The following is a 60,948-nucleotide window of genomic DNA, read 5'->3' as shown; positions in this document are numbered from 1 at the left end:
AAACATGACAAAATTATCTTTTGGATGATGGTTTGATTCAGGCACCACAACCCATATTTGCAAAGATATAAGCCATTGTTTAAAACATATGAGTAAGTAAACTTAGTTTGATCAAATATATCAATGAAATAAACGATAAATGTGAAGTGTGTGCAAAATATAAAATGGCTAAGAAACATTTTCTTAATATTGAGAGAAATTGTCAACTTTTAGAATTAATTAATTTTGACATTTGTGAATTTAATGGTGTAAAAGATACTTCATAATTTTTATTGACCATTTCTTGGGATACACATATGTCTACCTTATGAAAACTAAGGACGTAGCCTTTAACATGTTTAAACAATATGAAACTGAAGTTGAAAATCAATTAAAAAAGAAAGTTAAGATTATCATAAGTGATATGGGTGTTAAGTATTTCAAAAATGAGTTTAATTCCTTTTGTGAAGAATTTGAAATAATACATTAGTGTTATTTTATTACATTCATTAACAAAATGACCTAACCAAAAAGAAAAATAGGACGCTCATAGAAATGATAAACTGTATGTTAATGAATACTAATGCACCTTTGAATATGTGGGGAGAAGCATTTCTAACTTCCTATCATTTAAATAACAAAATTGTTTTTAGAACTAATAATAAATGTCCATATGAATTATAGAAAGGGAGAAAACCGAACTTAATATACATAAAAGTGTAGGGGTGTTTAACATGCTATAGAATTTCAAACCTTAAAATAACTAAGTTGGAACTTAGAGCAAAGAAAAATATGTTTGTTAGATATGCAGAACATAGCAACACTTATAGGCTCTGGATCTAGAAGTCAATATAATCATTGAAATAAGAGCAGTTGAATTCTTTGAAAATACACTATGTTTTGAATCTACAAAGAATGATAGGAAACTTGAAAGAGAAACTCAAATTCTAGAACTTACTTGTAATAGTGAAACTAAAAGGGCAAATGGAGTTGCTGCAACACTTATAGTAAAACCCAAGAGAAGTCAAAGACAAAGGAAAGAGAAATACTTAGGTTCTAATTTTATTTTTACCCAATCAATTACAATGTTCAAAAAACTAGACCAAGCGTTGACCCAGAAAAAGGAGAGGTTCAATAGTCAGAGGTTCAGTTGGGGTCCAACCAGAGGTCGAACCGTGATGACGTAATATGTATGTGTATGTGTGTATAATTTATATATAAAATATTATAAATTATGTATTAGATTATAACATATTCAATATATTATATATAATGCATATATATAATATTATAATACAATTTAATATAATTTATACAATATATATCATATAATATGCACAATTATATGATATATAATTGTATACAATAATATTATTAATTATATCAATATATTCAAAATATATAATTATATTCTTCTATAACATATATTTTTATTTTAGTTTCATTTTTTATATTACAAATTAATATTTGAAGCAAAAGAGGTGTTTTAGCAAAAGATAGTGAGGCAAAGTGCCCCTTGCACCTTGGAAATGTAGATCTCGAAAAGTTGCCCAAAATAAAAAAAAAAATCACTTTAATCGGACATCCAAGCACAAAGTTATGTCTTTTAGAAGTTTGCATTTATGTATTAAAAAATATAAAAAAACCGGCTGATTTTCTAAAGTGGGACTAGGTTACTGGTTTTCCAGTTTGACCTTCAAGGTCATAGGTTTTAGTTGTTTTTTTTTATAATGCAGTTTTTGGGGTATGATTGAGTTAGTCGGGGGCCGATCACAGTTCAACCTGTCCAACTAGCCGATCTAGTTTGGTTTTCTAAACACATAGATTGGGTCCCTAGTTAAGGCTAATAAAGAAAAATGTGCTAAACAAAATATCTATTGTATTAAACACTGAAAGTGATTCTAAAACCTATAATGAGGACATAACCTCTAGTAATGATGCCTTCGGGAAGGAAGCTGTAAATGATGAAATTGATTTAATAATGTCTAATAACACATGGGTATTAATAAGCTTGCTTTCAGTATCATGACCAATTAAGTGTAGATAGGCTTTTAGAAGGAAACACAATGTTGATGGAGTCGTACAAACATTTACGACTAGATTGTTAGCCAAAGGGTTCAATCAAAGGAAAAGTATTTATTACTATGAGCTTCGGGAAGATCATGGTCGGTTCAAAGAAATTGAATCATCACCCATTTTTTTTAAAAAATGGGCCCTCATTTTTATATTTGAAAAACTCGATTTAAGTCTTTGATAGTGATTCCATTTTCCATGGAAAAAGGCACACAATCGAAAGATTTCGGGTCCCAAAGATTGGGAGAGGGAAGGTATTAGGCACCAATTTCTCCAAGCTGCTATAGTAGCCCAATACAGGAGTTGTTCAGGCTTAATTTCTTTTGGAGAAAAACAGAAATGGTTATAGAAATTTCCTAAGTTTGGCAGAACATGCTTTCAACTTCTCCTAAGACCAATGTTCAAAGTATCATTACGTATTGGCCCGATTGTTCTGGGACCCTTCCGATATGCCCCTATAGTGGGTGCATCGAGGGTCTGACCGGTTCAAGGGATGGAGGGGTCCTAGACTGGCTCCCCTGAACCAATTTTGAAAAAAAAAAATAAAATAAGTAAAAAAACAAGTATCAAAATGCCCGATATGCCCCTGCCGGCGTATCAATATTTTGAACCTTGCCTAAGACCGATTTTGAGGTGATGTTATCGAGTCTTAGGTATTGATTTCCTTAAGACCCTCGTCTCTCTGCCTCTATTCTCAGTCAAAAAGAAATTGAAAACGATGGTTCTCCAACATTTCAGAACCTCAAGCAACAAATAAAAAACTAAAAAAATGGACATACCTTTTCGTATGTCAAAAGTTATCGGGTCTTATGTATCTTGTCAAAAGTTTTTCAACAACTAGGATAAGATACAATGAAGTTCAAATGGGTTATTGAGCTAGGGAATGCTTATGGTTGCAACAACTTTTGCTTAAAAATGGAGGAAACAAGTTTAGAATTTGAGGTTTAAAGTACTTTCAAATTTCGGGTGAATAGGAGGTAGTATATGGCCTGGGAGAAAAGCTCTTCTCTCACCCTCTCTCTCTTTAGGGGACTCCCTCAGGTTTCCTCCCTTCTCCTTCTTCTCCCCCCCCTATTCTCCTAGTATCTCCCCTCTTTTGAGCTCGAATTAGATCAATATTTATAGAGAAAGGGAGGGGGTTAGGTCTAAAGTCGTTCAACTACAATGGATGGGATTCAATAAAGGTTTTTTCATACAAATAAACAAAGATTCTTTAAAGAAAATGATGTCTAGTCAAGCTTTCTTATTTGGTGAAACATTTTTCTTTGATTTGGGAGGGGGATGGTTTTCATGGATTTTGTGTGTCCAATGGGAGTGTGGGGCGTGCCTGTCATAGCAGTCTTGTATTTGGGGTTATTAGTGTCAGAAAATATAAATTTGATGAACTTTTAATTGTTGCTTTATCTTTTCCTAGCTTTAAGTAGGGGTTTGTTTGGTATTTTGAGCTTTTTAAGCCTATTAGGCTTAAATTCATTGGTTCATGTGTTCTAATGGGTAAAGAATGGGTCTAACATCAGCCATCACCTTTTTGAGGCTTCAGGTGGCAATTTAATTTGGTGCATCAAAATTATATCTTTCTAGTTTAATGGTTAAATGGGTGAATTAGGATGCAAATTTTGATGTGCTAAGGTTATTGGGTCTCTAAACATAGTGGTGATGTTTGATTGATCAAATAGGCTCGGGATGATTAAGATCTATAGCTGACAAGTTTGAACCAATGTGATTTACTGAAATAGAATCTTTATTTGATAAATGGTCAAATGGGGGAATTTTGGGATAAAATTTGGTGGATTGGCATTTTTGAATGCCCTTAATCTAATAGAAATGATGGATCTTTAATTAGATGTATAGATTGATTGATTTAGTTAAGATCATGGTCTTAACTTATGGTTTTCCAATTAACGAAAGAGACCGAAATGGAATCTTATTTTTTCAATGGTCAAACGGAGGTGTTTGGTCGTGAAATTTGACATGCTGGGGTTTTTTGTTCTCCAAACACTCAAAATTACCAAATTATCTATTTTAGGTGTAAAATAATAAAATTAGGGAATTTCAGATGTTGTTGAAGGTTTGATCCAACACAAACAACAACCTTCATTTATAACAACTAGTTTTTTTTTTCTTTGACAGACAATCAAAAGAAAAGCTAACATGTTCCATGGCATTTGGTTGAAGCATGTATTCTTAGTAAAATCGTAAGAAATCGATAATGGAGTAAACTTTAAAGCATTAAACCCTAAACCTTTAAACCCCAATCGTCAAGAACAAATGGAAAAACTGAAGAAGATTAAAGATTTACAAAAAAAAAAAAAAATACTACTAAACAAACCAAAATGAAAAATGGCAGATGAGAAAAAAAATAAAAGAGATGCATTGGAGAAGAAAGGCGAGAAAGAGAAGAACAAGATGAAGAACATGAGAAAGATAAGATGAAAAAAAAAGGAAGTAGAAGCTTTGATGGCTAATAAGATAAAAAAGCTTTCATTTAAAGCTTCTCAAATTTGAGCTTGTTTCATCTTTTTTGGGCATTGTCTTTTTGTCTAGCATACTAGTTGTTGCCAAATGAAAAAAAAAAAAGATGACAAAATGGTCTATTGTGCTTTCGGTAGCCCAATAGGCTATTTAAAAAGACTTGCCAAATGACCCCTTATTGTTGCTTTACATCTAAAGTCTACAAATAGAAGAAGATGAATAATAATATAGTCAAAACATATGGCTTCAAATATGTCATATTAGATTTGATTCAAATCCGAATTTGGTCTAACAATGGTCAGGTTCAAATACTTCCCTTGATCCTAACAAATTGAACTAGATTGGTAAAGTCGATCGATTTGGTTAATGAATCGAATTTGGATATACCTCAATCCTATCCGATTCATTAGTTATGAAATATTATATATTGTATATTATTTATATCACATCATAAAATTTTATTACAATTCTAATTGAATCTGATTCAAATCCGATATCCAATAAGATATTCAAATTCAAATTTGAATCATGAAAATTCAACAGATTTTTATCAGACTTGGATTGGTTCGATTTCTCATCCGATTGGATATACCCTTTCCCGAATCCGATTTGATCTCTTTGCACCCATATCAAAACATAGGTATTTTAGTAATTTTATCAAAAATTTGATCCCGTTAAATGCATTTGCCCATATTCATTTTCAGATAAAAAATATAATAACCATTATAGCCATAAAAGTTTCATGATCAAAAGGGGCATTTTTCGGATAAGTTAATTTGTTCACCTATTCCCTGAACTCCATATAAATCAGAAAAAAAGAATATGGGTTTTGGGTCGATCGAATTCCTAAGTTTCTCCCTTTGAAAATCCTCAAAACGAACCTCCCCTCAATGTAGTTAAATGTATATTGTAGAAGTTTAGGTACTAAATGGCACATTTGAAAGTTCACCCGTCAAGTGACACTACGCCCGAAGTACAGGTACCTCTATGCAACTTACCCGATCCACTTTATGTTCGTGTCTTCTTCGTCACTCCTGTTTCTAATTCCTGTTTACGTCATTGTCTTTGGTTAAAAGAGCGAAAACAAGAACAAAGTACGAGATATCCATGGTAGAGTAGTCCTTCTTCGAACAAGGAATTTGTCCATTTCCTCCTCCTCTTCCTGGTAATTCAACCTTTCTCTAATCTCTCTGTAGGGTTCTTGACTGGTTGTTTATTTCAAATCTCCTCAAAAACTGTATTTCTCTATTCATGCCTTTCTCATCTATTTATTTCAACCTTTCAATTTTTCTCATTTATTCATGCCTTTCTCTATTTAAGCTTTTTGCACAATCAATTAGGCTTTTCTTTTTTTTTTTTTGGATTCTCTGTAATCATCTCTGATTTGTTTTCACATTATGTACCTGGATCTGATTTGTATGAGTCTGATCGTGCTTTGTCCAAGATATCTTTATTGCTTATTTATGTTAGATCTCTGTCTCTCTCTCTACAGGTTTCAGTAAATTTATTTGGATTGTGGTTGTACTTGGAGACTTTGGGGTTTTAGTTTTGGAGATTTTTGTGGGTGACCATGTCGCACAACGATACTGTACCTCTTCACCCGTCTTCGCAGTCAGACATCGATGAGATCGAGAACCTCATTAACGCCAGCGTTCAGTCCGGGCCCACCACAGTGCTTCCGGCGAGACCTCCGAGCCCTCCCAGAGCTTCCATTCCTGTATCTTCATCTCCGTTTATAACATCCAATATCCAACCGACGTATCAAAAGCCACCTGCTACTCCTATTCCTGTTCCGCCAGCTTTGCCGACGTCCGATTCGAGTTCCCGCGCGAGTATTTCCAATGGGTTTGGGTCGCTCCCTAATACTCTTACGGAACCGGTGTGGGACACTGTGAAGAGGGATTTGTCTCGCATTGTCAGCAATCTGAAACTTGTGGTGTTTCCGAATCCGTACCGTGAGGACCCGGGGAAGGCTTTGAGGGATTGGGATCTATGGGGGCCTTTTTTCTTCATTGTCTTTCTTGGCCTTACGCTATCGTGGTCGGCATCTGTTAAGAAGGTGAGTGACTGATTGTTACATCTTAATCTTCTTACACTATTTCTGTAGGTAAGGTGGTGTTATTGAGCTTTTCAAATTTGTTTCGTTAGTATTTGTCAGAGAAAGTTGCTTCTTAGGTATGTTTTGTTTCTTCGTTAAATGGACGGAAAATTTTCCAGACTCGAACAATTCAGGTTTCAGTTCTGCCTCCTATATAGTGAGAACTTTGTTTTTACCCCTTTTAATTTGATTTGATGTAAATAACAAGGAAAACAAAGTCTTCAACGCAAAAGAGGTGAAGATGGGCTCAAATATTTCAGCATGAAAAGTTCTGTCCATTTTAACCTAAGTGATTGCCTAACTTTACTTAATTGAGGAGCATATTATTATTTATTTATTTATTTGATAGATAATTGAGGAGAATATTATTGCATCTGATTGAAACCTATTCCTGTAATTTATATTTTGCCCTTGATTTCTATAGGATACATTTACACGATTAGATTTGCTTCATCTTATTGCCAGATCAAGTGGTTAGACATTAAATGATTTTAATTTTTTTTTTTGATAGAAACCGAAAGGGGCTACACAAGATGGGGGGTAGCACGTCCCCACAAATCAGACATACAAATACAAGCTAAATTCCATGAAGATCACTGCGATTAAATAATTTTAATGTTTCACTGAGGAACCTTCTCTAAATTATCTTATCTTTTTTTTCTTTTTTCATCATAATGACACTGAATATATAAAGAATCTTATCGAAGGAAAAATGTAAATGAGCTTTATGATGTAGCATGAAAGTGGGGAATGAAAGTCAACTTTCATATTGTAGGGCTTTAGTGCATTTGCTCATTGTCATGGTCTTTCAAGAGTTCCATGTACACAACTGAACTCAATTCAGTCTTAATTCTAACTATTTGGGGTTGGCTTTTAGTTGTCAAAATCTTACGATTTATGCCATAATTGATAATTCATATCAGAACCCCAAGTATTTTGGTTCAAATCTTATGTCTGATATTTTTCTTAAAAAAATCTTACAATTACTGTTTAATTCATGAATTTTATGATTTATACATTTCAATCTATCAAATAAATTCAATTACAGTTAAGTTATCTACTTTTCATTCTTTGGTTTTTTTTAGTTCCTTTTTTTTTTTCATGGGACACTTGTTTTAAAACCCTTACTAGAATAAGGTTTACAAATTATTTAAGAACCATTTAGCAAACTTATTGAGTTATTTTCTATCATGTGTTGGTTAAAGAACCATTCTATGTGGCTTAACTTATTAATTGACTTTTAGGCTGTGTTTGGTTTGAAGGGAAAGGTAGGGAAAGGAAGGGGAGGGTAGGGAAACCTGTACAAACCTTGTGTAGCAATGCTGATCTTTCATATAGAATTTTCTTTTTGGTCTTGGTATATGCTGATCATACAACACATCGAATGCACTTCTTGACTTCAACCATCCTATTTTAATTCTGTGAGCAATATCCTCTTTAATTTCTCCGGCTCCCTTATTATGGATGATTGACTAGGGTATTGAAAGTGGTTGGCTTGGGGTATCTCAAGATCATCAATCTTAATTGCACCATCGCTGTTTTGAGTTTTTTTGCTAGAATTGTAATACATATATTCCTATTAAGTGGTTAGGGGAGAAAGATGGGGGCTTTTGCCGACCCATAAGATCTTGCTGAAGGTTCTAGCATGACATGATGCAAACATGTGGAAACAGTGGCAAGTTAGCAAGGGTTCAGATTGAAGCGAAACAAGTGGAAGAGTTAAATGATAACCTGAAGATCTTGAATGCTTGCCTTATTGTTAGGTCCATTGGGTGCGATGTGAAGAAGTGATTGAAGCTTGGGCAAAGTTGGAATGGGGGGGAAGAAAGATTTGTAGGTGTTAGAAATTTGGCTGGGGGTTTGTTCCTATTTATGTTTCAGAGCAAGGAAGATGCAAAGTGGTGATGGATTCAGAATATGAAAAACAAGAGAGATTGAGTTGAGGTTATGCTAGTGGTTCCTAGTGGCAGGGGCGGTTCGTGATGGTAGGAAGAGAAGGGTGGTATGAGTAGAAAAGTGCTGAAATAAAAAATCTGTAAAAGAAAAGAATATTTCTTGTAGAAGAAGAGAAGAAAGGAGAAAAGGAAGAGAAGAGATTTGGGAGAGAAAAGAGAGCAATAATGCTGGCACAACAATGTTAGGTATAGAAACATCACTATCAGGGGAAATAACAGGCTCAGGCTCAAGGGAAATACCTGAGCTGTATTAGTTGAACCTGGGATCTCAGATGGATTGACAGAGAGTGGTGCAGGTTCTTCTATCTGAGCATGTGTGGAGTCAACCCTCTTTTGGTGGCGTTGATAGACCTGTGAGACTAGCTGTAATGGTCAAGTAGTGGGATTGTAGTTGTTGATGGTGGAATAGGTGGTTTAGATGAAGGAATAAATGACACCGGAAGAGGGACAAGTTGTGAGTTCTCCTCCCCAAAACGTTCCCCTTGAGGAGAACCACCCAAGAAAAAAGAAAGTAGACTAAAAAAAGGTAACATCCATAGTGACAAACCTGCTCCCTGACACTGGATCATAACAACAATACCCATTTTGGTTTTGAGTATACCCAAGGACAAGGAAAACACATTTCTTGGCCTTAGGATCCAATTTCTTGTGATGAGGACCAAGAATGTGAACAAAGGAGACACACCCAAAGACTTTCAAAAGTATATGAAATATCTCCCCATCTAGAAAAAGCAAGCTGATAGGTGCCTTAAACCTCAAAGTGCATGAAGGAACACGATTAATCAAATACACGGCTGTGAGACCGGAAGAGGGACAAGTTGTGAGTTCTCCTCCCCAAAACGTTCCCCTTGAGGAGAACCACCCAAGAAAAAGAAAGTAGACTCAAAAAAGGTAACATCCATAGTGACAAACTTGCTCCCTGACACTGGATCATAACAACAATACCCATTTTGGTTTTGAGTATACCCAAGGACAAGGAAAACACATTTCTTGGCCTTAGGATCCAATTTCTTGTGATGAGGTCTAAGAATGTGAACAAAGGAGACACACCCAAAGACTTTCAAAGGTATATGAAATATCTCCCCATCTAGAAAAAGCAAGCTGATAGGTGCCTTAAACCTCAAAGTGCATGAAGGAACACAATTAATCAAATACACGGCTGTGAGAACTACATCCCCCCCAAAACGAATAGGAATTGAGGCACACACCATAAGGCACCTTGCCACCCCCACAATATGCCTATTCTTCCTCTCTGTTACCCCATTCTGTTGCGGTGTGTATGCACAATTACTCTGATGAATCACACCATGCTCCAAAAAGTATGATGACAAGTCCTTCTCAAAGTATTCTCTAGCATTATCTGATTTGAAGACTTTAGTTTTCACTCCAAATTGTGTGAGAACCATTTGGTAGAACTGTCGCACCAAAATGGGTACTTTATCACGTGATCTTATTAGATATATGCAGGAATACCGTGTATGATCATCCCACAAACAAGAGAAAACAATGATAACCACCCATGGAAGAAATGTGGTAAGGACCCCATACATCAGTATGAACAATATCAAAAGCAAAGGAACTTCTTTTATTACTTGGTTTAAAAGAATGTCTACAATGCTTTCCTAATTGACAACTTTCACATTCCAGACTAGACAACCGAATAGACTCAAACAACTTTGGAAACAAAAACCTCAATGAAATGAAAGAAAGATGACCCAAATGATTGTTTGAGCATAATCTGACTCACTAACTCTGATTCACTACTACTGCTACTAACATGATGACTTTGATGTCTTAGAATCTCATTCAGAAGGTAGACTCCATTCACCTCAAGACTACTCCCAATCATTCTCTTTGATTCCAGATCCTGTAAAACACAATTAATAGGAAGAAAGGTCACTGAACAGTTCAAATTTTTTATTAGAGAGTTTACTGAAAGAAGATTAGTGTAGAGTTTAGGGACATGTAAGTCAGAGGATAAAGTAATGTCATTAGTCACTCTAACTGTCCCTTTCTCAGCAATGGGAATATGTGAACCATTTACTGTAGAGACTATCTCTACCGGAGCACAACTAGTAAAAACTAAAGTGGGTAGATATATTGGTCATGTTCTCAGATGCTCCTGATTCTATAATCCAGGGAGGTCCCTCCTTACCTGATGTGGACATATGATTTGCAACTGCATATGAACTACCTGTATGACCAAAGGAAGTATTGTTGGCTCCTGCGCTGTTCTGTCCATTTGAAGAACTAGAACTAGCTAAATCCTTTTTATTCATAAGCTGTCCATACTTTTCAAATTCAGTCTTCACTATTGCTACTACAATGGACTCCAAATCAGCCTTGGAGAGGGGTCTTGAAGGGTCTCTTGTAATTGCCACATTTGCATTTCCCTTATTGTTCTTGATCTGAGCTGGTACAAGATGAGGGTAAACCTTTCAACAGGTGTCTCTGGTATGCCTAGTCTTCTTGCAATAGTCACACACCAAGTTCTTCTTGTCCTCTTTCCTAGCCTCACTACTCCCCTTGTCCTTAAGGGTCTCTTGTATTTGCCACATTTGCATTTCTCTTATTTTTCTTGATCTGAGCTGGTACGAGATGAGGGTAAACCTTCCAACAGGTGTCTCTGGTATGCTTAGTCTTGCAATAGTCACACACCAAGTCCTTCTTATCCTCTTTCCTAGCCTCACTACTCCCCTTGTCTCCTTTTGGCTTAGATTTAACTGTACTAACCATAGCTGACTGATCAATCCCAAGTTGTCTCAACATAACATTCCTCCTGCTCTCCTCCCCAGAGACAAAGGCATAAGCTTAAGAAAGAGTCACACTTTCTCTAGAAAGGAGATGTTGCCTGGCAATGCTGAATTCAGGGTTCATCCTAGCCAAGAACTCAAAAACCCTATTCTTTTCTACCAACCCTGATAGATTGCTGCATCCTTCATACTCTTCCAAACCATAGTTTCTAAGTGATTGATCTCCTGCCAAAGAGTTTTCAGCATAGAGAAATAGGTGGCAAGAAATAGAAGCCCCCAAAAAAACAAAAAAAGAAAATCAAAACTTAAATGTCTTTACATCTTTTTATTGTTTTATTTTTACTACACACGTGGAGTGACATGTGGGTAACTAGATGAGAGATAAGTAGAACAAAGATTAACATGAAAAGGAAAACATAAATGAAAAACAGGAAAAAGCCCCAATTTAGGTTGTGTTTGGTACATTTAGTTTCTGGGAATAAGTTTCAGTCACACCATCCCAAATTTCCCTTGCAGTATTAGCCCACAAAAAATTTTTACCAATGTGAGGTAACATAGAGTTACACAGCCATGCCATCACCATGTAATTCTCTTGTACCCACCACGAGGGGTTTGTATAAGGTTTCTTCTCCTCCCAGTGATGTACCTAGTTTCCCATGAGCACCAATGGCCTTCTTGGCTGATTGTGCCCATTCTAGATAATTTGTATCATCAAACTTCATTGTAGTAATAATTCCAGACCCAAAAATATCACTACTACCTCCAACACCTAGATCCATGTTATTGGTGGACTTCTTCTCGGTACTCCAACTCTCCATTTTACTTCAAACAATTCAAAAACAAAAAATAATTAGGTAGAGAGCCTCCAAGATCAAATCAATCTCACACACAATAGTAGAATTTTTTGTAATAAAAGCTAAAAGTCCTGAATATATCATTTAGAGAGCTGTGAGCAAACAAATTTTTTGGATATTTGTATATGAGGAATTCAAAAGTCTGAACTTGTCTTCTTTCTCTTTCTCCAATTCCTGGTGGAGAGTGTAACTGCTGTGGTTTTCAAGCTGCCCTTCTGGGCCTGAACCCAACTTGTATGTTTCTTTTTTTGAGTTGAATAAAATTATTTTACCTTTTCCAAAGAAAAAAGAAAATTAGGTAGAGAGCCTCCAAGATCAAATCAATCTCACACACAAAGGTAACAAACCTTTTTGAAAGAAGAAAATCCTATCCGAAGAGAAATTTGTCTCCTTCCACTGTCTCTCATTGGAGAGAAAAGTGAATCGACCACTCTAGAAGGCCCAAAAAATTCCAAAAACCTAACCGCCCTCTATAGAAGACCTAGAGAAGTTCAACTATATCTAAGCGCCCAAGATCATAACAAAATTGAAGAGTCCAACTTGACTAGGACTCTTCTCCGCACTCTAGTTCTTTCTGATTTTGATGCCAAAACATAGATCACCCCCTGATGACTAGATCACACCAAAAAATCCAAGAATTGGGCAATGTGAAGTAGATCGATCAGCCCTTTATCTCCTCATGCAATCGGCTGATCTAGGACTGCATGGAAAAAACTCCAAGAAACCCTAGCCGAGCTTTGATACCAAGTAGAAAAGTGCTGAAATAAAAAATTTGTAAATGAAAAGATTATTTCTTGTAGAAGAAGAGAAGAAAGGAGAAAAGGAAGAGAAGAGATTTGAGAGAGAAGAGAGCAATAGTGCTGGCTGCCTCTTCACTATTATTTATAGTCCAAAATAATAAAGAGTACAAAGACCAATATGCCCTTATAGGGCGGCTAACACATAAAACAATTAAAATAACTTCTCAAAAAGGACCCAACAAGAGTGCTATGGTCCCCAATTCCAATCTAAATGATAAATAATAAAAAACTACCACTATAGACTACACAATTTGTCTAAAACCTTAATAGTATGGATAGGTGTGGTGGGAACTCCGTTGCATGCCTGGGGTTAGATGGCTTTCAAAATCATCGGAGACATGTCTGGAAAATTCCTAAACATTGATGGAAGGAATGGAAATTGGGAGAAGATTGATTTTGCAAGACTATTAGTGGAAATCGAAGACTTGGAAAAATTTCCAAGTTCTATGGAGTTGTTATTTCCAAGGGAAACTTACAACTTGTGTATGTTCCTAGAAGGAGAAGAACTAACGTTCTAGAGGGTGAAGAAATTCTCTACCCCTCCTGAGTTTGGATCAAGATCCAGGAAGGTGGCAAAGACAACAGGATAACTGGAGACCTTCTCCTACGATGAGATCCCTGTTGGGAAGATGAAAGGTCGTCATGAGGTTGAAGATGATGGAACTCAAAGGGTGGGGGGTAAATAAGTAAATTTGAATTTAGGGAATGGAATTATTTTATTTAATGAAGGCTACATAGATGACCTAATGAAGGAGAGAGGGAGAGTTAAAGAGTTTGGGGGTTGCTCAATGGAGGAATACTTTAGTTCCTTTCTAGATATTGGAGGGATTAATATGCCATGTGGGGTCCACATTATTGAGAAAAAATGGGGTAGCTCCTTTTTCTAAATCGAGCAGATAAAGTTAGAGGCTTTGGTAAAAAACCTGGGACCTTTGTTCTCATCTGGTTTTAAGAAGTTTGGAAAAGCGAGAAGGAGAAGAGGTGTGAGTGCTGTTCGGAAAGGGTTAGGGTCAAACTTGATCTGGTGATCACCAGATTTGCAAGCTCTAATCAACCGAAAAATGGGTTTGAAAATTGCAGAGGCTAATGAGTATATTTTTGCTTAGCCTTCAAATACCAGGTTGCTGGTTGTGAGTTGGGATGGAGGTGTTGAGGTAGAGGGAGATGTTTCTCAAGTTATGGAGGTGGAGGGGGAGGTGGCTGGTCTTGAGGATGGGATGGAGAGAGATAGTTTTGGAGGGAAAAGAAGAGAAGGTGGTAGGGAGTGGTGGGGGTAGATTGTGGCCTGTGGTGGTGCTCTGGAGCCTGGGAGTGACAACATGGATTTGGATAAGTCCGAGTCACCTGAAAAATGGGATGAATCTTCAATTGCTGAAGTGTTTGTTGGAAAGATGGGTGTCGATCTGGGTTGTAGGAGGAAGGAGTTGGAGAGTCCTAGTTGCTGAAGTGTTGGCTACAATGAAGATAAGAATTTCAAACAAGACCCACATTGTGCATGTCATCAAGGTTTTTTCATGCCTTAAAGATGGTTTAATTGGGGCAGGTCCAACTAATCAACTTAAAAAGGTTTAAAAGAGACGAAGTCTTAATTCAAAAGCTCAGAGAGAGGTGTTCCTTGGTAAGGAAAGCTAGGTCGTTGAAAGTAAACTAAATCTCTCGGTGATCCCTTTGGAGTAGGAACCAATTAATAGTAAAGGGGCTGAGGAAATTAGAAAGGAAGGTGAGAAGGTGGAAGGGGAGGTGGTGTCAAAGGAAGAGGTGAAAAGAGGAGGAAGGGCTCTTGAGGAATTAGAAAGGAGGAGGAAGGATGAGAGTCTTTCAAAAGCATTTAGAGGAGATTGGAGAGAAATTTGGAATGAGGAAGTAGGGGAGGAAGAATCAATTCTCGTTGAGGAATAAATATTCTTGTTGGTGTTTAGGCAGCAATGCCGCTTCTGATGTTTTTAATTGTTCTCATTGAGATGTTTGTGTGGCTGTTTTCTTTGCGTTTTGTGCTGTTTGGTCATGTGGTTGAGTTGTAGTTGTTTTTGTGGTGCCATCATGGCATTGTTCCTTGTTCTCTTTTTAATTAAAATTTTCTTTTTACTTATCAAAAAAAAAATCTTAATCCTACTTATCTTTAAAACTTTTGATTCTGAAGCATCTTCCCATTGTTCTAGCATTGCATTCAATCCCTTATCAACCAAAAGTGTACACCTACTTGAAGTCTCTTTCTTTCCCAAAACCAATCAAATGACTTCTCTAGGGACCCTATCATTTGCTTTTTTCTAAGTCAATAAATTCCAAGTGGACATCTGTCCTTTGCTCCCAAAACTTGTCCATTATTTTTTTTTTAAGATAAAGAAAAATTTTACTAAACAAAAAGAGAGATACAAGGAAAGGTGATAAGCATTCACTTGAGGGGGAAAGAAAACAACCAAGAAACATCCATCAAAGGTGAAACAAAACCAGTCAGTCCAAACCAACCCAACATGGCCAACCCCTTAAAACCAAAACCCTTACAAAAAATACACATAAACAATACAAAAAGAAGGCTGAAAACAACCCTGATTGACAAAGCACAAAGGTCGACGCCCTTACAAGATCCCAAGCACCCACATCTATCACCCAACAAAAGACCCAAAAACACAAAACCCAATCCCTAATGGACTCACTCAATTCGTCTTGTTGTTCGAAGTTTGGATGCAAACTTCTTTTTGTCTTCCGACTACATTTTTGTGTTTTCTTACTATCTTGTTAGGCCCAATGCCAAATGGAGCTCCTTTTATCCTTTCAAATACCTTTGGTGCTGCAATCTGCTATTGGCTTTTTTCTATTCTTCTGAGTTCCACATCTTCTGGCTGTGTTTAAAGTTCCCATAGCTTCTTTCAATTTTCCAGCAAGTTTCTGGCCTCTATCCAACCCCCCCCCCTCCAATTCTTCTTCCTTTTCCTTGATTCCATTCTCACATCCTTCAATTGGCTCTTTCATCACATGAAGTACCAAATTACTTGAGTTATAGTCAGCCACCAGCTCCTCTTTGTTCTCCCCATTTCTTTATTCCACAGGCCTAAATGCTTCCTTCGCAAACTCCTCCCCACCTAAGAACAAAACCAGAATTCTGCTGACTTCCACTTCCTTATTTATCACTTTTTCAATATCACAATTCTTCTCTATCTTATGAACTTAATCTATAATTGGATCATCCTTAGTTTCCTCCCCAAAGCTGTCTCCTAAATCCACTATTCTATCTTGGTGAATGGAACTGTGGTGGACTTCTTCCCCGCCTCGAGAGGAATAAGACAAGGAGACCCACTATCCCCTTTTCTTTTCACTTTGATTGCGGATGTCCTTGGGAGAGTAGGAAGGGAGGAGGTACCACTTACACATCTGCAGTTTGCAGATGACACAATCTTGTTTTGTGAAGGTGGGGACATAAATTGGATCTGGAATTTAAAATTGGCAATACAACTTTTTAGTAGATGTCTAATCTCAAGGTGAACTTTGATAAGAGCAGTATGGTGGGTGTGAATTTGAAGGAGAGGGAGCTAAGTGAATATGCAAGTGTGTTAAGTTGTGCAATCTCGGATTGGCCTTTGATTTACTTAGGCCTCCCCTTGGGAGATTAAGAAGGAAAGCTTTTGGAACCCGACATTGGAGAGATTTGAGAAAAGGCTTGGTTCTTGGAGGAAAAGTTATCTTTTCTTGGAGGGGGGGGGAGAGTCACTTTGATTAGGTCTACCCTAGATAACCTACCCGTTTATTTCCTGTCAGTGTTTAAGATCCCCACAAAGGTTTCTAACATTTTGGAAAAATCAATGAGGGATTTCTTATGGGAGCCAGGAGAGGAAAAGAGGGACCATAGGGTGAGTTAGGAGGTGGTAACTAGATTTTAAAAGGTAGGAGATCTTGGGATTGGGTTATCAGGAAAAGGAACATGGCATTGTTGGTTAAATGGTTATGGCGGTTTCCATTGGAAAGAGACAAATTGTGGACAAAGACTGTGGCTAGCATACATGGGCTGGAAGGCAATGGTTGGGAACTTGGAATTATGGCAAGGGCTACAGTTGCCTCTCTTTGGAAAGCCATTCATGATTTGCTTCCAGTTTTCTCCCCTTGGATTAGGTATGGGTTGGGGACATTGGGTTAGGGACTCACCTTTGATGGGACCAATTTCCCTCTTTGTATGCTCTTTCAGATTTGAAAAATGAACCCATCTCATCCTTCTTAAGCCCTTCAGAATCTCTTTTGGTTTTGGGTGAAACCTAAGCCTGAGAAGGGCAATTAGGGATACAGACTTGGGCTGCATCTTGTCTCTGTTAGCCATCCTTGAAAATGTCTTCTTGGACCCTAATAAGGAGGACACCAGACTTTGGACCCCTTCCTCCTCAGGTACCTTCTCTTGTGCTTCGTTTTTTGAGACATTAACTTGTGGCTTCTGATCCTATTGGGTTGTCCTTCCCGGTTAAAGAAATTTGGAGTAAGCCCATTCCTCCTCGGGTTGGTAGTTTTTGTTGGGAAACTTTCCTGGAAAGAATTAATACAAATGACCTCACCTACTTCAGAAAAAGAGACCCAATTCTTGTTTACTTCCTAATAGGTGTTCTCTCTGTAAAGCTAATGGGGAAACTGGTTACCACATTATGGTTACTTGTTCGATTGCTAAAACAGTATGGGAGTGGGCTTTCTCCCTCTTTGGGTGTATTTGGAATCCCCCTGTGAGCGTCCAAAGCTTGTTCTTTTCTTCATTTTTTAGATGGCTGAAGAAGAGAGGGAAGATTATGTGGAGAAGCATTAGGGCAGCAGTGTGTTGGTCCCTATGGGAAGAAAGAAACTCACGAATCTTTTCAGACAAGGAAAGAACCCTGGAAAACTTATTAGATCTAATACTATTAAGGGTAGCCCACTGGCTGAAAACTATGGAGCTGTTCTCAGGTTATTCTGTGGCTGATTTGGTAAGAAATAGGAAAGAGATAGCTATCTCTGCCCTATGTAAGAGGACTCTTAGCCCCTCTTGGTCTCATCCATCCTCTGGATTCATAAAACTGAATTTTGATGGTAGTTACTTAAGGAATCCAGGGCTTTCTGGGATTGGGGAAGTGTTCAGGAATGAGGATGGGGTTATTACTGCCATGTTCTCAGGCCCAATTGGAGGAGGCTCTCTTAGGAATGAGATTCTTGCAGCCCTGGAAGGTCATCCAAAGAGCAAGAGATTTGAAGATCAGATGTTTGGTCCTTGAAGGTGACTCAGAGGTGGTGATTAGATGGCTAAAGGAAGAATACAGTGGTTTGTGGAGTTATAACAATGAGAAGAAAAAAATCAAATGGCTGAGTAGGGATATTGTAATGCAATACAGCTGGGTGAAGAGGACTGCTAACTCACTTGCTGATGGGTTAGCCAAGCAAGGGGTGAATAGGGAATCTATATTTTGGGATAATTTTTTACTTTCTTCCAATGTATTCTGTTGGTGGGGAGTTAAGACATTTTACCTCCCCCCTTTTGTACTTAAAGTTTCACATAGTTTCACATCATTAATAAAGTTTCTTGTTACTGATAAAAAAAGTTCTATATATTTTCCTTTTATAAGTATTAACCCCACCCCAACTCTTCTTTCCTACACCCTCGTTTCCCCCTCCCTCATTCCCTGCTTCTTTCTCCCCTTCTTTCTCCTCTACAAGTCTACAACGCCATTATCCCCTTTCCTCCTCTGTTCCCTTCTAACTCTTCCTCTTTTATTTCCTTCGTCCCTTCAACCCCACTTATCACATCTTCTTGAACGATCTCCCTCTCTTCCTCAACTCTAGCTTCATCTCTTTCTGGCACAGTCGTAATTGCCTTTTCAGTCTTCTCTTCCTCTGTCACTTCTTTTTGTTCCTCCAAATCTTCTACCTCTGTTTCTTCCTGAAAATCCTCTCCGTTCCCCTCTTTTTCCTGTTGAAAATCATTGCCTACAAAGTCTGCTTGCGTCTTTTCCTTTCTCTTCATCATATCTCTTTTCTTCCTTGTCAATCTTGTCTGTGTTTGTACGGTTCTTCATTAATTTCTTTTTCCTCAACCTCTTTCGACCTTCAGACTGTTGCAACACTTTTGGAGAAGATGATAGACCACAACAATTGTCTCCTGTCATGCTCTTTGAGACCCGGCTCATGTGACTACTTAAAAAGTCACATGAATTGGATCTTGCTACTAGACCCTCCTTTTGGTTCAATCCTATTTGACCCAGGTTTAACCTGGTTGGTCAAAGAAAATTTTTTGCTTTCCATTTACATCTGTACTTTGACCTTGCCCCTGAGCCCTGATCAGACCGAGCTCCTTCCTAACCAGTTCAGCGAATGAGGGACCAACCATTAAGTTCTTTTTAATTCCAAAAAAAAAAAAAAATTGAAATTTTCCTTAATTTCCAATGCTTCCATTCGAATTTTGGGGCTTGACTGTTTGGCTTCCACCAAGGGTGCAGAGAGTGCTCTTCTACCCTCATCATCCTTTCTTCTTCCTCCACATAGACTCACCTTGGCCAAGTCAGCATCATCTTCCTCCTTGCGACATGGTGCTAGAGCCACCTCTACGTCTGTTGTCAGCCATATCTTCCTCCACAATCCATCAACACAGAGAGCCAAAGATCTTGGAATATCCTCCAGTTTCACACCGATGATCCTAACTCTCACCACATGCAGATCACTTGTATCAAAACTTTCAAGGATTCCACCCATGGTTCCAATGGTCCTTGTAAGCATCGTTCCATTCCACAAGTTGAAAGGAAGCCCCAACGTTTTCACCGTCAATATTTTTTCTGCAATTTCAACGTCATTGCAATTGCGACAACCTGTCCTTCCTCTGTTTCTACTGAAGCTAGTTCAACCTCTGTAATACCCACATCCATAACCACCCTTGTCTCGCTGAAAGAAGCCACCATTACTTCAGAGTTTATTTTTAATTTTTCTACTATTTTTTTTTTCACTACAGAGTTCCTATCCTGTACCTTCTTTCCAGCTAATAATATGAGCCTCTGTTCCCACACATCTTTTTTCACCTCAAATCCTAATCTATGTAGTTTTGCTGAGTTGCTAATTGCTATCTCTGGCAGGCTCAGATTATCATCATTTGAATCAATTTCTTTCTTTTCTGACACTGATACACTTTTTCAAGTCAATGTTTTCTTTCTCCTCTTTCACCACCTTTAAGTCTCCCCACTTTTCTCCTTGTTTCAGTTAGAAGAATGATGTCTTGGAGTTTGTCTGCAAACCCCCTTCAGCCAGCAAACGTCATTCCTTCCAGTAGGCATTATCAATTGTGTTTTTTTCCCCAAAGGATTCTAAGACCTCTATGAACCATCCTCTTAGTTGGGATTTCCTTGGGATTTCACTCTGGTTATTTAGTAATATAATTTTTTACCCATGTATTACATCTAACTTGTAACTTGAACTGCTAAGCTAGTTACCCCATTAGTTTCTTTTTTCTTTTATATTTTTATTGTCAAGTTTGTGATTTCTTCGATCACTATTCAGTTCCAAGGGGCTTTTATTCACGATAGGCAATTTACCCATGTATTACATCTAACTTGTAACTTGAACTGCTAAGCTAGTTACCCCATTAGTTTCTTTTTTCTTTTATATTTTTATTGTCAAGGTTGTGATTTCTTCCATCACTATTCAGTTCCAAGGGGCTTTTATTCACGATAGGCAATTTACCCATGTATTACATCTAACTTGTAACTTGAACTGCTAAGCTAGTTACCCCATTAGTTTCTTTTTTCTTTTATATTTTTATTGTCAAGGTTGTGATTTCTTCCATCATTATTCAGTTCCAAGGGACTTTTATTCACGATAGGCAAATTGTAATTGAACTTCGGTAGCAAATGAATATGTGGAGGAAAAAAAGATCTGGAGGCAAAGGGTAGTGTTTAAACTGGATGTTGAGAAAGCTTACGATTTACTGGATTGGTCTTTTTTGATAGAGGTTATGTGTGGTTTTGGGAAAAAATGGTTTTCACTATGAGTTTTCATTCTAATTGCAGACGTGCTTAGTAGATTGATGTCAAAAGCTGATAGTGATAGGGAGGCTTTGATTAGGGGTTGGAGGGTTTGTCATATTTTGATATATTAACAAAATGTTCAGTTAATAATAAAAAATTAGGGATTGGGGAGTTGGAGGAATAATGTTGTGGTTACCTTTAGTTTGTTGACAGTGTAATAATTTTTTTGTGATGCTAATAATCTAGATAAGTGAGGAGAGTGAATTGATGCTGAGCTGTTTGAAAGGATGCCAATTGTCAAACGAATTAGGTGCGATTATTGATGTCCTTGGGTGCTCAACCAGTGTTTGGCCTATGAACTAATTAGGTCTTCCTTTGGGAGGCAATTTGGATAGTAGTTTCTAGACTCCTGTCTTAGAAAGATAAGGGAAAATACTAGCACCTTTTCAGATCATGGGGAACAATTGCAAATACTGCATCTTGAAGATCTGTTGTAAATGAATTCTGGTCTCCTCTGGATGCTGGGTGGAAGAAACTAAATTTTGATGGCAGCTGTTTGGGAAATCTGGGCCCATTAGGCATTGGTGGGGTAATAAGGGGAGAGAATGGAAATATGTTAGCCATGGGGAACAATTGCAAGTACTGCATCTAGAAGATCTGTTGTAAATGAATTCTGGTCCCCTCTGGATGCTGGGTGGAAGAAACTAAATTTTGATGGCAGCTGTTTGGGAAATCCGGGCCCATTAGGCATTGGTGGGGTAATAAGGGGTGAGAATGGAAATATGTTAGCCATGGGGAACAATTGCAAGTACTGCATCTAGAAGATCTGTTGTAAATGAATTCTGGTCCCCTCTGGATGCTGGGTGGAAGAAACTAAATTTTGATGGCAGCTGTTTGGGAAATCCGGGCCCATTAGGCATTGGTGGGGTAATAAGGGGAGAGAATGGAAATATGTTAGCCATGTTCTCAGGTCCTATTCAGCATGGTGATGTGGTGAGCTCAGAAATGAAGGCAGCAGTAAATGGTGTTGAAAAAGCTAATGAAATGGGGATTAACAGGTTGATTATTGAAGGGGACTCAAAAATTGTGGTAAACTGGCTGAAGAAAGGGGAGGGAATAATTTGACAGCTAAGGAATGGGCTCAGGCGCTTCAAGCAGGCTTCTAAAGACATGGTGATTCAAATAAGATGGATTAGAAGGTCAGCTAACAGCATGGCTGATGGTCTAGCTAAGCAAGGAGTTCAAAGACAATCTATGTTCTGGGCTATGTTGTAGTTAGTTGGATTTTCTTTTTGGTTACCTTTGGGGCTGTGTTGTAATTAAAGGAATTGTCCTTTGGGCTATGATTGGGGCTGTGATATAATTAGTGGGATACTTTGGACTTCTTGTCCGCCCACAACTTCTTTGTACATGATTTTTTAATTAATGAATATTTTCTGTGTTGCTGATAAACAAAATCACTATGTCTCCTTAGGTGGAAGAATAACCTTTGATTAAGTTCATGTTGGCCAACCTCAATGTTTTGGGTGTGGAAACAAGGTGGTGGTAGCAATGATGCCAAGTGGCTGGGATGTTGGTATATCTCATTGGACTACTTTGGCTTCCCCATGGAAAGCTATTCTTGCTATTCTTCCACAATCCCTTAGCTAGGTGTGATGTTTATTTGGGGAATAAAATCTCATTTTGGGAAGACCACTAAGTGGGTGAGTTGCCTCTAAAATATGCTTCTCTGTTTCTTTATTCTATTTCACATTTCAAGAAAGAACCTATTTCAAAATTCTACTGTGATTGATGGGATTTGAGCTTAAGAAGAGGTTTGGGGGAGGCTGAATGTTTTCTTGTTGTTGAGTTATTGCAAATTCTTGATATAATTGAGTTGGATCTCTCCAAGCCTGATGGGAGGATTTAGACACCCACCCCTAAGGGAGTCTTATCTTGTGCTTCTTTTTTAGGGTTCTTGCTTCTCCAAATAGCTTTCCCCCTTTCCCTATTCATGAAGTTTGGTGTAAGCTTGTCTCCCTAAAACTTGAGGCATTTTGTTGGGAGGTTTAACATGGAATGATTAATACTTTGGACATATTGTCAAAAAGTAGGGATGCTTGTTTATTTCCAAATTGGTGCATACTTTGTAAAGATAATGGTGAAATTGGTTACCACCTTCTCATTACTTGTTCATTTATTACCTTTATCTGGGAATGGTTTTCTTTTCCTCTTTTTTGGTTGCAGGTGGGCTTTTCCTATGAGCTTGGTCATTTTTCTGTTAGAGTCAGATTGTGAAGAGGGAAGAGAGAAAGAAAGAGGAGATGGGTGTGTCTAGTGAGAGCAACACCCAAGAAAAGAGACTTTATATTAATAAATGAAAGGACTATTCTACCCTCTCATAAAGAATAAAATACAAGTAATGTACAAAGAAGAAATAAGTGTACAAGAAATGTAAAAAGACAATCCCTCGTCACTTCTACACTCTCCCTCAAATTGATGCCGAGGAACAAGCATCAATTTGTCTATAAGAAAAGAATGCTTGGCTCTAGTCAATTTGTATAGGTTTTCCTACCTTTCCCTTCCTTTCCCTACCTTTTCCTTCAAACCTAACATAGTCTTAGGGAATTTAATTCGTTTATGGGAAGACATTTGGTTTGGTAACTGGCCTTTAAAGGAGTTGTTCCCTCTTTGTATTCTATCTTTTTGTATAAAAATGAGGTGATCTCCAATTTTCTTGTCCTTCTTTACCTTTGAGTCTTAATTGGGATCTTGGGTTCCGGCAGGGATTAAGGGATGAGGAGGCTATTTGTTTGTTAGAGCTTCTAATTCTCCTTGATAAAGTTTGCTTAGAGGCTTCTAATCCTAATAGAAGAATTTGGTGCCCAAGTCCTAAAGGTCTTTTTTCTTGTGCTTCCTTTTTTAAAGCTCTTTGCCAGTGCCCCTCCTCTTTGCCCTTGGAAAGAAATTTGGTTTCAGCCAATTTCCCCTAAAATTAAGGCTTTTTGTTGGGAAGTGGCTCTTGGGAAAATTAACACTTTGGATACATTGCAAAAGAAAAGACCTTCTTTGTTTATTTCCCTGAGTTGGTGCTCTTTATGTAAATCTGATGGTGAATCTTGCTTTCACTTACTAATTTCCTGCTCATTTGCTAAAGAAATTTGGGGTTGGTTTTTCTCCTTGTTTGGGTGCAGGTGGAATATGCCAACAGAGATTAAAATGCTGTTTGATCCATCAACCTTTGGTTCGCCGAAGAGAAGGGGAAGAATGATGTGGAGGTGCACTAGAGCAACAATGATCTGGACATTATGGGAAGAAAGAAACGCAAGAATCTTCCAAGAGAAGGAAAGAAATAAACAACTATACATTGGCTACAAACATTGGACCTTTTCAAATCTTTCTCCTTTGATGATATCTGGAGGAATTGGAGCTTCGTAGCTTTTAGTGCAGTACAGAAAATTAAAACAAGGATGGTTTGGACACCTCCTATTGAAGATTGGCTGAAACTAAACTTTGATGGGAGCAGTCAACGAAACCTAGGTCCATCTGGCATAGGAGGGGCTGTAAGAGACAAAGAAGGAAATTTAAGAGACATTTTTTCAGGACCAATGAGAAATGGTGATACTTTAAAGGCAGAACTATATGCAGCCCTACAAGGCATTCATGTTGCAAAAGAATTAAGCATGGAGAAATTAGTGATAGAAGGGGACTCCAAGGTGGTGGTGGGTTGGCTAAAAGACTCAAATTCAGTGATTTTGTGTTACAGAAATGAAATGAAGAAACTCAATTGGCTAACACAATAAATGATTTTAACTATACAATGGGTGGGAAGGGAGGCCAATGCATTGGCTGATACTCTAGCTAAGCAAGGGATAACTAGGGATCAGATATACTAGGCACATATGTAAATCTGTTTTATACTGAGATGGCTTGTAACAGATGTTATCCTTTGATTTTAATGAAAAATGATGAAATTTATTTATTAAAAAAATCTGGGTACAGAGGTATAAACTGAGAGATCCAACCTTGCCTAATAGGTAAAAGAAATGAACTAGTCACAAGAAAACCACTTATCAAACAAGACATTTGTTCATTCAAGCCAGGCAAGTACTAACAGTATGTAGAGCAGATCTGTGCGACCCAGAAAAACAAAGTATTGTGCAGATCCAGCGGCTATTGAGAGGGAGACAAAAAGAAAACTGAATCTGGTTTGCAGTTTCTAGGAACTGCCAGATTAGGGCTGATCAAAACAGCCCTAGGCAACTGTACGAGTAGGAAAACAGTTTGAACTGTTGATGATCAGAATATTGTCTGTTTTGATGTTTGGAAGTAAGTCAGGTCGTGACCTGCTCTGATACCATGTCAGAGTGAGATTATGAAGAGGGAAGAGAGAAAGAAAGAGGAGACAATCTGTGTGGGCATGTCTAGTGGGAGCAGCACCCAAGAAAAGAGACTTCATATTAATAAAATGAAAGGTTATTCTGCCCTATCATAAAGAATAAAATACAAGTAATGCACAAAGAAGAAATATGTGTACAAGAAATATAAAAAGACAGAACTATCCCTCATTGCTTCTACATATTTGAGGTTGGAACCTTTAAATGACCAAGGAGAAAAGAGAATAATGTGGAGATGTACCAGGGCTGCTGTGTTATGAACAGTATAGGAAGAAAGTAATGCAAGAAAATTCAAGGAAGAAGAAAGAATCATGGAAACACTTGGAGTGTGTCTTGACAAGAGTGATTCATTGGGTAAAATCTATGGACCTGTTCTCGCCATATTTATATGATGATTTGAGAAGGAAATGTGGGGTAGTGGCTGCATTGTCAATGGAAGAGTAAAATTCAAAAAGAATGGGAACCACCTGAAGATAGTTTCATAAAACTAAATTTTGATTGAGGCAGTTTTGGTAAGCTAGGCCCCTCGAGGATTGAAGGGGTGTTTAGTGACAAAGATCATAATATATTAGTTTTGTTCTTGGGTTCTGTTGGTTTAGGGGATGTACAAGAGCTGAATTGTTTGGTGTCCTATGTTGAGTACAAAAGGCAAAAGCGGTGAACTTTGAGAGGGTGGTTATTAAAGGGCACTCTCAAGTGGTGGTTGGTTGGGTGAAAGATGAGAAGAATGCAATATCGAACTAACATATTACGGTCAGGTGTTGAAAGATTTTGCTAGCATGGAGGGGGGGGGGTGTTAATGGTTTGGCTGATTCATTAGCCTCTAAGAATGCCTTATCGCCTAGGTGTTGCCTTGACAACTATGGGTCAAGGCAAGTCAGGTTTACCATTTAACCCAAGGTGCAGCCCCAAAAGGCATGCACTTGGTGTGTGCCTTTTGTAAGTTTGCTTTTTGGTCACTTTTTTTGATAGGAATTTTTGGTCACCTTTTTATGCATTCTTATGTATTTCATAACTTTGTAATGGTCTATTGATTTCAAAATTACCTTTTATTGGTGTTTATGCACCAGTACTGGTCTATTAACTTGGCTTTAACAGGAACCTTAGAGAATCTGAAATTCCTAGTGTGTTGAAGTTGTTTGGCTTGCTGAATCTAGTGTTTTTGGGAGAAGGTGGCTCGGATTCTAGGGTTTGGGGCATTCATTCTGATGGGTTATTTTCTTGTATATCTTTCTTTAATTCCTTGGTAGCCACCTCCCCTTCTCCTTTCCCAATCAAGAAAGTTTGGTGCTTTCCCATTTCCCTAAAATCAGTTCTTTCTGTTGGGAAGTGTTTCATGGTTGTATTAATACCTTTGACTTGCTACAAAGAAAAGGACCAATTTGGTGTTTGTCCCCCAACTGGTGTGTCCTGTGTAAGTTAAATGGTGATATTGTATTCCATCTTCTAATCTCTTGTCCTTTTTTTAGCTTTATTTGGAAGTGGTTCGCTTCCATGCAGATGGTCTTCTCCTAACAGGTTGGAAGGTTTGTTTAGCTCTATTTGCTTTAGTTGCACTAAAAGGAGGGATGGGATCTTGGGGAGGTGTACTACAGCAGTGGTGCTTTGGACTGTTTGGGAGTAAAAAAATGCAAGAATTTTTTTTGATAAATAAAATTCATTAAATTTCATTAGAAGCAAAGAAACACAATAATAGTTGAAGAAAGAGAAAGAAGCAAGGAAGCCTTGGTAGGAATCAAAACTTTGAGAGTGGCACACTGGGCAAAAAGCCTGAAATTGTTTTCAGATTTCAAGGTTGAAGACTTTTTCAGGGCTTGGGATGTTATTGCCTTCCTCTAGAAGACAGGAATCTGCTGAGAAGTGGTCACCCCCAATAGGCGTATGGAAGAATCTGAATTTTTTGATAAATAAAATTCATTAAATTTCATTAGAAGCAAAGAAATGCAAGAATACTTGAAGAAAGAGAAAGAAACAAGGAAGCCTTGGTAGAAATCAAAACTTTGAGAGTGGCACACTGGGCAAAAAGCTTGAAACTGTTTTCAGATTTTAAGGTTGAAGGCTTTTTCAGGGCTTGGGATGTTATTGCCTTCATCTAGAAGACCGAAATCTGCTGAGAAGTGGTTACCCCCAATAGGTGGATGGAAGAAGCTGAATTTTGATGGGAGTTGTTTGGGTAATCCAGGCCCCTCAGGCATGGGTGGCATTAGGGATGAAGAAGGAAACATCATTGCTTTATACTTGGTTCCTTCTGAACAAGGTGATGTGGCAAGATCAGAACTTTTGGCTGCAGTATATGGGGTCGAAAAGGCAAAAGAGTTGGGCATTAATAGACTGATTGTTGAGGGAGGCTCGGAAACTGTTGTGAAATGGTTAAAGAAGGGGAGGGGGTGACATGGCATTTGAGGAATGAATTGAGGCGATTTAAATGGCTATCAAAGCACATGACAATCCGAGTCAAATGGGTGAGGAGAACAGCCAACAGCTTGGCAGATGGTCTAACTAAGCAAGGGGTACAAAGAATTCATCTGTATTGGGTTCAATTGTAATTCTTGGGTTGGGTCAGCTTCTCTAAAGCTGTGTCTATTTTTTTCACCACCTTTTGTTGGAACTGTGCTTTCTTCTTATTGATGAAACCATTTCTGTGTTGCTGATAAAAAAAAATTAATGGTCTATTAACAATTGATCTCTAATCCCCTAGGGCCATGACTTGGGTGGGGCCTAACTCAAGCTTTTTCATAGGTTGGGCCTGAGCTTTTAGGCTCTACTCTAGGTGTTGGCCAGAAAACTTGGGCCTGACCTAAACTCAGGTTAGGCTTGGGCTGAGGCCTTGGATCCTGAGCCTGGCCTGACCCAACTTGAGCCCACCTGAATGAATATATGTATGTATGCATATTATTCGTTTTATTTATAGAAAAGCATCTTTTCCTAATTATATTTGTGCATGCATATATGCATAAAATATGTATTTATGCATTTATTAATGACATTTGTACATATTTTCAGTTCACTCAAATTGAGCCATAAAATCCAATTAAAGATGGTTATACAGAATATGTTAAAAAAATCTTCATATTAATGACATTCTTTCAAACCTGACCAACCCACCCAGGCCCAATCAAGCCCAACATGAATTGTGTTGGTAATTTCGGGCTTGTCCTCAGGTTGAGCCAGGCCTGAGGCCAAAGTTTGAATCTTTGACCTGAGTTGCACCCTCAGCCCAGCCCAACCCACCTAAGTTGCGCCCCTATGATCCCTAACCTTAAAGTAGAATGAACAACCAAAATCACAAGGTAACAAGTTTTTGTTCAAAGGCATGTTAGGGGTTAACCCAAGCCGGTATTATGAGTGATGGGTTGAACGGTTTGACCAGATAGGTCAAGAATTGGTTGAAAACACTGTGTGTAAAGGCCCTAACTCCTAGAACTAGAAGTGCAAGGCAACATCAACTAACTACTTTAAGTAATGCAACAAGGTTATAGACAGTCATGTTTAGAGTTTCACATGCTTGAATTGTTGAGTGCTTGAAGTGCTTTGGTATGATCTAAATTTGGTTGCTTTCTCTTTACTTTGAATTTGTTTTATATGTCATGTTTATGCATTTTGATTTGAGCAAACAAGCTTTTTTAAAACCTTTAATTTATTTTAAAATACAAGTTTCAAAAAATTTTATGTATTAATGTTTTTCATTTATCTTTTTTTTTTTTTTTTTTTAATTTGTGCCTTGCTTTGTTTCAGGTGAGCACATCTTGCTTTGTCCTCGCTTTTAAAATACTGATCTCAATAGGATATCTTACAAAAAAAAAGAAGAAAATTTCTAGATTCTTTTAATTTTAAGTGCAATTCATCATCATATCATATTAGCCTTATCCAAAACTATATGGGTTGGCTGTATTAATCCTGTTTTGCCATTCTATTCTGTTTAATGCCACATCCATTGGAATTGTAAGTGCAACTAATATGTTGATTTCTTATGTTAAGAACTTGTGATAGATTTTTTTTCCTATTTTTTTTTTCTGTTCATTAATTTTCTCCCTGATTGTTGTTCCTGGTCCACTTCCCATTTGGCGTAGGGCATGTGAATCTTCTGATTGGTCCATCTATGGCATTTTTATTTTGAGAAATGATGAATAAAATCCAGCTTTCAATGAAAATGAAAGTTTGGATTCATCTCATATTGTATCTTGTACTTGTGCATGTGTTGTACAAAAAAAACCATGTAAGACTTGTTTTCTTCATGTTATTTTTTGATTTATGAAATAAATAGCAGAGAAAATTTTGCAGTACAAGATTATTTAGCAAGTTCATGGCTGAACATTTTTGTTTTGCTCATTGTCCATTTTCCAGTCTGAGGTTTTTGCAGTTGCATTTGCACTTCTTGCAGCTGGTGCTATAATTCTAACGTTGAATGTCCTACTCTTGGTAAATTCTCTCCCCTCCCTGCTTCCTCTTTCCTGGTTTGTGTCTTCTGTGGCACACAAAATTGGTATTGAAGACTTTTACATGGTTTATTGTTATAGGGTGGGCAGATAATCTTCTTTCAGAGTCTCAGTCTTCTTGGTTACTGCCTCTTCCCTCTTGACATTGGAGCGCTGATATGCATGTTGAAAGACAATGTGATTATAAAGGTTATTGTGGTGTGTGTGACATTGGCATGGAGCTCCTGGGCTGCGTATCCTTTCATGAGTTCAGCCGTTAACCCAAGAAGAAAAGCCCTTGCACTCTACCCAGTCTTCCTCATGTATGTATCTGTTGGTTTTCTGATCATTGCCATTGATTAAGTCATCAAGAATCAATATTGATCTTTATAGTTGATGAAGCTCAAACGCAGGTACATGCATTTCACATGCTAGTTATTATATTTCATGTGTGATTTCATGAGTTTTCTCTCTTATTTTTGACCAACTTAGTGTTTGAGACTCCCAACTATGATCTACATAGTTTGCATAGTTTGTATAAGCTGGTTTTCACATGGAATTCTCTCTCTCTCTCTCTCTCCCAAACTGTTTTATAACGAGGAATTGAAGGGCTTATTTTCTGTTTTGGTGAAATAAATTGCCTGCATGACCTTCTGGCATAAAGCAGCAGTATTATCTTTTTAGGATAGGTATGTGGCACTAATAGAATTGTTTCTTATTCCTACTATCCGTTATGGTGTCATTGTTGGTTAGTAGATGATAAAAGGAGAATTTGTACAGAATCTTGAAAAGGCACAATGCAACATCAAGTCATTCATGTAATATCTTTCACAATTCACACTATATTTGTGATCACAAGGGCTGCCATATTGAGCCATGGATTTCCGAATACACGAACTCCTTTATATTTATAGAAATGCGTAAAGATAACATCTACTGCCAGGAGTGTACTTGGATTGCATGCTTAACAAACAAGTCTCACCACCATACTACTCTACAACAAGATGTTTTAACAAAAGCAAAGGTTCACATTTCACATAAATTATTAAAATGTGTTTCTTATGTTTTTATACCTTCATAGTTATTTAAACCTTAGACATAGTGTTATTGATGTATTAGTGGGATGTATAGGTTTCTCTAGTGTATCCATGCATATCCTAATGATTCCACCATGTCCATGTTACCTAAGCATATCCCGACATGTATGTTAAAATTGTCTATTTGATACAACCCTGATAAGGCCCAGTCCAGTGAGAGTATTGCAACCCAGGAAGGAATTAGCACAGTCCATAGACGTCCTCAGGCGGGTAGCTGCAATAGGGTCTATTAAAAAGATCTAACTACCTTGTGTACTGGATATATTAGGTATAAATAGCCCACTGAACAGATGTGAAATTTCCCTCCGTCCTCTCTCTCTCTCTCTCTCTCTCTCTCTCTCTCTACTTTTAGGGATGGAAGTTTCTACCTTACCTGGTGGGGTACCCGCCCTGATAGGTTGTTCTTTTTGGCTTGAGAAACAAATTTTGGGGAAGGGACAGGTTCTGGGAATTTACAACTTGTATGGGTATGGGTAGGGTAGGTATTAGGCTAAACCTGACCACCCTCCCTGACCTGTATATTGTTGGGAAGGCATATTAACTATGTATTATTAGGTGCTGAGTTTAATAATATTTTGAATTTTTTGTTAAGATAATTGATTGTGTTTTTTACATCTTCTAATCAAATAATTGGAAAATTTGATTTTTGTTTATGTTATTTTCCTTGTTTACTGTTTATATATAAATAAAAATAATAGAAAATTAGATGCGTGTGTGTTTTCATCTCATTTCAAAAGGTTGAGCCTCCCTCAAAGCAGCTCAATTCTATCTTACCCGCTGAAAGTCTAATTGAATGGAAACAAATGTTAAAATCAATCAGGATATGCTGCTCACTTGGCTGTATATTATTTGCTATGTAACTGATCGTGAGTGAACACATCAGTGGTCCATACCCATGGGTCCCACATGCCAACATATGGAACACTGGCATGTTCACTTTTGATTGGTTACATAGCAAGCAATACACAGCCAAGCAAACAGCCAGATCAGAAAATGCAAGTGGCTCATTATGTTGACATGGGAATCGTGTTGATCATTCCTTTTTTCTTGTTTTATTTATTTCCCTCATTTGTTAGACATCAAAAAATGTAGGTTGGGTGGTCTCATTTTACAGCCTGAACATTCAAATGTGCCACTTTAGTATTTGAATTTTGAAAGATATACATTTAAGTTCAACTCCATTAAATTAACGTTAGGGTGAGAAGTCAATTTATGAATTTTACCTATCATCATAACCTTAGTTTAATGGAAGTGGACTTGAATGTACATTTCTGAAAGTATAGGTACTAAGTGGCATATTTCAAAGTTTAGGCCCTAATGTAAGACTACCCCCAAATTACCGGGTACCTATCTGCAATTTACCCTTATATTAACACTTCATTTGTTATTGCAACTTGGTTGCCTTGGTTGCAAATATTTGTAAGAGGCAATTGCCCACCTAGCGTTCATTTTACAAAGTGGTAATGATTTTTTGGGTGAATTATTTTTTCTTGTTATTGTTTGCAAACAAGAAAAGGTCGAACTCCTGCTTTGACATTGATTCTTAAAATAAAATCAGAAAACATCTTTTCGTTTTTAATGGCTATTTCATAACAGCTGAAATGGATGAACTGAATGGCTTATGGTTTGTCTTTTAGTGACTAAGTTGTTAAAGAGGTTTTGAGCTCTTTAACGCTGAAACTAAAGTTAGGTTGATTACTATACACTTCGATATTTTATTTGATTGTTATATTCCTCAAATAACGAAGTAACAAGTCATCTAATTCAGTCACTTTATCAAATGGATATTAGCTCATTTGTCGTTTTCATTCTTCCATACTTCGGACCTTAATCCATTTGAATGTGGGTTAGTAATCTAAAGTTTAAATCAGAACTCCCAGGAGCGTGTATGGGATATTTTTCTGTTTGCTGCACATCAAATAATAGACCATGCCAGAGTCGGCCTTGTGGAGATTAAAGCATGTTTTTTGTTGGTTTCAGTAAGAGTAGGGATTAGGATTCATTACTTAAATATACCATAAGGTTTCATTAAATTATTTAAATATACGGTTTCCAAAAGACCAAAGCTAAGTTTCTTGTTGAAAAAATGAACCGTAAAATTAAGGCTGTGTTTGTTTGTGGTGTAAATGTTGGACTGGTGTAAATATTACATTTCGGTTTGGTTTTGTGGCTGTTTGGATGGAGTGTAAAAGATTAACAAAAATTGGTGTAAAATTCTATTTTGAACGACTTTTTACATTGATAATCGATGTAAAAAATACATTGAAAAAATTGATGTAGAAGTATTCATGCTTGTCGTAATCAAGGTTCTAAATATCAATATGCCTGATATGCCCGTAGGGGTGTATCGGTACTTTTCTTTTCTTCAAAACTGGTTTTGGGGGCGGTTTATGGTTCTTCCACTCCTGAACAGGTTAGAATCCTGATACACCCTTTGTAGGGGCATGTCAGGGTACTCTTGATATGATACATATTGGCCAATACAGGCCAATACGTGTCGATACTTTGAACCTTGCTCATAATCTCTCTCTCTCTCCACTCTTTTCTTTTTATAAAACAGTCAAGCGAAACTGAAACTCAACATGGAGGTGATGGCACTGGCACCACCGAATATGGATTTCAACTTCCATAGCGCCTTCTCTTCTCCCTGCAGTAGCACACCTTCCAGCCCTAAACATTTCCATGACTATGAGTTCTACTTCAACACTCCAACCTTGACCATGGGCCTTCTTCTTCTTCTACCATCATCCCATTTGATTGGGAAGAGAAGCCCGGTGAACCGAAATCCTTTGATTTCAGTGATCAGTTGAGGAGGGACTGTCTCACTATTGGTGAGCTTTTTGATGGCTGCATCATCCAATCTCTAAAACCTCAGTCGCAGTTAGTTTCCTAATGGAGTTAAGGACCTCCAGGTCCCTGCTTCAAAATCTGACAACACAGAGAGACCAGATCGATCTCGCCATTCAGGGTTTTTAAGTTTACCTAGGAAGAAGAACAATAGCAAAAGCCACTTCCTCGTATTTGAAATCCTCCTCTTACTCTTCGTTGTGATTTTGCAAGGGCAATAAGAAATGGAGATTGAAAGATTTTCTGTAGTTCTGAAGCACATCAGAAGTGCACACACACACACACATATATATATATATATATATATATATAGTAACCTAATTTACACTTATATTATGTCATATTATATTAAATACAGCCCTGCGGTTATTATGCCGTTAATTACCTAATAGAAAAAGGTTCTACTTTCGCTTTTAATAATTTAAAAATCCCCAATTTACCCATGTTTAGCATTAACAAAAGTAGAATATCTATTGACTAAAACAATACTTATCTGCCTCCCTTATTCATAGAATTAAAGTCTTCTTTTTTTTTTTTTATTGTTTTTGGCAAATTGAGTCTTCGGACTTAAACGTTGAAATTGTTACCATTGATTCATCGTTTGTCCAAGTAAACAATGCCGGGCAAAACCCCATTGTTCCTTTGATGAATAAAGAAACTCCTCCAACCTTATGATGATAACCGAAGGAAAAACGAACATCTTATTTGAACTTTGCAATGGTGAATATGAAATGGAAGGTGGAGAGATAAGATGGGAAGTCAGCTCCTAGCTAGGTTCAATGAGAGGCTTATCACAATTCTCGTTAGCTTGCTAGACTACACAACTAAGAAAAAAAAAAAAAGACGAGAGAGAAGCAATTAATTGGGCGAGGGAAACAGAGGAATGATCAAGGTTATACCACAGCGGTGAAATTATTGATTCACCGGATCTCATAGGAGAGGGAAAATAAATGGTGACAACCATTGTGGTTTGTGCGATGAAAACAGGGTTATACCACAACGGCAAGTTGTTTAGTTAGGGGTTTTACTTTTACCCCAATTCTGCGATGGTAAACATAGGTGTTGCTGTTAAGATCTGCAACAAAGGAGTGGACTAGAAAGACCAAGGCTTTGGCAACCTGTAAGTAAAGAAAACGTTAGAGACCGCAATATGCACTCTGGATCTATCATCCACAAGTTGTTCCCACATCCCTACCCACATAACACCACTGCTGTGTATTGGGAACTTCTCCCCATGAATGACAAGGGAGATATTCCCAATACCCTAATCAGGGTTTTAGGTTTGAGTTTGTAGTTTGTCATATTTTACTTACAAACAACAAGAGCTGATGGAAAAAAGGAAATTTTATCAACAATGATAGAAGGATTATAACTTGGTAATATTATTGGTAATACACTTTAAATTTCCAAAATTCCAAATTCCAAGCTTGAGGTACAACTTTTACTTCCAAAGTTTTAAATTGATAGGTACTCAGTCGTAGTACCTTTGTAACTCTGTATAGTCATTTTCAGTTCGGTGCTAGCTTCTTGGAGCCTTCCTTGAGTTGAGGCCTTTGGCTTTTATTAAGATGAGGTCTCCAACTCTAAACTCTCTCCCTTTAACTCAAGATATAAGTACATAGAGTTAGCCATCACACCTCTTGCGATGCACAATGGGCAAGACAACACCTGAGCACAAGTAAAGCTTGTCTCTTCACAAATTTCGTATTGCAACTTTGCATCCTCATATCGCAATTTCACAACTATGTATCACAACTTCATGACTTGACTCCATATCCAACTTTGTTTTACAACTCTATATCATAGCTTCCCGTTGCATTGCAACTAAATCATCGCTTTGTGGTCTCCTTGCAGTCTTCCTCTATGAACTCACTCCATGATCTCTTTGCGGTCTTATTTCGTGGCCTCGCTTTACGGTCTCTTCATGGCCTTGTTTCATGGCATCGCCCTGTGGTCACGTTGCAACTGCATGACCTTGCTTTGCGTTCACATTGCAACCTCACTCCATGATCATGTTACAACCTCGTAACCTCTCTCTGCAATCATGTCGCAACCTCTTGTCATCCTTGCAACCTTACTCCATGATTTAAGTTCGTGGCCTTGCCCTATGGTTGTCCTCACTGTCAAAACCCTACGACCTCAAGCTTGTATCATAGCCTTACACTCAACCTCTCCATCACATAACTCAACCTTTCCAACACATAAATCCAAGTGGCACAAATTAGTTAATTGTATAACAAACTCAAAAGGGAACTTTCTAGAAACCAAAACCCAACTTAGGAACCTATAAATAGAGGTCTCCTGAAGGAGATTAGGACCTTTATTGGCCCTTCTCATTGGGTGAATCTTTGTTTATTCATTAACTTGTAGAAACCCCCTTCCATATCTCTCTCTCACTAGAATCCTAGAATCGATAAACTATGGGGATGTTTGGAACTGTGGCCGTTTTTCAAAAAAATGGTGCCACATTGGATCCACATAGGCATTTCAACAAACGCCCATGTATTTCATTGTTTGGTTCAGCTGATTATTAAAAAATCAGGCATGCCTCGAAAATTGGAACCTCACCGATGCATGAAATGCCAAATTTGGGGTTTCATGCATTGGTGAGCCATTTCCCCCAACGGTTGATTGATGTGTATCCTATGTGATGCTTACCTACTAGCACATACATGAAAAACGGTGATGAAAATCACCTTACCAAACAACATAGTGTTGCTCACTGCCTATGTGGTAGAAGCGTTTTTTTTGTGAAAAATGGGTCTTGAAAGCATGGGCGTTTTTTCTTGAAAATCGGCCCCAAAAAGTGCCTACGCTTACAAACACCATGTATAATGGCTGATTGACCCAATTCCTCACTAGAGGGTATGTAAGCATCCCCTCTGAGGATGCAACCAACTCCTTCCCTTCCTCTCCTCCTCCCCTTGGTTCAGATTATTGTTCTCTTTGGACCTTCAGAGTTTGACCACCTCACTGCCAAATCCTAGATCTACATAAGTATTGGAATACTTGGCCACCCTTTTCTAGTAAGTAGTCATCCTAGCCTGAGTCTTCTTTGACCTCCTCTAGGAGGTCTAGGTTGGCTCTAAGTTCACTATTTCTTTCTTCATTAAATTGTTAGGACATATGGCCTTACCTAAAAGTAGGTGAATTAGATGGAGCTCTAAAATCTCTAACTATGTTGGAATTCAATCCAAATTCATAAACTCTTAGACAATCAAGCTCAACACCACTCTCCTTAAACTAAACCGAAGCCTTTTGACAATTAGTTGCAACAAAAGTTAGGGTTGGTCAATTAGGTTACACAGGTGCTCAAGATAAAACACTTGACATAATCAAACTACTGAATCGATGAACGTATAGCTACAAAATAGATAAGCAGATAATATAGTAGGAGTTGTAGGGGTTAGCAGTCAACAATTAAGCACAATAATAATGATAATGATTGCTAACAAGAAGATAGCAGTTGAAATGTAAATTAAACAATTAATAACTATAACCTACTATCTTGGTTAGTGGTTCTACAATTAGTAAACAATAAGCAGTGTTTAGAAAACTAGACCGAATCGATGGATTAGATTGGTTGAATCGTGACTTGGGGCCCTGACTGGTTTGGTCACACCCTAAGAATTTTAATGTCTAAAAACCAATGAAACTGGCTGATCGTCCGTTTAATTGAAAAATCAGTGAACCAATCCCAATTTTATGAAACTGCCTGGGTCATTAAATAATTGAAATTCTACAATTAGTAAATAATAACAAGTGTTTAGAAAACAAGACTGGACTGACCGAACGGACCGTTTGAATCGTGACTCGGGGTAAGACTTGAACCATAATCTCTTATTTTCATATATTGTTTAATTACCGCCAATCCACCTTTTTACTTATATTAATTAATTAATGATTCTTTATTATATAAATTACTTTATTATGCATGTATTTTAAAGAAAATGTAAATTAAGAGACTTGAAACTAGTCATTTTCTTTAAGAATGAAGGAACCTACCAGCCATCCACCATATTTAAGTATATTAAAAGTTATAAAATATTATATATATATATGGTGTGTGTGTGTGTGTGTGTGTGTGTGTATGTGTGCACGCATGTCACATCATCATGGTTCAACTCCGATTGAACCTCTAACCCGTGACCCGTGAACCACTCCCTTCTCCGATTCTATGCCCAGTTCGTGCGTAGGATCCCGTCACGGGTCGGCCCATGATGAGAAAGCCCTGCTTCCCCTTGTGCCTTCCCTTGGTGCAGACCCTATTGTGGCAATCGCATGGGTGATTTGTCCAAGAGATCACCCAAACTCTCCTAATGGGTGATTTGTCCAAGAGATCACCCGAACTCTCATCACTCTCTTTCTTGACTGCGAAAATTGAATGCTTTATTTCAATTCGTAGCTCCTTAAATAGGAGATTACAGAAGAGAATTCCTTGTTGGATTCGGCTAAGCTAGGGTAATCCAACTCAAACTAAAACTCATAATTTACTACTCAAACTAAAACTCATAACTCTTACTTAAGAAGATAAAATAAGATAAGGATAAGATAAGATAAGGGATAAGGGATAAGATAGGGACAGGGGATAAGGGATAAGATAAGATGGCGGTGAGTTGGCTTGACATGTCCAGATAAGGGTGGGCCCACCCTTATGAGCTGTCATGTGGGCCCCGCCTTGCTGCTGCTGTCGGGTGCGTGCGCACAGCTCCTGGTGCCGCTGTCGCGCGATGCGTGCGCATAGTGCTGCTACCGCACAGTGCGTGCGCGCGGCTCATGGTGCCGCTGCCGTGCGATGCCAGGCGTGTGCGCGGTGCGTGCTGTCGTGCAGTGCGTGCGGTGCGCGCTACTGCCTAGCGGTGCGTGCGGTGCGCGCTACTGCCTAGCGGTGCGTGCTGCGCGCCATGGTGCCGCTGCCGTGCGGTGTCGGGCGTGTGCGCGGTGCGTGCTGCCTTGCATTGCGTGCTGCGTGCCATAGTGCCGCTGTCGTGCGGTGTCGGGCGTGTTCGCGATGCGTGCTGCCGTGCAGTGCGTGCGGTGCGTGCTGCTGCCTGGCAGTGCATGCTGTGCGCTATCGGCGATGCGTGCTGCTAGGCGGTGCCTACTGTTGTGCGGCCTGCTGTGTGTGCTGCTGCCTATGACTGCACTGCAGTGCGCTGCCAGATGTTGTGACCATAACAGTTCGCCATCACATTTTGATAATGTGCTAAAGATAGGCTTTGTTCAGTCTGAAATAAGGGATGAAGCTCCCATTAATATTGTATCGACTACTTAAACTGACTAGTTCACAAGCTTACTAGTCAATTAATAAGGGATAACAAGTCATTTGAAGAAAAAAATGTTCCTCCCTTTGTGTGCTAACTATTAGAACAATGCAATCATCTACCACGAAGAAAATTGATTATTTGAAGAGTCTAATGGATAATATTAAATCTAGAAAGCCTTCTATACAAATTGGAAGAAATTTGAATCATTTCAAGATTAAAAGTCCTTCAATGGCTAAAAAATGTTCACTTGCTCTCAATCTTCTATAAATAGAGGTTCTCAACTTGATTCAAAACAAGAAGAATCAAGAGCTAAGTTTGAACGAAGGCTTATGAAAAACAACTTATGCATATCTTGTACATATTGTAAATAATTGTTTTTAAGAGAAAGCAAGCTTAAAGCTAAAGTCTTTTCGAAAAGATATCTGAGCTTCATCAATGTTAGAGGTGAGATTTGTTTGAGAATCTATTGAGCTTATCCATCTGTTAAGATCTCTCTCCTTAACCTAAACATCTATGAGATTACTCTAACAACTATTTAGTTTGAGTCGCAATTATTATATCTACCTATTGAGAGGCTACTATTGCATGTAAACCTGCTCATATGCTTATTAGTGGAAAATATTTGAGCAAGTAGGTGTTCAACAATGCATCTCTGTTGAGGTCTTGCAGGCACCTGGAAGCCTTGCTAATTTGGGTCTTTTTAGCACCTGTTTAAGCTAACTTGGAAAGGTATTGTACGCACCCGCGAAGTCCTGTTGGTTGTATAAACTTGGATGGCACCCAGGAAATCTAATTGGTTTGTAGAAGTCCTAGTGGTGGTTTGACAGAGAATGTAGGCAGGGTTAGCTGAACCTCTATGAAAATTTTGTGTGTTTCTTGTTTTTGTTTCTTTTATTTCAAGTTCGTAGTTTACTTTTATTGGTGCTAACTTACTCAACTACAATTCTTGAAACCTTGGGATCTTGTAGATTTATATTTTATTTTTGTTTCTTTTCTTTTACATTTGCAAGATGTAAGGTAGGGAAGTGCAGCTTAAGCTCTAACTTATTCAACTACTAATTGCTCTGCATTTACTATTATTGCTACTTAAATTTATTGTTCATTTACATTTCTGGAAGTATTTACATTCTTGCAGTTAGTTTCATTAATTTGATAATTGGTCCATATCTTAGCTCTCTCTCTAGTGCTAAGGCACACACTAGCAGGTGTAGCTACTATTTACTTTTGAACTTATTTATATTCATTTGATCCTTTGCTTTTACAATTATTCATATTTATTATTCTTATCATCAATGTCCATAGGACTGGAAAAAGGGAGAGTTCATAGATCAGAGGTTCAATTGGGGTCGAGCCGGAGGTCAAACCATGATGATCTGACATATATCTATATATTATGGGTTACATAAATACTATATATAATATATTTTACAACTTTTAATATACTTAAATATGGTAGATGAATGTCAAATTCCTATTTTTAAGGCAAATGACCTAGGTTCAAGTCTTTTAATTTACATTTTCTTTAAAATATGTGTAATAAAGTAATATATACAATAAAGAGTCATTAAATAGCATAAGTAAAGAGGTGGATTAGTGGTAATTAAGTAATATATGAAAATCAAAGATGATGGGTTCAAGTCTTGTTACACATTTTAGAATTTCAATTACTTAGTAACCCAGGAGATTTCATAAAATTGGGACCGATTCACCAGTTTTTCAGTTAAACTAGATGATCACCTGGACAATTTAAAATTTCAATTATTTAAGGAATTGGGTGGTTTTGTAAAATCAGGATCGGTTCATCGATTTTCTCGTTAAATCAATCGGTTAGCTTGTTTTCATCATTTTTTAGCAACTACAGTTATTGGGGTGTGAGCGAACCGGCCAGGGTCCCAAGTCACGATTCAACCGGTCTGATTGGCTAATTCGGTTCAATTTTCTAAACACTAGTCTCATGGTTCAAACCTTGGGAAACGTTCCAAATACTATGATAATGTTTATTGAACTCTACCCTATGCCCCAATCACCCTTTGATTCATCAGTTAAAGGATGTCTCATGCCAATAGTACATCCATATGCCTTTCCCCTATGAGTAGCGAGCTCCTACATACTTTGCAAATACACTCCTAACTCACAACTAGCTATGTATCCTCTCAACCTCAAATAGGATTAGCTAAAACCAACCCAGCCCTAAAAACAATTTTCCTATCCTCAACTTCCATATCAACAATAACCCCCGAGGCTAACTCATTCAAAAAGCCTTGCAAGCCCCACTTAAAAGCCTCATTATAACGTGAAAAGTTAATAAAAAAGAGTCTATAACAGTTTTTAAGGGGTTTGAATCATCACAATGCCAGCAGTAGGTAGAGTAGGAACCTTGCTGAGAACCTCCTCCATGACCTTGTTGCTCTTCTACAAATCAACCAACACAACATTGACATCTTTACTTGGAGACTTTGCAAGCTCATCAATCATGGTATCTATAGACAATACATCACCAATATAAACTTTACATAGACACTCTTCAAGCTCATTAAGCTCCTACTCAATTTGATCTAGTAAATAAGAATATAAATGAGAAGAAAAAACAAAATTGAGAATGTAGAGTCGAATATTTTAGAAATTGAAAAGAAGGCAATGCTACTTGCTCAATTTCCTATTACTTGTGGCTTCCACCGGAGTCTCCACATAGACCCTACAAAGAAACACAATTTATCCTCTAGAATTGTGGATAATAACTTAACCATCTCCACCTGAATTATAAACCAAACAAAGTTTAATTGCATGAGGTTCAAAAACTCTAGAAATCTCTCAAAGAATAACTGGGCTGAATTCAACTAGATGGAGGTGAACTTGTCAAGTTTGATCTCCTCTGGCATGGTTCCTTTTATTGCTTAGGACGGACTACCAAGAGTACTTTCCTAATCCAATAATCTTTCCTAACATAATTAGGAAAGATACAAAGAGAATCTTGCTCTCCTAATTCAACTCAAATAATAGAACCTTTTTAGCTAAGTAGGGGAGCAAGTTGGACGGGTTGGGTTAGATTTTAGCTCAACGTAGGTCCAACCCTAGAAATTGGGCCTAAAGACCTAGCCCAGCCCATGTCATGTCATGTCCGAACTATCCAACTTGAGCTTAGTCCACTAAAATTTGATGCACCCAGGCCTAGGCTAAGCTCAAATTGATCAATCAATTCATATTAAAAATTGATATACATGTATGCATGCAAATAGTGTCTATATATGCATATATACATGTATATAATCAAGCTGGCTATAGTTGGGATGATGTAGCGTGATCCGGGCCCTCTTAGCTGGTTGTTGACTGGCTCCTTGTTGGCAACGAGCGGCACCTGAGAAGATGAAACGAAGGATTCCCGGGGATTTACCCTGTGGGAATACTCCGACGCTTAAGTTAGTACTGTGTATGGGAAGTAAAGAAAGAAACGAAGGCTAAGAGTGGAGGTCGTGCTATATCACTATACTCGAGAGATTAGAGGTCTCAAGAAGAAGTTTCTCCTCTGCCCTGAGGGCTTTTATAGGGGCGCTCTTGTGAGATCGGGCATAACCACCATTGGGCCCCTGCCACAGCCGTTACCTGCCAAGGCTGCGCAGGTGGCCGTTGTGACGTACTCCTTACCCGGGCGAGTGATACGTCCCCAAAGTGACAGGCACGCATCCGCCTACTGAGAGACGTGGTTGTAGACTGTCGAAAGGACAGGGACTGTGCTGTCAGTAAGGGACGTGGCGTAGTCTGATTGGTACGGATTGTTGGATAAAAGCTTCCTGAGGAATGCTCGTGCGGCCCATTTGCGAGCTACTTTGAGGCGAGCTCAGAATACTTCAGGAGTGCCCTTAGTAGAATTGGTCATCGGGATGACTTGTCTGCTTGGGAGCTCGAGCGAACTGGTTTTCTTAGCTTGCAAGCTAAAGTTGCCTCGGAATATCCCTTTAGAGGTAGCTCGGGGAACCTAGAGCTCACGTCGTGGCGAGCTCCTCCTTTTTGTGTGCTACGATGTAGCGAGCTGCTTTATGGGCCCGTTACTTAGTTGTACTGGACCGCAATGCTGAGCTGTCGCTTACGCTGAGTTAGTGTCCACGTGTTGCCATTTCATAGGTCGGGTCAAATTATCCTTCATCAATTGCCCTCCACTCCTCGGGCTAAGAGTATCGCCTTAGCACGGGGAGTTTATGAAGCGCGATGGACTAATTTGACCGAAATTCAAACTTGATTGACTATCCCCATTAAATGCATTTGCGGGAGTCAAGAGATCTTCTGACTTCTCTAATTTTTCGGATTCCGAAAACGTGCTAAGGTGGCCTTTAATTCCAAATGTCGTGCAGCTGCGACTACCTTAATCGTGGAAGATGTGCCGCCAATCGCCTTCAGTTTTCAGAAGGTGTGCGGTCAGGGTGCCCGCAGACCGTTGGATTTGCTTTGATTCAGGCCGTCAGTTTGAAAGAATGGGGACTATAAATAGGGGGCCCCCTCGGGCCCTATCTCTTTCCACGCCATCTTGCTGTCTTTGGATTCTGAGGTCGCGTACTTCGCCTACTCTACTCGAGTTCCTAAGTCTGCTCTATTCTGTCTACTCTAGTGAGTCCCATTCGCCGTCAGCCATGTCTAGGTACCCACGCCATGCCTATCACAGGGGCGATAGCCAGGATGATGATGCTCCCTCGAGCTTAGGTGGAGCTTGGGAGCAGATCCTGGAGGCTCGGGAGGCCTCTGGCGACATGGCGTCTACTTCTAGGGGGAGGGAGCCTGATACCTTTGGCCCTTCCTTAATGACAGCGGAGAGACTCAGGTCTCTCGCCTCCCTGGGGACCTAGTTTATAGACTCCCTACTAGCAACTTCCCCTGGGAGCATGGTCCCAATGACATAGTAATCTTTCAGGAACAGCCCGAGGCTGGCCTGCGTCTTCCCCTGCACCCCTTGATAGTGGAGGTGCTAAATCACTTCAACGTCACTATTGACCAGCTTCATCCCAACGCCGTTCGAAACATGGTTGGAACTATATCCCCGTGTCACGAGTACTGCCTCCCTTTGGACCTTGACATTTTCGTATCTATCCTTTGTATAAAGAATGCTGCTCCTGGGGTTTCTCTAGAGAGGCGCTTTTATTACCTCTCTCCCCGTCGTGGCTATAAGCTCTTGTACGAGCTGCCGAATAAGATTCCCACCTGGAAGCGGGACTACTTTGTGGTCCATAACCCCGAGGGGTGGCCCTTTCCTATCGCTTGGAGGGGCGCCATCCAGGACCCCGGGGCCGAGCTGAACCCTGAGATTAGGAAAACGATGCTGTCCTGGGCATCGGTAGGCTTCCTTTGCTCGGACTACTTGGCCGAGGAGAAGCTCGTGCAGGCAGGCTTAAGCCCGGGTAGGTCGGCCTTTTAGGTCGTGTAGTGTCTTGTGACTTGTGTACACATGTATTTTGCTTCTTGTTGGACTAATATCTTGTGGTCTTTTGGAAGCCATCATGTCTAGTGCCGATTCGCGCCGCCTTCTCTTGGGCAGCCAGAGACGCCAGGTGAAGAGGACGCACCCCGACAAGACCCCGCCTTCGGGAAGCATTAAGTTTGGGTCTGCCGTGCCGGTCCTGCCCTCTCCTCCGCCCGAGGTTCCGATGCCCCCTCCTGAGGGGACTAGTGGGACTAACCCTGAGGGAATCGAGCTCCCTCAGCCGGGGGAGGCCCCCTTTAACCCCCTTTAGCCCCGTCCTTGCCCCCGGTTCCCAATGGGAATCTAGGAAGGGATAAACGATTATCTGGTAGCTCACCGGAGGAGTCGGAAGGCATTCAATAACGACGAGATCGCTTAGTGGGGAAACGTGGAGCTGGGGATCTCTCCGCGTTCGCCTCTGCCCATTGCATGGTGGTAAGTGACATTTTTCTCTCTTTCTCTCTTGTTTTACCCTTTTCCGCTATCTTCTAATCTTCTTTTTCGTCGATAGGTAAATTTTGCCATCCATGCCATGGCTCTCCAGGCGCGCATCCACCGCGTCGATGCCCTTGACCAGCGTACTACCAACCAGAAGCTCCAGGTCAAGCTCGATCGGATCCGGGGCGAGCTCCATCACACCCGCAAGGGGAGCGAGTCTCAGGAGCTGCTCGTCCACGACCAGGTGGCTCAAATCGCTTGGCTTACTGAAGAGAGTGCACGCTATAGGGAGGAATCATCGAGGATGGCGGGGGAGAGGGAGCTCCTCGGGTAACAGGTGCGGGACTTGGAGTCCACTCTTTTGAATCGGACCCGAAACTTTGATCAGATGGTGGAGGCTGAATGAGAGAAAGCGGTCTGGGATTTTAAAGACTCCCAGGAATTTCATGACCTCTAGGCGGAGTATGGTTCGGGTTCATACCGCTCAGGGTTTAAGCTCTGCCGGTGGCTGGTCCGGAAGAAGTTCTCTAGGCTCAACCTCAACGGCATTACTATGAAGGGTCTGTCCCCTAAGACAGCAGACCAAGCGGATGAAGAGGAGCCTGACTCTCCGGAGGATGAGGAGGCGGATCCTTGAGGTGGTGTTTCTCTGTGCTTCTGTGGCTTCCGGGTGCCGTAAACCTGGTCTTTCACAAGTTTTTCAGTTGAGCGGTTGTGCCCTGTGATGATCAAACCTTTCCCGAGCTGTTTAGCTCGGTTATTGCACTTGTTATTTTCCTTTTCTGCTCTTTCTTCTCTCTCTCTCTCTTTCTCTCTCTCTTTTGACAATGAAAGTTTCTTCCTTCTTCCGAGTATGATGAACTCCCTTTATTTTTGCTAAAGCGATCTCATCATTTGAGCTATTGAAGTTACATACCCGAAGTAGGACTCTTTGTCACGTTTAAGGCCTTTGTGGTATACCGCGAAGTGATTACTAAGCATTGGTTGGTTATTCCTCAGTTCGACCAACGTATCAAGACGAGCTATGCTTCGTAGGGTTTGAACCCAAGCTGCTTACACCTTTGATATTTCATACCTTTCGTTCACTACTGAAGTGACTGTCTTTCTTCACGCCGAGGTCTTTATTAGCTCGATGTTTTGGCCCTTGGGCTGAAGGAGTGGCTCGTGGCCCACTTGCAGAGTTTGCCCATGCCATAGAGGCGGCTGGGTCTTGTTGTGCCGATGTCATATTAACTCGGTGTTTTGGCCCTTAGGCTTAGGGAGGGACCCGTAATCCGCTCCTGGATTTCTCCCAGGCCGAAGTGGCAACGGGGGTCTTCTTGTGCCGAGGTCATGTTAGCTCGGTGTTTTGTCCCTTAGGCTTAGGGAGGGACCCGTAGTCCGCTCCTGGATTTCTCCCAGGCTGAAGTGGCAACTGGGGTCTTCTTGTGCCAAGGTCATGTTAGCTCGATGTTTTGGCCTTTGGGCTTTGGGAGTGGCTCATGGCCCACTCGATTCTTACAAGTAATATTGCCTCAGGTTGACAATATTCCATGCTCGAGGTACTTGTTTACCTTCGAGGGTCTCGAGCTCGTATGTTCCTTCCCCGAGCACTCGTTTCACTCAGTAAGGACCTTCCCAGTTGGACCCGAGCTTGCCAGCACTAGGCTCAGGCACCATAACTTTATGAAGGGCCAGGTTGCCAACGTGGAGGTTTCGCCTCTTGACCCTGGTGTTATAGTACCGATCTACTCTCTACTGGTAGGCTGCGGTCCTAATGTACGCGAGGTCCCTTACTTCGTCGAGTAGGTCGAGTTTGGTATGTAGCTCATCTTCATTTGTTTGATCATTGTATGCTTCTAGGCACAACGTAGGTATTTCGACCTCTGCGGGGATCACTGCTTCGGTGCTGTAGGTGAGATTGAAGGGTGTTTCTCCCATGGCGGTCTTCTCCGTGGTCCGGTAGGCCCATAGGACACTGGGTAGCTCATCTGCCCACAATCCTTTAGCTCGGTCCAGCCATGCTGTTAGTCTGCGGAGGATGGCTCTGTTCGTGACTTCTGCCTGACTGTTTGCTTGAGGGTGCGCGACCGAAGTAAAATTCGGTTGGATCTCCATGTCTCGGCACCAGTTGCAGGACCGAAGTAAAATTCTACCCACTTGGTAAAATAGTCCACTGCTACTACTAAGAATTTCCTTTCACCCGTTGCTGGTGGGAATGGCCCGAGTAGATCGATGCCCCACTACGCAAAGGGCCACGGGCTGGAGAGATACTTGAGGTCGGCAGCGGGTTGGTGGTGAATATTGGCATGTCTCTGACATTTGTCGCATTTTCTGACGAGCTCAATAGCGTCTGCCTTCATTGTTGGCCAATAGTATCCTTGTCGAAGTAACTTTTGGGCGAGGGCCCTGCCCCCCAAGTGCCCACCGCACAAACCCTCATGGATGTCGCGGAGTACGAACTTGGCTTCGGTAGGTCGCAAGCAGCACAAGTAGGGGAGCGTGTAAGATCTCTGATATAGTTGTTCGTCTATCATGACATATTTGGCTGTCTGGCGCTGCACCCTTCTAGCCGCATTGCGGTCTGTAGGGAGGGTCCTATGTAGTAAGAAGCTCGCAAGCGGGTCAATCCATCTCAGCTCTGCTTGAATGACGAGACTGACCTCTTCTGCCCCCTTGAGAATGCTAGGCCGAGATAGGCCCTCTATGTACACGGTTCTCATAGTGATGTTCCTGGTGCTGGCTAACCTGGACAGGGCGTCGGCCTTGACGTTCTCTGACCTAGGGATTTGTCCGATAAAGTGTGACTGAAAGTTGAGCAAGGTCTCTCTGACTTTGGCTAAGTAGGCGATCATGGTTGGCTCACGAGTTTCATACTCACCGGTGACCTGGTTGACCACAAGCTGGGAGTCGCCGCAGATAACGATGTGCTTGGATTTTACTTCTCTGGCTAGAGCTAATCCAACTATCAATGCCTCGTAGTCCGCTTCATTGTGAGATGCCATGAACTCGAAGCGTAGCATGTATTCTAGTTTTGTGTCAGTTGAGCCATGTAGAACTATTCCGACTTCGCTGCCCTGCTGGTTTGAAGAGCCATCTACGTGAAGGATCCAGGGCTCCTCATCCCAGCTTGGGCTTGGTCGAACTAGGAGAGATGCCACACTGGCTACTACCTCACAAGGCTCGGACTCGACCGGCCTGGGAGCTTCGCACTCACCTGAATTGGGAACCTCGTGCTCAACTGGCCTGGGGTTTTCAGAGCTGAATGTGCACTCGGCGATAAAATCTACTAAGGCTTGGGCCTTAATGGCAGTTCGCGGCTTGTACCGGAGATCGTACTCGCTGAGCTCAACGGCCCACTTCGTCAACCGACCAGAGACCTCGGGCTTAAGTAAGACTTGCCTCAGAGGTTTGTTAGTGAGAATGATAACAATGTGAGCCAGGAAGTACGGGCGGAGCTTCTGAGATGCAATTACCAGTGCGTACGCTAGCTTTTCTATCTCCAGGTATCTCGTCTCTACTCCATGCAATACTTTACTAACATAATAGATGGGTCGTTGGACCCGATCTACTTCCTTTATTAGTACCGAACTGATCACTTCATCGCTCGCCGAGAGGTACAGTTCTAAAATGTCGCCCTCTTTGGGCTGGGTTAAGATCGGCACACTAGCGTGGTATTTCTTGAGCTCGTCAAACGCGAGCTGACAGTCTTGGATCAACTCGAACCCTTTGCTCTTGATTGCCTTAAAGAACGACAGACAGCGTTCCGCCAATTTGGCCATGAAGCGGCTAAGGGCGGCTATGTGGCCATTCAACCTCTGAACCTCCTTCAACTTACGGGGTGGTCTCATGTCTAAGATGGCCTTAACATTATTTTGGTTGGCTTCAATACTGCGCCGGTTAACGATGTATCCTAGGAACTTACCCGAGGTTACACCGAACACACACTTGTTTGGATTCAATCTCATATTAAACTTACGCAAAATTTCAAAAACAGAATGCAAGTCTTGTATTAATTCATGTGAGAATTGGGTTTTGATGACCATGTCATCTACAAAGCATTCTACTTTTCTGCCGATTAATGGCGCAAACAATTTATTTACAAGCCTTTGAAAGGTTGCCCCAGCGTTTTTCAACCCAAAGGGCATAACATTGTAACAGTACGGGCCGAATTCAGTGAGGAAGGCAGTCTTTTCTTCGTTTGCCGGGTCCATCTTGATCTGGTTATAGCCCGAATAGGCATCCAAGAATGTTAGCAACTCATGCCTTGAGGTCGCGTCCACCAAACGGTCGATTCTGGGGAGCGGGAAACAGTCTTTTGGGCAAGTCCGGTTCAGGTCGGTGTAGTCGACGCACATGCGCCACTTGCCATTGGTCTTCTTTACCAAGATGGGGTTGGCTACCCAGCTCGGGTATTGGACTTCTCTTATGAAGTCTGCTGCAAGGAGCTTCTCGACTTCCTCATCGACCGCTTTCCACTGTTCCGGGGCTAGGTTGCGTTTCCTCTATCTAATGGGCCTAACTACAGGATCAATGTTCAGCTTGTGAGTTATGAGTTCGGGGTCTATACCGGGCATTTCTGCCATGGACCATGCAAAAATATCTAAATTTTGAAGTAAAAAGCTTACCAGTTCGGATCGTAGGGGCTCCTGGACAGAAGTGCCGATCTGAAGCGTCCGAACTGGGTCTGCTGTCGAGGTCGGAACCATGACTGTTTCTTCCTTGGGCGTGGCTCGCTCGTCTCCATGCTCCGTGGGTCGTTCCAGTTCGAGGTCATCGGCCACCTTGGTTTTCCCTTTTAGGGCGGCCACGTAGCATTTGTGGGACTCAAGTTGGTTGCCCCGCGCTACTCCCACACCGATGTCTATTGGGAACTTCATAGCCAAGTGGTAAGTGGAGACTACCGCCCGTAGGACATGGGTGATCGGTCGACCTACTATGGTGTTGTAGGGGGAGGGGGTCGCGACCACCAAGAAGTCGTGCTTGAACCTGGCCACACAAGGCCACATGTCGACTTCCACAGGTACTTTTATTTTCCCAAGGGGCTGGCCTTCTTCTCCTCTGAAGCCTACCAAAGGAGTGTTTGAGGGCTTTAGGTCGCTTCTCTGCAACTAGAGCTGGTCAAACGCAGCTTTGAATGGAATGTCGGCTGAGCTGCCTGAGTCGACGAGTACATGCCTGACCTCAAAGTCATTCATTCTTACCTTTATTACGAGCGCGTCATTGTGGGGTAGTGGACTCCTTGAGCATCATCTTCTGTGAAGAAAATTGGTTCTTCTGTCCTTGGCCGCTTCGAGGGGTTTTGCTCCTCTTGGGTGGCTTCACGAACCGAAGTCCGAGCTGTTGCTGAAGTGCAACCCGTGACGATAGAACCTCCCACTATCATGTGGAGGTTGCCTCTGCGGTTGTTCGGCCGACTTGCTGCTGGACTCGGGAGCATCTCTGCCATGCTCCCCCTGCCGACCTGTTCTACTACTATTGTTATTATTATTATTATTATTATTATTATTATTATTATTATTATTATTATTATTATTATGTACAAAGTTTCTCAAATATCCGCGGTGGATGAGCTCCTCTATCTCGTTGCGGAGGTTTTTACAACTCTCGGTACTGTGATCGTGGTCTTTGTGAAAACTACAATACAGAATTATTATTTTTATTGGGATTCCCCCTTAGACGGGGTGACCACTTCACGTACGGGGCGTCCTTGATCGCCATCAGGATTTCGGCCTGCTTCGCGTTCAGTGGGGTGTAGTCGGCTCGGTCTGGTGCAGGAGCTCGGAATAAGTTCAGTGGCTATGAACTTATCTGCAAGCTTTAAAAACTCGGTTATGGTTGCGGGTTGGTTGACGACCATGTGCCATTTGAACTCTTTGTGCATCACGCCCTTCTTGGCTGCAGCAAGGCATACGACAGGGTCTAGGCACGGTATCTGCATACAAGCGTCGTTGAACCGCTTGATATAGCTCCGGATTGACTCTCCCTCTCTTTGTGCTATGTTGAAGATGCTTTCTTTAGTTCGCAGACACCGTTTGCTGGTGACAAAGTGGGACGTGAAGGCTTGTGCGAACTGCGCCCAACTTTTATTGACTTGGGCGCCAAGTTTTGGTACCACGTGCGGGCTACTCTCCTAAAAGTAGTGGAGAAGGCCATGCACATGCACAACTTGCTGGCTCGCGCCAGGTGCATCTATGACTGAAAGGCGTCTATATGATCATTCGGGTTGAATGATCCGTCATACTTGTCAAAAGGAGGGAGCTTGAAATCCCTGGGCATTGGGACTGCCAGGAGTTCGAAAGACAGGGGAGATGGAACCGAGAGGAGGGGAGCTTTGGCTTCGGCCAAGCCTACCTCTACTTTGCCCATGAGCTCGGGCAAATCGCGGGTGACAGATCGGCAAGCTCGGCGGTGGCGTCTCTGCTTCTTGATGGGCTCGGCATTCGTGTTGCTCACCTCCGCGCTGTCCAGAACGGTTTGCGCAGGGAGTAGCCCGATCTACTAGTGGTGGCTATGGACAGAGGGGTCCTGCTTGGAGTCTGTTGCCAGGATCTCGAACTGGTTTTCAAGGATCAGGGTTCCAAACTTCGACTGTCAAGGTGACGTGGACCTACCAAGCCAGGGTCCTCCCGACCTGTCCTCCCGCGGTGAGATCGGGGTAGCCGGTCTCTCTCGTCGGTCGTGGGGGGAGGCCTGATTTTTTGGGAGATTTTGGAGGGCCTCTCCTCGGCCGGAGGGGTGCTCACTCTGGGGGCGAGACTTGGCTTGCTGCGAGGCTAGGCGTTGAGGATGCTGAAGCTGAGGTTGGGGCAGCTGGGGGAACTGCTGCTGATACTGATACTGGGAGACCTGGTGCAGTACGTGCTGTTGATAGAGTTGAAGTTGTTGGAACTGTTGCATTTGAGCCTGCATAGCCCTCATGCACTGCATCAGGTCCTCCAGTTGGTTCGGGCTGGCCGTTGGGGGCACGACCGAAGGTTCGATGAACGTCGTTCCGATTGTAGCGGGGAGTGGGGCGATGACAGGTGTCATCGTGAGAGGCACGTTCAAGCTGAGGATTCATCCACTGAGAGAGGGACGATGAATTGTCCGATACAGACACTAGGAAGCTGGGGTTGTCCCCTGGAGTTGCCCATTTCCGTGCTTCGTCTGACGTTGCTAGAGGAAGGCATGAGCATTGGATTGTTTCAAGGAAGAAGAAGGAACTAAAAGAGTTTAGAGAGAAAGGATTTCTGAAGCGTTTCCCACAGGCGACGCCAAATGATGTAGCGCGATCCAGGCACTCCTAGCTGGCTGCTGACTGGCTCCTTGTTGGCAACGAGCGGCACTTGAGAAGATGAAACGAAGGATTCCTGGGGATTTACCCAGTTGGAATACTCTGATGCTTAAGTTAGTATTGTGTATGGGAAGTAAAGAGATAAACGAAAGCTAAGAGTGGAGGTTGCACTTTATCACTATACTCGAGAGATTAGAGGTCTCAAGAAGAAGTTTCTCCTCTGCCCTGAGGGCTTTTATAGGGGCTCTCTTGTGAGATCAGGCATAACCGCCACTGGGCCCCTGCCACAGCCGTTACCTGCCAGGGCTGCGCAGGTGGCCGTTGTGACGTACTCCTTACCCGGGCGAGTGACACGTCCCCAAAGTGACAGGCACGCCTCCGCCTGCTGAGAGACATGGTTGTAGACCGTCGAAAGGACAGGGACTGCGCCGTCAGTAAGGGATGTGGCGCAGTCTGATTGGTACGGCCTGTTGGATAGAAGCTTCCTGAGGAATGCTCGTGCGGCCCATTTGCGAGCTACTTTGCGGCGAGTTCGGAATACTTCAGGAGTGCCCTTAGTAGAATTGGTCCTCGGGATGACTTGTTTGCTTGGGAGCTCGGGCAAGCTGGTTTTCTTAGCTTGCAAGCTAAAGTTGCCTCGGAATATCCCTTTAGAGGTAGCTTGGGGAACCCGGAGCTCGCGTCGTGGTGAGCTCTTCCTTTTTGCGTGCTGCGATGTAGTGAGCTGCTTTATGGGCCCGTTACGTAGTTGTACTGGACCGTAATGCTGAGCTATCGCTTACGCTGAATCAATGTCCACGTATCACCATTTCATAGGTCGGGTCAAATCATCCTTCATCAGTTAAGTTGGGATAGAGCAAAGTTTGGGCTACATAACAACTTGGCCGGAGCCTAGCCCAAAAAATTAAAAAGCCCGAACTGTGGCTTAGGTTGGGCCTACCCAAGTTGCACCTCTATAGTTAAGAGTTCTAATCAGACATAGCTAACTTGGATTTTCTTGTTAGTAGTTTGACTAGACTTTCTTAGGAAAGACTTAACCAAATTAAAGTATCCATTTAATCTTGGAAAAATTCATAAAAGAGGGGAGACAACAGTTTATTTGGCATGAACCCACTACTAATAGGCTGAACCAACCTAAGCCCGAAAAGTTTAACACTTAAACTAGTGCGACTGGCTACTGAAAACAATTCACCCATGTCGCTAATTCACTTATAGCTGTTATGGGCTTTAGTGAATCTGCCCAATAAGTTTCTAAACACTGAACGACTAGGAGCCTTATCATTTTAAAGGCCCAAGTTTAATTGGTTTAACCCATTATGTGATTGTCAAGTTAAAACAATCCAATACATCACTTCCAATTTATCTCTTTACTAGTAACACTGGACACTTCATATGGGGAAGGACTTTTCCCCTCTTTAGTCTTTATGATAGTGTCTAAATTCCACCTTCGACGAGCCCTTATAAAGGATTCATATAACCCTACTATTGGCAGATTCAGGCATCCATCATAGGAAAGTTGTAAAAATCATTCTCTATGTCTTAACATAGTAGCAAATCCTATGACATTTTCATTTGATATCCATGACTACTAGAACATACTCAGGTGTTTGACCACAAAAGGATTTCATTAGTTGACATATCAAAGGTAAACAGGTTTGACACTCAACATGATACCAATATCAAGTGTAGGGATCAATAACAACATCTAATTATTTCACCTATCACAAAGATTTGGTCCATTTCAATGGTTCTTACATACATTCACTCTCACACCTTAGGTCATAACCTGAGCAACTGAGACCTATTGCTCCATTACTTAGGTCATGTGAGAATGTTAAACTTGTTAGAATAAACACCTCAAATTTATCTATTGGCTATAAATGTTCAAGTTCATTTTGGAATAACTATGTGGCCTTATACATAATGCTAATATGAATTAATGGGTTATTTACCAGAATACACCCATGACACAAGAAATAAATGATCTTTTATTCATAATAAAGTCATGTATAATGCATCAATTGGAGTTGAAGGCATACACTATCTAACAAATAATGAAGGCTTAGGGAAAGGGGATCCATTGTTTGTTGGAGGCTAGATTTACTAACTTGGGAAAAATACTGAAGGCCCATCACCAAAGGTCAGGTTTATCAACTTTCGGAAAGGGGACCTGTCATTGGAGGTTAGATTTACTAGCTTCAGGAAAATTGAAGGTGGTTTTAACTGTCTCGAAAGGGTTACTAACAAGGGCACAACAGGAAAATAAAGCTTACACGAGAAAACCAGACCTAAATGTTTGGCCCCAGGCCTAAATGTTAGAGATAGGGCTCAAAGAAAAAATTTGGCCCAACAGATAGTTGTCACAAAATGCACAATTTGACCTTAAATAGAATTGTGTAGTTGAGATTCAATGGGCTTTAAAAAGAGGGGTTCGCCCCTTGGAGTGCAAAAACGTCCTCCAAAGGTTAAAATCCCCTTTAAAGGAGAAGAAAACTTACCTTCGCGGATCTTTGCACTTCAACTTTGTATTTTTCACAGTTAGGACTTGATTTTCTTCGCTTGTGGTGAGTTTCTATTGTTCTTTGCTCTTTTCTGAGGTTTCCTTCAGAGTTTCTCCATGATTTCTCTCTTTTTCTCCTTAGGCTGTGTTTAGTTGCAATGCAAATAAATTTGCACTGGTGCAAAATTATGATAGCACAAAACTATGCAGTACAAATGAAGTAAATTATGACATAAAACAGAATAAAGTGAAACACAAAATAAAATTAAACAAGAATTTGTATTTTTTTCGTTTGCACTTCTATGCATTTGTATTAATGCAAATAAAATTGCACTGCAACCAAACACAGCATTAGAAAACTTATTTTACACAAAAGGTGTTCGTCAAAATGCTTCTTAGATAAATATATTGTATTCTCTACACACCTAATATTATATAGTCATAAAATTATTCAGTGAAAGTTACCATCAAATTCTTATTGAGGTTGATGGGTAAAATTCATAAAACAAAAGCAACAATAGCTATCTTTGAAAAGAAGACGACGACCCAGTAATTCTTTCATGCTATTCTACTTACATTTTATGACATATAACCCATGCATTCCTCTATCTTAGGTGCCAAACTTTGAGACCAATAATAGCCTCAAGCCTGAGGCATGGTAATTGCCTAAGCAGCAAAGGCAAATGCAGAGCTCATGTTTGGGCATATCTCTTAGCTGCTAAATGCCACTACTGACCTTGGAAGTTGGAATTTGGATGGAACAAAAATCTCATTAGAGTTCGAGCTTATATCAGTTAATGGTTGAAGTTTTTTTTTTTTTTTGATAAGTGAACAGGCTAGAGAATTGGGAACTTGGATTATGAATATTAGGAAAACTGAGAGGAATTTTCCTTCAATAAGTTGAAAGTGTCTGAATCTCCAATCTAGAATACTTCATTTCTTTTTGTTGATTTTGATCCATTTGGACCGATTTGATACTGAAATCATGGGGAGAGCTAAAATAGAGAGAAGAAATGTAATTTATATCACTTTTTGTTTCTCTTTTATTAATTCATTATCGGATTTCTCTGCAATGACGATGGAGATAGAGGAGCCAAAAGGAATTTATGATGTTCAATTTGAGGGATAGAACAACCTCCCTTGAAGTTTCTGGTTGTTGCTGAAACCTCTCCTGAACTTTTTGATATAATAACGACTAGATTTGCTTTGTTAGAATCCTCTAAAAAGAGACATAAAAATATCTAAAATGCCCATGTAGTTGCTTTGACCAAAATGTTTATTTTCTAAGTTTTTTCTACATATGAATTGCAATTCCAAAACCTTCTAATCTCTTTTCTGAAATTGATTTATTTTTAAATTTGCCCTTCATATCAATCGCTCAAAGGTAAAGCTGCAACTTTAAGTTCTCTTTTTTTTTTTTTTTTCCATAAAGTTTGTATTGTTTTTTCTGTAGAAATTAACCTTAATAGTAATTGCATGGGTATTTTTAACATTTTTGATGGAGCGCGATCCGGCTGGTCTTAGCTGTCCGTTGCCTTGCTTTCGAACGAGGTAGCAGGGATCCTGAAATGGGAGAGATGGGAAAGCTCCGGGGGGAACCCGGTGTAGAGGCTCCGAAGCTCAAGTTAGAATCTTTCAAAAGCAAGGTAATACCAGATAGTGCAAAGTTTTTGCATACCTCTCTTACCGGGGGGGTAGGGGGCTCTTATAGTCGCTTCGCGTACTCGCCCCGAGGCCCTTGTCAGATCGGGTATGATTACTCTGGCGTTTGTCAACTCGGCTGTCGTCCCTTCTGCTGAGACAGAACCGTCACTGCCTAACCGTCATTGCCTGACCGTCCAACTGGAGATGGCGGCGTCAGTGGCGGTGGCAAGTGGCTGTTTAGAGTGCTGCTGCCAAACGTCAGATCCCAAGTCAGTCAGGCGTGGCGCCGTCGGGCACGGAATTCCCTGGTGCCAGGCATGGTACGACTTGTTTGGCTTTGGTGCCTAGAAGATGATGTGAAGTGCTGAGCGAGGCGGTCTTGAGCTCGGAGGTATCCCGAACTGTAACAAGGTGGGTTAGTTCGGTGAAGTCTGTCCCGAGCTATTACAAGGTGGCAATTCGGCGAAGTCTACCCCGAGCTGTTACAAGGTGGTAGTTCGGCGAAGTCTATCCCGAGCTGTTACAAGGCGGTAGTTCGGCGAAGTCTACCCCGAGCTGTTACAAGGTGGTAGTTCGGCGAAGTCTACCCCGAGCTGTTGCAAGATGGTAGTTCGACGAAGTCTATCCCGAGCTGTTACAAGGCGTTGGGCGAAGTCTACCCCGAGCTGTTACAAGGTGGGTTAGTTCGGCGGAGTGTGCTCTTGCCGCCTAGGCTTGACCCCTTTTGCCGAGCTGTCGTTTCTGCCACGTGTCTCATAATAAAGAGGTCGGGCCAAATTTTCCTTCGTCAATTTTCATACCTCTTTTTAGAGGATTCTAACAAAGAGGGAATTTATTTGTAACTGTGTCAGAAAGTTCATCGCAAGTGATTGTAATTACCAAACTTTAGGGAAGGTTTCAACAACGGTCCAAAACTTCAGGGAAAATTTCAGCAAAAGAGAAGTTCAAATTTTAGCCCAAATGGAATGGCATTTAAAGATGTTCAAGAAAATAGAACGTTTCTCAAGGAGGAGAAGTCATTGACAGAGTGTGTTGGAACTTGGAAGGAAGGGAGAGAAGGCGAGACTGAGACGTTGTGGAATATCTTCCTCAATAGCAATTAATTGCCTTCTCTATCACCATAATGAATCCTGGGGTGGGAAAGGAAGAGGGAAAGCCACTAACGTAACATTGTGACTTGTGAGATAGCTAAAATGGGTATAAGGAGAATGTTGGGTTGGGAAAAGGGATAAATGAGAGGTTTGTTGAGGTTGACATGGCCCAATTTTTTTTTAGGTTCCATTTGGTTCACAGGAATAGGGGTCTGGAATCGGAATTGGAATGGGTTATTCTAATTCCAACTGTTTGGTTGGGTGGAATTGGAATACTATTTCCATTCCTAGTGGAATGGTATTCCCCCATTTGAGGGAATGGTCATTCCCTCCCTTTCCCTTGGGAATAAAATTTCATTCTAATTCCTGTCTGAACCAAACAGACTATGGGAATAGACCATTCTTATTTCGATTCCGACTACGAACCAAATAGGCCCTTAGCATATAATATAGATTCCAGACTTTATATAAAAGGATCATAAGATAAACCCATTTATTACTGCCACGTCAAAAAGAAATAGCCACTTCAAACTCTCCATACTATTGGGTTGGCCTTGGCCATGTTTTCATATAAACAACCTTAAGCACAGTTTTCTAATATGGTCAGTTACTCAGTTAGACTTTTCATTATAAAGGTGTCATTTGGCAAATCTTTTTAGGAAAATCTTCCAACAGCCCAAATGGCCAAAAAAATATAATAAACTTTTGGGATGTTGTCTTTAAAAATTTTAGACCGTTTGTTAAATATCCTAATCTACCATTGTGTACTAATTAAGCTGTTAGGCCATAGGTCTTTCCTGCACCTTGTTTTTCATTGCCGAATAAAAAGAAGACCAACTCTGATCTTCCAAACTTTGAAAAGCTCAGAAGACCACATCAAAAGACTTACTTACCAAACACCCCGATAGTCTATCCAATTTACACTACCTACAGAGATCTTTCTTGCTTTAGTTTGAGGGGCGACCATGGGACATGGGCATACCCCAGGCTGGGGCCAGTTCCAGACTCCCGGGCCAAAATATAAGCCGAGGCCCTTGTATAATATATTAGCTTCTTTTAAACATGTTGAGTAAAAAGGCTTCCATAAAGTTATGTTTGGTTTAAAGGAAAATGTATGAAAAGGAAGGAAAAGACAGAAAAATCTATATAAAATTTGTAAAGGTTATTCCACCTTTTCCTTCCTTTTTCCTACTTTTTCTTTCAAACAAAAAACAGCCTAAGGTATGATGGGGTTGTAGACCCGAAATTTTCAAATAGAAACATGTGGATTATGAGACAGTCTGACCGGCAGGCCATGCGTCCACATTGCGGTGTTTTACAATCCTAGGTGGGCCGTGCAGGGTAGAATTAGCTATTAGCCAACTTGTGCGGCTGTAACCTCGTATAAATAATATAAGACCCCCTCTCAAATCTCAAGCTTTTGGTTTTTGTTGCACGAGGTCGCTTCAGGCAGGATCTTACAATCTTTAGTCTTTACACTCCTCCAAACTCCCAAGTAGATTTGATTCCTTGATTTATTTGATTAGAAAATGGGATTATATCTATATGTTTGACTGGGAAGGCCGGTTGGACCGGTTTTTTCTGAATTGTTTTAGAGGAACAAACCGGTCAATTGTCTATAAGTGATATTGACTGGTTTTAATTTCAATTTTCAATGCACAATCTATCTCCAAGCTTATAGGGATCCGGTCAAAAACAAAGAATTATTTTTCTAACGAAATAAATCATAAATAAATATTTACTTTTTTTTCTTTTTAATACAACTATATATACATCACAAATTAAGTCACAGTATTATTGAAATCAAAGATTCAAAGTAAGAAATTCATTTGACTTGAAAAGGTTATTAACATAAAATTATAAATTAATCACATTCACATGATTAGAGAGGTCAAACTGAGGCAAGCCCTTAAAAATTAAAATTAAAATAGGCAAGTTAGTGCATTCGACTTAAAAGAGAGAGAGAGAGAGAGACGCATCTTCTTTGGTTATAAATTAACGACGTATTCCATAAATATTGGCTGAATTGACTAAAGTAGATCCAATGGTTTAATTTGTATTATAAATTTAAAGTAGAGTGGCTTTTGATACACTTTTGTATTTTTATATTTTATGTAGTAAATACAAAGAAGAGACAAAAAGATAAATGAGATGAGAAAAATATAATTTAGGATCCATACCATAGTGACATAAGGTTATGTCAGCAGTCATTTCCTTCCGTTCCTTCTTTCATTTTTTTAATGTTTTTTCTTTTCTATTTTATCCTTTCACAATTCTCTCATTCTCTCTCTCCTCCCCTTTCCTTATCTAATCCACCCATTAAGCCACGTGAGTGACGTAATTATATCGAGAAACTTCGCAAAAACAGCTACATAGATGTGTAAGAAACTTTGCAAAATTGTTTCCTTTCTTATCTCCTTCTTCCCTGCTTCCAAAAACCCATTCCACTTACCTAAAATCACCAATCACGTTCTAGCGAGAAGCTGCAACTAATAGAAGTTTAGTTGCAGAAGCCAGAAGTTCTGTAATGGTGTGACGATCCACACAAGTTTTTGAACAAAAGAAATTTCCCAAATATGCCATTTTAATTTGGTCATTTGAGATATTTCCATGTGTTTTTGTTTGGTTGGTTGGGTTTTAAGGTGAAAATGTCTTCCGGGAATTTTCTGCAACCATGGAGTGTTTTGGATGCCAAAGGAGTTGTTATATATATATATATATATATATGCACCTTAATTTGTGAAATATTTTTTATATTTTTAATAATTATTGATATTATTGAATATTATTTAGTAAATATCAATACCTAAAACTATAATTTTTCATAATTTTGGTAAAGTAGAAAATTTAATTACTAAAAATTACTTGCTGAAAGTTACTGATTTTGGTAATTTTATTTCAGAAGTATTTGAAAATTAATTATTGAAATCAATAATTATTAAAAATTAATAATCAATTAAAATATTAATAAATACAAATTTAATAATTAATAATATCAGTAATTTTTCATTGGAAAATTTATTTGAATAAATATACATTTTTTTTAATTTTAGCAATTTTGATATTATCAGTAATTTTTTAGCAATAAATAGTCATTTATATTTTCAGTAATTTATTTTCAGTGATATTATCAATAATTTTCCACTGATATTATTAGATAATAATTAAATCTTTTAGTGGAAAAATATTTTCAATAAATATAAATTTATTTTTTTATATTTTCAGTAATTTTGATATTTACTATAATTTTTGAGAAATAATTAGTGGTTTTGGAAATTATGGTAATTAGAAAATTTTAATAGTTTTCATAAGTATTGGATACTACATTTATAATTACCATAATTATTGGAACTATATTTATGGGTTTAGGGGGTGGTATGGTTTGGGGGGATGACCCTTGGGGTAGGAATGGCAATGGGCAGGGATCATACTCCTGGTCTCGACCCTAAGTTTTAATTAATCCCTGTCTTTGACCCAATCCCCTTTGGGAAAAAAATTAGCTTGCATCCCTGGTCCCCAACAGAGATGAGGTCCCCATTGGGGACCTGAATCCTTGGATTTTTTAATTAAAAGTTTGTTTTCAGAAAGGGTATTCATTCAAGATAAAGGAAAAATTAAAAATGGAAATAATATTTT

General features: G+C 40.1%; 1 protein-coding gene across 2 annotated transcripts; it reads left to right on the top strand.

Annotated features, from left to right (window-relative positions):
- Positions 1-5,457: 5,457 nt before the first annotated feature.
- On the top strand, positions 5,458-30,390 carry LOC148869998 (Integral membrane Yip1 family protein). Of its 2 annotated transcripts, none has more exons than XM_088969371.1 (4): positions 5,458-5,689; positions 6,017-6,583; positions 29,657-29,731; positions 29,830-30,390. In XM_088969371.1, the coding sequence occupies exons 2-4, from the start codon at positions 6,095-6,097 to the stop codon at positions 30,088-30,090; spliced, it is 825 nt and encodes a 274-aa protein (XP_088825497.1). In that variant the 5' UTR covers positions 5,458-5,689; positions 6,017-6,094; the 3' UTR covers positions 30,091-30,390. The 2 variants fall into 2 exon arrangements, with proteins under 2 accessions (XP_088825497.1, XP_088825498.1); XM_088969372.1 differs by having other exon boundaries at positions 5,687-5,761.
- Positions 30,391-60,948: the final 30,558 nt, after the last annotated feature.

Source organism: Nelumbo lutea, chromosome 2, assembly GCF_056320005.1.
Source record: "Nelumbo lutea isolate HS-2025 chromosome 2, American lotus-T2T, whole genome shotgun sequence".
In the NCBI taxonomy this organism is placed as follows: domain Eukaryota; kingdom Viridiplantae; phylum Streptophyta; class Magnoliopsida; order Proteales; family Nelumbonaceae; genus Nelumbo; species Nelumbo lutea.
Note: the sequence above shows the minus strand (reverse complement) of the source record. Positions and strands in the feature narration are given on the sequence as shown.

Excerpts from the sequence above, each read along its gene's own strand:
- LOC148869998 (XM_088969371.1), top strand. The coding sequence starts at position 6,095 with ATGTCGCACAACGATACTGTACCTCTTCACCCGTCTTCGCAGTCAGAC. Across the intron at positions 6,584-29,656 it reads GGTCGGCATCTGTTAAGAAG|TCTGAGGTTTTTGCAGTTGC; the intron begins GTGAGTGACTGA and ends TCCATTTTCCAG. Across the intron at positions 29,732-29,829 it reads CGTTGAATGTCCTACTCTTG|GGTGGGCAGATAATCTTCTT; the intron begins GTAAATTCTCTC and ends TTATTGTTATAG.